This window comes from Nyctereutes procyonoides, unplaced genomic scaffold, assembly GCF_905146905.1.
Source record: "Nyctereutes procyonoides isolate TBG_1078 unplaced genomic scaffold, NYPRO_anot_genome, whole genome shotgun sequence".
NCBI lineage: Eukaryota > Metazoa > Chordata > Mammalia > Carnivora > Canidae > Nyctereutes > Nyctereutes procyonoides.
Genome location: NW_026575136.1, coordinates 14,526,259 through 14,598,347, shown reverse-complemented (window position 1 = coordinate 14,598,347; position 72,089 = coordinate 14,526,259). Strand labels below are relative to the sequence as shown.

The following is a 72,089-nucleotide window of genomic DNA, read 5'->3' as shown; positions in this document are numbered from 1 at the left end:
TATGGCCAACTCATCTTCACCACAGCAGAAAAGACTATCCAATGGAAAAAAGACAGTTTCTTCAACAGTGTTGGGAAAACTGGACAGCCACGTGCAGAAGAATGTAACTGGACCACTTTCTCACACCACAGACAAGCATAAACTCAAAATGGATGAAAAACAAATGTGAGACAGGAATCCATCAAAATCCTAGAGGAGAACACAGGCAGCAATCTCTTTGATCTTGACTGCAGCAAATCCCTGCTAGTCACGTCTCCAAAGGCAAGGGAAGCAGAGGCAAAAATGAACTCTTGGGACATCACCAAGATAAAAAGCCTTCTCATAGCAAAGGAAACAGTCAACGAAATTAAAAGGCAACCTAGGGAATGGGAGAAGACATTTGCAAATGACACATCAGATCCAGAATCTATGAAGAACTTATCAAACTCCAAACCCCAAAACCAAATAATCTAATCAAGACATGGGCAGAAGACATGAACAGACATTTCTCCAAAGAAGACCTAAAAATGACCAATAGACACATGAAAAAATGCTCAACATCACTCAGTATCAGGGAAATATAAATCAAAACCACAATGAGATCCCACCTCACACCAGTGAGAATGGGGAAAATTAGCAAAGCAGGAAACCACAAATGTTGGAGAGGATGTGGAGAGGGGGGACCCTCTGCACTGTTGGTGGGATGTGACCTGGTGCAGCCCCTCTGGAGAACAGTGTGGAGGTTCCTCAAAGAGTTGAAAAATAGATCTGCCCTAAGACCCAGCCATTGCACTGCTGGGGATTTATCCAGAGGATACAAACAGAGTGATGCGAGGGGGCACCCACACCCCAGTGTTCACAGCAGCAAGGTGCACAGCAGCCAACCACAGAGGAGCCCAGGTGTCCATCGACAGGGCCATGGATGAAGAGGATGGTTATATGTGCACAACAGAATATTACGCAGCCATCGAAAAGAAATCTTGGCATCTGCAACGATGTGGATGGAATTAAAGGGTATTTTGCTAAGCAAAATAAGTCCAAGAAAGACAAATACCATATGATTTGGCTCAAATGTGGAATTTAAGAAACAAAACATGAATATACGGGAAGTGAAGGGAGAATAAAATAAAATGAAAACAGCGTGGGAGGCCAAGCCTAAGGACAGTGAACTCTAGGAAAGGAACTGAGGGGTGCTGGGGGGAGCCAGGGGACGGGGGACTGGGTGATGGGCACCGGAGGCGGCCCTGGGTGCTGTCTCCCACTGATCAATCAGTAAATTCTTCTGCTGAGATCAATGATGCAGTATATGTTGACTACATTGAATTTAAATAAAGAAAATTAAGAATAAAATAAAATAAAATCTCCTGTGGCACTGCTAATTCGGGGATGCCTAACCTTACCTCCGCCCAGGTGATCAGAATCACAAAAGGTGGGGGGGAGGATGGAGTCCTGTGTCTGCAGACCCCCAGCTCTTGGGGGAGGCGCCTGCACATTCAAGAAAGGAGCTCAGGCAATCCCGGGATCTGCTTCAGCACAGAGACGCAGGAAAGCGAGGAATAAACACCGAGACTTTCCTCTCCATGGGGTACCTCCCAGGCCGGAGTCCCGGGCTCTTCCGTGACAGGTCCAGGGCCTGGGGAGCCTCGGGGCCTGGGGGGCAGGAAGGAGCCTGCAGGTTCTGAGCCCAGGTGTGATGGGGGCTGGGCTCCGCTGCCAAGGTGTCCGGGTGGGAACAATGTGGCCCAAGAGCGAGCACCTTGCTGCTGGAGCGGGGACCCCAGGACAGCTCCTAAGGCTGCCCCCCTGGGCTTCAGCGGGTGTGCCGAGGGCACCGCCAGACCCGGGGAGCCGGGGCAGCAGAGGGCAGGCAGGGAGCCTAGGCCCCAACGACCCCTTGCACCTGCGCAGGCCCGGCAGGTGCACCCTGCCACCCGGGCCCAGGCTCCCTGTTGCGGGGCCATGGGCACTGGGGGCTGCAGGGCTGTGGGGCTGTGGGAGCCGAGTGACGGCGGCAGGTGCGGGGTCGGGGCAGGTACAGGTTGGGCCGGTGCGGGTCGGGGCAGGTGCGGGTCAGGGCAGGTGCGGGTCGGGGCCAGTGCGGGTTGGGGCAGGTGTGGGTCGGGCCTGGGCTGTAGGCGCTCTGGGATGGCGGCAGGTGTGGGTCGGGGCTGGTGCGGGTCGGGGCAGGTGCAGATCGGTACAGGTGTGGGTCAGGGCTGGTGGGGGTCAGTGCAGGTGCGGGTCAGAGCCAGTGCGGGTGGGGGCAGGTGCGGGTCGGGGCAGGTGCGGGTTGCGGCAGGTGAAGGTCGGGGCAGGTGCGGGTTGCGGCAGGTGCGGGTCAGGGCCAGTGCGGGTTGGGGCAGGTGTGGGTCAGGCCTGGGCTATAGGCGCCCTGGGATAGCGGCAGGTGCAGGTCGGGGCTGGTGCGGGTCAGGGCAGGTGTGGGTCAGGGCAGGTGGGGGTTGGGCCGGGCTGCAGGAGCCTGGGGCCAGCGACAGGTGCAGGTCCGGTGGGATTGTCTGGTTCGCACATCGCAGGCCAGCTCCCCTTGGCTTCCGTGGGCCTGGGTTCCCCCGACGGAGCCCGGCAGGCCCCCCTCTAGTCTACAGGCCCCGAGTCGGCCAAGCATCGAGGAACATGGAAGAGGTACCCGGGTGGCCCCCTGGGCTGAAGGCAGCAACCTCGGGAGGCCTGCGGGTGCAGCCCCCCATCGCTTGTACCAGCAGGGAATCTGCTTTAGGATTCTCTTTCCCCCCTCTCCCTCTGCCCCTCCCTCCATGCATGCTTGCTCGTGCACGCTCTCTCTCTCTTAAATAAATAAATCTTGAAAAAAAATACACCTGATGCTGAGGTAACATTGTGTATCAACTCTACCACAATAAAAATAAAATAAAAAATGAAATGAAAGTAGGGCTGATAGACCTTGCAGGCTGGCTTGCTTAAGTGCCCATGGCACAGATGCTCTGGCGCCACCCCTGTCCTTGACCCTGCTCACCCCATATGTGTGTCATGTGTGTCACCGTGTGGATCTTCTCATCCATCACGCTCACTCTAGGCTCCTCTCCACTTTGAAGGCCCAAAGGTGTTCCATCGGCCGTACATCCGTCTCGGCCACCGCTAGAATTCCTGGCCCATAGTGTTCCCTGGCCTCCCGGGGGCGCACGGAGTCTGTCCAGCTAGACGGTTCGTGTCTGGGATGGGCACTCTCACTTTGTACTGCCCCCGTCAGTCCCCCTCACCGTCCGCCTTCGCCCTGGGGCGAGGGAACCGCAGCCCCGGTGGCCCCCAACCAGCTGCCAGCTCTCACCGCCCCCACCTGGCAGGTGCTCTGCCCCTGGTTCTCAGGGCTCGCTTGCTTCTGCTCCTTCCGGCTCTTTCCTCACCTTCCCTGAGTTGTAGGAAGAGTGAGGCAGACCTAAGGCTTGAATTATTATGGATCTTACACAGATGCATGGGGACCTCTGGCCTTGAAGCCTTTCAAGTCACACTGTTTTCAGTAATTTGAAGTTTTATGCATGATTTGGGTCATCAGACACAATCAATGCTTTAATGAGCCCCTTCCGTGTTCCCCTCTCGGGTGTCTTCAGAACTTCAAGATAAGTCACGGAAAAATACCTAAATACTTTGTTTTCACTGTCTTGTGTGACATGTAATCTTTGCCTAAAGGAGTTGGAAAGCCATCTCAACCTTCTTTGATTTAGTTAAATGAGTCCTATTTGAAAGATGATTCTGACACAAAACCTCATAAATGTCATAAAAAAGTAATATCATGGGGTATTTAGGACAGTACTTTCCTTTCTTTAGCTTTGAGTCAATATCACAACCTGATTTATGCTGCAATTAGATTAGATGCTGTCAATAAACAATGGCTTTTCTTCCTTTTTTTAATTAAATTTTTATTTTTTTTTTTAAAGATTTACTCATTTTTTTAGAGAGCACAAGTGGTAGGGGCAGAGGGAAAGGAGGGTCTTTCGTTTTTTTCCCCTCTTTCCTGGCCCCTCCCGCTTGTGCTCTTTCTTCCTTTTTTTTTTTTTTTTCTTTTTAGATTTTATTTACTTGAGAGAGAGTGCTTGAGCAGAGGGAGAGGCAGGATCCAAGGACCCCAGGAGATCATGACCTGAGGGGAAGGCAGAGGCTTAAGGACTGGGCCACCCAGCGGCTCCTCCCCTTTTTACCGTAATCTGTGCACCCTCCGTGGGGCTTGAACTCAAGACCCCAAAATCAAGAGTCACATGCTCTGATGAATGAGTCAGCCCGGCACCCTTAAACAAAAACACTTTTAAAGGCATTTGGGACTAGCCAAAGAAAGAGATTTCCATTTGTCTGTTTAAACTTCGGGATTCCTTTACGAATTCAAAGATCAGGGACGTTTTGTTTCTATTGGGGCAGGAAATTTTGGGTGTTGGAGAGGTAAAGTCACTCCCCTGTTCCCCTAGGGTTTCATTCTGTCATTTCTCTGATAACTGATTTGCACCAGCTCTGCTCGTGTGCTGCTGAACTTGGGACACGAGGCTAAACCATTTTAAGTGGAATATGGAAGATGTGACTCTCATGACTAAAGGTGAAGTAGTAATTTGGTAGTAGCTTAAGACTCCGACAGGGTATTTAGAAGAATACAGGAATTTATTTGATTTCATGTGATATTTGTTTTCAGCATCTAAGATTTGACTCTTAAACACAGGGATGGTTTGTGGAAGGAAATGGTCTTTTATTTTCTCCCAACAACCCATTGTGAATGTATCAACTATAAATTGTTCTTAACCTTCTTCGGAACTACTTAACTCTGAGGACTTTACCAACCTGAATTTTTAAAAGTGGAATTTATCGCCCATTGTGTGACTTTAATTTTAATTAAGTTATGCTCATTGTCTTAAATGTGCCTCTAACAAACTACAAAGAAACCCTGCCCGCTCCGAATACACTACTAGTTACTTAGTGGTGGTCTATGGCCATTTTACCAATTCCTGTCACAGTTTTATATGCTGTTTGTTTTAAAAATGATTATAATGCTGTTTGCTAAACTTTCACAATCAAATGAAATAATGCATGACCGTGTTTTGAAAAAGATGTGAGTTATACATGTGTGAGCTAATTTATAAACTCTGATCATATTTCTTCTTGACATCTATCTTTCTGAAGGTACAGCCTTAATCATTTGGCTGGTTTCCAGATAGGAGGACCCGATAGTTTATCACTCTGATGATGTCTTTCTGTATTTTTTTCAAGAGTCATTCTAGTCTTCTTGAGATACCATGTAACTAGAACCATAAAAGTATTTCCACAGTTCTGGAGTAGAGTTTTATAGAAAAGTAATTGTTTTCTGCATTATTTCTAAATGCCTTTTCTACTTAAAAAATTTTAGATATTTTAAAAATGTGAATATACTGGTAGAAAATATGGTGAATTCCTGCAGCAAATGTGGTTTCTTGTTCCTTATATAAATCTTTGAAATGTTTCAACTGACAATTGCTTTTGACTAGAAAGAACAGATAAACTTTGACTAAAGTAAGACCATGACAGGACATTTGGGGCAAAGCAACTTAAGCTGCATGTACGTTGAGTTAGAAGGAATGTATTGATTATGCCCAAAATGGGGATTTTAGGACTTCGAGGCTTGTTTCCTAAAGGTATTTGTTCACATTTAGTATCCTGGAAATTACTGGAAACCAAAAATAGAAATATAATCCTGCCTGTTATAAAACCATGTTATGTCTCTACTTGGAATGTATCAATGCAGATAAGACTACAGTGATCATGGAAAGGTCAAAAAAGGGAACCCAAACTGGACAGGAGATAAAGATACATATTTTTAAAAAATAATTCTTATTTATTTTAGAGAAACAAAGACTTAAAAAGCTGCATCTTATGAAGATATAGCCGAGTACAAATATTGAGTAAATTCTGAATGCTAAAATTAGGCTGCATCTTTTAAAGTAAAAAGAGGTAAATTTTAGGATAAATGGCTACCCCAGAGCATCTGTAAATGTGGCTATCTATTGCATTAGAGAAATATTTTAAATGTCAGTTGTGTGTTGATATTTCACCTGACTTTACTGCCCTGCCCAGATAACTGTTCTCCTGACCGAACCTCTAAGGAGATTCATGGAGTTCAATCACCATAGGCCCAATAAACATTGTTGAATTACCAGTACAAGATGAAATTAAGTATAAATAATAATAATTTATTTACATTAAAATTAAAAAGGACAAGGGGATCCCTGTGAGGCTCAGCTGTTTGGTGCCTGACTTCAGCCCAGGGCGTGATCCTGGAGTCTGGGGATCGAGTCCCACATCAGGCTCCTTGCATGGAGCCTGCTTCTTCCTCTGCCCACGTCTCTGTGTCTCTCATGAATAAATGAATAAAATTTATTTAAAAAAAATAAAAAATAAATAAAATTAAAAAGGACAATACATTCTCATGATGAAGATTAAGTGAATATTACTTTTAAAAATAGTTAAAAAAATAGCATAGAATGTCTATTGACACTCATCGGCAAAATGAATTAGTCAACAAATACTTTTTATTAAACTCAATGTATTATTCATGTGACTTTTAAAAGTAAATAGAAAGGGCAATGTTCTTATTTATTAACTATTATTTTTTTAAGTAGTCTCTCTGCCCATGGGGCTCAAATTCATGACCCTGAGATCAAAAGTCTCATGCTTCACTGACTGAGCCAGACAGGTGCTCTGCAAGGACAATGTTTTTAATTTTGGCCAATTTAGGTGCCTGAAATTTGTTTCAAGGTTTGCCTGTAGTTTTACCGTTAAGGCCAACCCAGTTGATTTCAGGAGTGAGGCAATGTCGCCACCTACTGTGCAGGACCGGGTAATGATAATGATAAAGGGAAAAATGAATAATTTCCCAGTTTTAAAATAAATTATGAAGTATTAAGCTAATTTTGGTGTGATTACATTATACCACTTTTCAGATATATTGCCAGTAAACAGAATTACTGAGAATCAACCAATTCTGTTAGGAGTCTTATCAAGCTAGGCCTTTGTATCTATGGACTTTTAAGGTAATACCTTCCTCTCAGAATTTTTTTTTTAAATGTGAATATAGTTGACATACGTCACATTAGTGTCAGGTGTATAACGTAGTGATTTTAACGTACATTCTTCACAGGTGTAGCTACCCTTTCAATTCTGAATGAGAGCCTTGCTGGATACATCAGAGTGTTCTTGGTTATAGGTTTTATTTTTTGAGCACCTTGAACACCATGCCACTCTGTTCTGGCCTGCAAAGTTTTTTTTGCTGAAAAGTCAGCTCATGGCCTTAGAGTTGTGTTTTTTTTTTTTTTTCTTGTAGGTGACTTTTGGTTTCTCTCTCACTGCCTTTAAGGTTTTCTTTTTATCTTTAACCTGTGACGTTTTAAGTATAATGTACTATGATGTGGAACTCCTTGGGTTCATCTTATTTGGAACTCTGTGCTTCTTGGATTTGGATGTCTATTTCCTTTCCCAGGTTAGGAAAGTTTTCAGTTATTACTTCTTCAAATAAATTTTCTATATCTTCCTCTCTTTCTTCTTCTTCTGGGACTTCTATAATGTGACTCTTTGCTTTCTTAATGTTGTCCAAGAGATCTCCTATCTATCCTCATTTAAAATTCTTTAAAATTTGTTTGACAGAGAGAGAGAGCGCCCGCACAAGCAGGAGGTGTGGGAGAGGGAGAAGCAGGCTCCCCACTGAGCAAGGAGCCTGAAGCAGGGCTTGATTCCAGGACCCTGGATCATGACCTGAGCTGAACGCAGATGCTTGACCAACTGAGTCACTCACCCAGGGCCCAATCTATCCTCATTAAAAAAAATCCTTTTCTTTTTACTGTTCAGCCTGTGTGCTTTCCATTACCCTGCCTTCCAGATCATTGATGTGTTCTGCATCCTGTCATCTACTGTTGATTTCCTCTAGTGTGTTTACTTCAATTATGGTATCACTCATCTCTGATTGGTTCCTTTAATAGTTTTTTATTGGAAGTCTCACTGAGCTCCTTCACTCTTTTCTCCAGCCTGGTGAGTATCTTTATGATCATTACCTTAAATTCTTTATCAGGCACATTGCTTATCTCTGTTTCATTTAATTCTTTTACTGTTCTTCTTCTTCTTCTTTCTTTTGGAGTATTCTTTTGTCTCCCCATTTTGCCTTTCTGTGTTTGTTTCTTTTATTTATTTGACAGAGAGAAAGCAAGCACAAGCATGGGGAGTAGGAGGCAGAGGGAGAGGGAGAAGCAGGCCCCCCAATGAGGGACCCCCCCACCCCCACGTGGAGCCCGTTCCCAGGACACTGGGACCATGAATTGAGCCGAAGGCGGACACTTAACTAAGCCACTCAGGCCCCCTCTGAGTTTGTTTCTATGGATTACGTACAATGGCTACTTCTAAACTTGAAGGAATGATCTTATGTATGGTGTACCTATGTGGGCCTGGTGAGTTTTGTTGGCTGGCCTGAGCTGTGGCTGTATATGGTAGTTATCCATATACAGCTTTTTATAGGAAGAGGAGGGGAGAGAGAGAGAGAGAGAGAGAGAGAGAGAGAGAGAGAGAGAGAGAGAGAGAGAGAGAAGGAAGAAAATAACAAAAGAAAGAAGAATACAAAACCAAAAAGAACAAAAATCAAAACATGACAAATTAGAAAAGTATCTCTGTCTCTGGCTGTTCGGTAGCTGTTCAGTCAGCCCTCAGTTTTTCCACAGGAGGAATCGTCCTATAATAGGTGTAATTTGGGGTAACACATGGAGGAGCTGAGTTCTTCCTGTTGCTATCTTGGGCTGGACTCCTCAGTATCTTTCTTTAAAACACACACACGTGCACTCACACGATTTCCTGAATTTGTGCATCTTTTTTCTCTTCTCCAACCCTTTTAACATGACCTTTCAATATTATTGTCATTTCCATTTATCCTTTACTTTTTCATAAGCTGATTTCCAAGGTGATCTTTATTTCTACACTGTCCATACAGTTTCTTTCTCTTTTTAATTTGCTAAGGATCCAATCTATTCAATTTGTGAGTTTCATTTGAGACACATCTTTTTAATTACAATCATAATCATTACCAACACCAATACCCTCAATTAGGTAATTAAAATATTTTAATGCATACATACTGAAATACTATTGTTCTATTTAGCCAACACTTGGTATTTCTCTGTCTTTTGCCTATGTATTCTCTACCATTAATCAATCATTTTCATAGATGAGCCCTCCCATCTGAATATAACTCATTTGAGGGCAGTTACTATTATCATTTTCACGCCTCCCTGTCATCAACCCTTACTCCACCCCTCATATTTTGCAAATGGTAGGCACCTAATGTTTACTATATATAAACTGTGAGAAATATAATATACCTGAAAGGTACTTTTATCCATTGTGAAGGAGTGGGGAAAATAAAGTAACACAAAGAAAAGAGTAAGAATTTTATTGGCTATTTGGGCACTTCTTTGTTCTTTTCAGCCAGCTTCAGGAGAACAGTGGTTAGGACTGGAAAGCGAGAGGAAGGAATTAGAGAGGTAAAAGAAATAATCAATCAAACATTGGGCTATTCAAGTGCTTCTTAGCTTGGGCTGCTGTAATAAAATATCGTAGATTGGGTGTTTATAAGCAACAGAAATTTATTTCTCACAGTTCTGGAGGCTGGAAGTCTGGGATCAAGGTATGGGCATGGTCAGGTTCTGGTGAGGATCCTCTTCTGGGTTACAGACTGCCAAGTTCTTGTGGTATCCTCAGATGATGAGAAGAGTGAGCTAGCTCTCTCACCTCTTCTTCTAAGGGCACTAATCTTATTCATAAGGACTCTACCCTCATTACTTATTTACCTCTCAAAGGCCCCACCTCCAAGTATCATTCTATTAAGTGTTAGATTTCAAACTCTAAGTATGGGGAGAGGGGCACAAACATTAGTTCATAATGCAGTGCTTATAGTATTCTAAGTAATGGGTTAATTTGTTGGGAGGGGCGCAGGATTTAAAAACCACACAGATCCTTATATTGAGCCCTTGGAGAGTAACAACTATCACACACAATAAGTTAAAAGAACATTTTGTGCAAAATAATGCAATGTTGGCCATCTGTTCAATAAAAGTGGAAGTGGAAGATGGGAAGCGGAAGATGTGTGGATTGGGACCAACGGAGGAATACTTCTACAGAAGACAGATGTTGAATCAGATCTTAAGTTTCCAGATGTGAAATGAAAAGAGGCAAAAGATGAAGTTGGGCGAAAGAAGCATGTATTTTTGGAAAGTGAAATATAATGAAGCACGAGTAATACTAACAAAAAGCACTTCTATTTCTCCTTCGGCTGATTTTCATGGTATTGCCTAGTGCTGCTCTGTCGAATATAACAGCCACAAGCCACATGTGGCTATTTAAGTGAAATAAAATTTAAAATTCAGTTCTTTAAAAGCATTAGCTACATTTCAAGGGATCAATAGCCACAGGTGGCTAATGGTTACTATATTGAGCAGCGCAAATATAGGACACATCCATCATTGCAGAAAGTTCTTTTGTAAGTACTGCAATAAGTGCTATTGGGCACTTTTTATATAAGAAGCTCTGATGATCCCATTTTATCTTCAAAGCAAACTTGTGAAGTGTATACTTACAGATAAGAAAACCAAAGGTTCCTAGAACTTAAGTATTTTCCCAAAATCACATAGTAAGTGGCAGGGCTGTGACTTGAAGTTTCATCTGGCTTCAAAAACTGATGCGCTATGCCATGGAAAATAAGGTTACTGGGTAAGGAAAAATGAGTTCTCTATCAGAGACAAAGACATTTTAGATTGAACTTTCTATGGCAGGAAAAATCCAGTAGGTTCTTGAGTAAGAGAAGAAAAGCATAAAAATGGTGTTCAGAATAATTAAGTTGGTTTATGCTGCAGGGCTAGGGTAGCCCATTTGTCTTTAGAAGAAAAAAGACCTTTTCTGGGAGAGATGAAGCCTTATGTGCTTGTGACTCAATTAACAAAACAGGAAGTAAATCCCAGCCCCTATGCACCCCCTACATTTGGTGCCTTTTTTCAACAGGAAGAATTGGAAGACATGGAGGAAACAATAACCTGGGATATAATGGAAGCAATGGCAGAGAGAAAAGGCAAAGGGAACAGCAAAAACGTTTTGAAAAAATAAGTGAAAAAATTAGGTTTAAAAAAATTGGAGTAATAGTGCAGTTAGAACTTACTTTAAGGTTTCCAGTACATTGGCCCAAAACACTGTGGTACCAATGCTTGAACAAGGAAGAAAAGACAGTCAACTTGCAGTTTTTAGTGCAGCATCTAAGGAGCTTAGGAGCTGTTACTTCCCAGAGCAGATAAAAATACAAGACCCATCTATATGTTGCCTGGAAGAGACTCCTTCCAGACCTAAAAATACCTGCAAATTCAAAATGAGGGATAGAGAAACATTTATGATGCAAATGGATGTCAAGAGAAAGCCAAGGCAGCAATACATATATCAGACAAAATACACTCTATTTCTTTATTGTTTCAAGATTTTATTTAAATTCTAGTTAGCATATAGTGCAACACTGGTTTCAGGAGTAGAACTTAGTGATTTGTCACTTAGATATAGCACCCAGTGCTCATCACAAGTGCCCTCCTTAATTCCCATCACCCACTTAGCCCATCCCCTGTCCCCCTCCCCTCCAGCAGCCCTCTGTTTACTCTCTATAGTTAACAGTCTCAGAACAAAATATAGTTTAAGACGAAGACTGTAACAAGAGACAAAGAAAGACACCATATAGTAATAAAGGGGACAATCCAACAAGAAGATATAACAACCAGAAACATTTATGGACCCAGCATGGGAGCACCCAATAACCCAACTGTTAATAACAAACAAAAAGGAACTATTAACAGTAATGCAGTAATAGCAGGTGACTTTAACACCCCACTTACACTAATGGGCAGGTCATCCAAACAGAAAATCAACAAGGTACCAATGGCTTTGAATGATACACTAGACCAAATGGATTTAACAGATATATTCAGAACATTCCATTCTAAAACAGCAGAATACTCATTAGTTTCAAGTGGACATGAAACATTCTCCAGAATAGATCACCTATTAGGCTACAAAACAAAAGTCTCAAGAAATTCAAAGAGTTAAGTCATACCAGGCATATTTTCCATCCACAACACTGTAAAACTAGAAATCAACCACAAGGAAAAAACTGGAAAGAGTTTAACTAAATATATGGAGGTTAAATAAGATGCTACCAAACAATGAATGGGTCAATCAAGAAATAAAAAATTACATGGAAACACAGGAAAATGAAAATACAATGATCCAAAATTTGGGGATGCAGCAAAAGCAGATTTAAGAGGGAATTTTATAGCAATACAGGCCTACCTCAAGAAGCAAAAAACAGTCTCAAATAAACAACTTAACCTTATACCTAAAGGATCTAGAAAAAGAACAATAAACAAAACACAAAAGCAGCAGAAGGAAGGAAACAATAAAGATTAAAAAAGAAATAAATGAAATAGAAATTAAAAAAAAAAAAAAGAACAGATCAGTGAAACTAGAAGCTGGTTCTTTGAAGAGATCAACAAAATTGATAAACTTCTAGCCAGACTCACCAAGAAAAGAGAGAGAGAGAGAGAGAGAAGACTTAAAATCGGAAATGAAAGAGGGTAAATAACTGACACCACAGAAATACAAAGGATTATAAGAGACTATCATGAAAAATTACATGCCAATGAATTGGACAACCTAGAATAAATGGATACATTCCTAGATATGTATAATATCCCAAAACTGAATCAGAAAAAGTAGAAAATTTGAACAGACTATCAACAATGAAATTGAATCTGTAATAAAAAAAACTCCCAACAAACAGAAGTCCAGGACCAGACAGCTTCATGGGCGAAATCTATCAAATATTTGAATAAGAAAGAAGAAACCTATTGTTTTCAAACCATTCCAAAAGAAATAGAAGAGGAAGGAAAGCTTCCAAATGCATACTATGAGGCCAGCACTGCCCTGATACCAAAGCCAGATAAAGACACCGAAAAAAAAAGGGGGGGGGGAGAGAGAGAGAGAGAGAACTACAGGCCAATAACTCTGATGAACATAGATACAAAAATCCTCAACAAACTACTAGCAAACTGAATCCAACAATACATTTAAAAAAATCATTCACCACAATCAAGTGGAATTTATACATAGGATGCAAGTTTGGTTCAATATTCTCAAATCAATCAGTGTAATATACATCTCATCAATAAGAGAAAGAATAAAAATGATATTGATCTTTTTAAATAGAGGCAGAAAAAGCACTGGACAAAGTACATCAATTCGTGATTTATAAAAACCCTCAACAGGGGGCGCCTGGCTGGTTTAGAGTTTGTGACTCTTGATCCTGGCTTCATGAATTCAAGCCCCACATTGGGAAGTAGAGCTTACTTAAAATGAAACAAGCAAAACCCTCAAGAAAGCAGATTTAGAGGCATACTTCAACATAATAAAGGTTACATATGAAAAACCCACAGTGAACATCATACTCAATGGGGGAAAACTGAGAGCTTTCTCCTAAGGTCAGGAACAGGACAAGGATGTTCACTCTCACCACTTTTATTCATTTTTATTCAACACAGCACTGGAAGTCCTAGCCTCAGCAGTCAGACAAAACAAAACAAAAGAAAAAACGGTACGCAAATTGGTAAGGGAGAAGTAAAACTTTCACTATTTGTAGATGACACGATACTACATATAGAAAACCCTAAAGAGGGATCCCTGGGTGGCGCAGTGGTTTGGCGCCTGCCTTTGGCCCCGGGGCGCGATCCTGGAGACCCGGGATCGAATCCCATGTCGGGCTCCCGGTGCATGGAGCCTGCTTCTCCCTCTGCCTGTGTCTCTGCCTCTCTCTCTCTCACTGTGTGCCTATCATAAATAAATAAAAATTAAAAAAAAATATATTAAAAAAAAAAAGAAAACCCTAAAGACTCCACCAAAAAACTAGGAGAACTAATAAATGAATCCAGTAAAGTTGCAGGACACAAAAATCATTGTTCAGAAATCTGTTGCATTTCTATACACTAATAATGAAACGGCAGAAAGGAAATTAAGAAAACAATCCCGTTTATAATTTCACCAAAAATAATAAAATGCCTAGAAAAAACTTTACCAAAGAAGTGAATGACGTGTATTGTGAAAGCTACAAAGCAACAATGAAAGAAACTGAAGACACAAAGAAATGGAAAGACATTCCACGCTTACGGATTGGAAGAACAAATGTTATTAAGATGTCTGTACTACCCAAAGTGATCTACACTTTAATGCAATTTCTATCAAAACACCAATAGCATTTCTCACAGAATTGGAACAAACAATCCTAAAATTTGTATGAAACCACAAAATACCCTGAATAGCCAAAGCAATCTTGAAAAAGGAAAACAAAATTGGAGGTATCACAATTCCAGACTTCAAGTCATATTACAGAGCTGTAGTAATCAAAACAGTATGGTGCTGGCCCAAAGACAGTATGGTGCTGGCCAAAGACATATAGATCAACAGAATAGAACAGAAAACCCACAAATAAACCTACAGTTGTATGATCAATCTTCAGCAAAGGAGGAGAGAACATGCAATGGGAAAAAGAGAGTCTCTTTAACAAATGATATTGGGAAAACTGGGCAGTTATATGCAGAAGAATGAAACTGGACCACTTTCTTACACCATACACAAAAATAAAGTCAAAACAGATTAAAGACCTAAATGTGAGACCTGAAATCATAAAAATCCTAGAAGAGAACATAGCCAGTCACTTCTCTGACACTGGCTATAGCTACATTTTCCTAGATCTGTCTGCCGAGGCAAGGAAAACAAAAGCAAAAATATGCTATCGGGACTACATCAGAATAAAAAGCTTCTGCACAGCAAAGGTCAACAAAACTAAGAGACAACCTACAGAATGGGAGAAGATGTTTGGAAATGACAAATCAGTTAAAGGCCTGTATCCAAAAATCTATAAACAACTTATCAGACTCTACACCCAAAGAACAAATAATCCAGGCAAGAAACGGGCAGAAGACATGAACAGATATTTCTCCAAAGAAGACCTACAAATGGCCAACAGATACATGAAAAAATGCTCAATATCACTCAGATTCAGGGAAATACAAATCAAAACCACAATGAGACACCACCTCACACCTGTCAGAATGGCTAAAACCAACAAGTCAGGAAATGACATGTTGGTAAGATGTGGAGAAAGGAGCACTCTTACACCCTTGGCGAGAACACAAACTGGTGGAGGTTCCTCGTAAAGTTAAAATAGAGCTGCCCTACGACCCAGCCACTGCACTACTGAGGATTTATCCAGAGGATAAAAACATAGTGATCCGAAGGGGCACCTGCACCCCAGTGTTCACAGCAGCAACGTCCACAGCAGCCAAACTACGGAGAAGCCCAGATGTCCATCGACAGATGAATGGATAAAGACGTGGTACGTATATGCAGTGGACTATTTAGCCATTAAAAAAATGAAATCTTGGTATTTGCAATGAGGATGGAACTAGGGGATATTATGTTAAGCGAAATAAGTCAATCAGAGAAGGACAATTATCATATGGTCTCAAATGTAAAATTTAAGGAACAAAACAGGATCATAGAGGAAGAGAAAAAAATAAAACAAGATGAAATCAGAGGAGACAAATCATAAGAGACTCTTAATCATAGAAAAGAAACTGAGGGTTGCTGGAGGGGAGGAGGTGGGCAGACAGGGTCACTGGGTGACGGGCATTGGGGGGGGGATGTGATGTAATGAGCGCTGGGTGTTATGTAAGGCTCATGAATCACTGACCTCTACCCCGCAACCAATAATACGTTATATGTTAATTAATTGAATTTAAATTAAAAAGTACAATAATCTTGATTAGCATTAATACATGGAACTGTTGAATTACTGTTGTCCATCTGAAACTAGTATGACACTGTATGTTTTTCTTTTAAAGATTTATTTATTCATGAGAGACAGACACAGACAGAGGCATAGACACAGGCAGAGGGAGAAGCAGGCTCCCTGCAGGAAGCCTGATACAGGACTCGATCCTGGATCCCGGGGTCACGCTCTGAGCCGAAGGCAGACGCTCAACCGCCGAGCGACCCGGGTGTTCCTGAAACACTGTATGTTAACTACACTGGAATTAAAATCTAAAAAAACTTAAAAAAGAAATTGTCTCTCTCATCCACATGACAAGGGGGAAAAAGCTGAACTGTAAATCAGCAATTCTTAGATCCATCGGAGAACTGAGGCTGCAGGGCAAATGGCGGGCCCCCAAATTGGAGACAGACGGGCAGTTATAAAAAAATCACAACTTGCTGGAGTAGGAAAAGCTAATCCGCAACTGGCAACTGCTACAAGCTCAGTGTGAACAAAGCTGAGGGTTAAAAATTTAGGAGGGAAACTGGCAACGGGACAACATTCTTTTTGAGTGTTACCTCCGGGAGGGCTACAGTGTTCTCACAGTGGAGATCTCAGAAAATCTCTTGGTGCTTCTGGCTGGGGGAGGGGAAACGGAGCTGTTCTGAGATAAGCCTGACCCCAAGAGAAACTGACCGTAGGAGAGCTGACGAACTGGGGGTTTTATGGAGGGGGAAGGGGAACACCCAACCTGCAGGCTTCCTGGCTCACCTAGAGGGGGACAGGCAAGCCTGTGAGCAGGTGTGCTGAGGCTGGGCTGGCCGAGCCGGAGGCACAAGCTCAAGGACGGCGGAGACCCGACCACAGGGCTACAGGGAGCTTCGGTGTAGCTCGACAGAGAACCACATGCCTGACCTCACTTAAGTCTCTCCGGGGCTCCTGGGTGGCTTAGTTGGTTACGCATCTGTCACGTCATGTCCTAGCAAATCAATAAAGGAGGGGCTAGTCTTGGGGAACTCTGACACAACTGGGTTGGATCCGGAGGGGGAAGAAAGAGGACACTGATGTACACATTGGTAAGATCCAAATAAAGTCTGGAGTTTACTGAATGACAAGCCAGTGTTGGTTTCTTAGCTTTAACAAAATCTCATGGAACTCTAAGATCTTACTTAACAATGGGAGAAACGGGGTGAAGGGTAAGTGAGAATTCTCTGTACTATTTTTTTAAAAAAGATTTATTCAGACACACACACACACACAGAGAGAGAGAGAGAGAGAGAGGCAGAGGGAGAAGCAGGCTCCATGCAGAGAGCCCGACGTGGGACTCGATCCAGAGTCTCCAGGATCATGCCCTGGACTGAAGGCAGCACTAAACCGCTGCGCCACCGGGGCTGCCCTCTGTACTATTTTTTGTTAACTTTTTTTGTAAATCTAAAATCATTCCAAAAGAAGAAAACTATTAAAAGAAATAACCCAAATAAACTGCTTTGGAGATTCATAAAAAACAATATACCACTCATCAGAGAGAGAGAATTATCTAAACTGAAACATAGAGAAAAAGAGAGAGCAAGAGAGAGAGAGAATTCGTAAAGCACTTGATTTATTAGCTACTGTAGCCACAGGGCCAGATTATAGTTTTAAGAAAACAAACCAAACTCGGGTCCCTTTGAAGACCATGCAAAGGTCTCACCAAGACGCTAGATGCACTGACCATCTCCAGTGTTTCTAGACTGGTGACTAGGGTCACCTTCCATGGTGGCCTTCCTGGGGAAGCACTGTCCCTGTGATAGGAGCTCTAAAGGGGTGATCCCACAGAAAAATGTAAAAGTGGCATTTCTTTTTTTTTTTTAAAGATTTTATTTATTTATCCATGACAGAGAGGGCATGCGAGGCAGAGACCCAGGCAGTGGGAGAAGCAGGCTCCATGCAGGGAGCCCGACGCGGGACTCGATCTTGGGACCTGGGGTCATGCCCTGGGCCGAAGGCAGGTTCCAAACCGCTGAGTTGCCTGGGCTGCCCCCAAAAAGCTGCACTTCTTTACACGCCAGGGCTTCTGGATCTGCCGCTGACGTATGTTTTTCATTCTTCAATGACTTCATTAGGTGAAGGTGCGTGAACAGTCTGAGCATCCTTCTTTACGTCTGGCTCCTAGCGACTCCTGGGGTTTCTGCTAATGAGCGGAGCTCACCCAGGGACTGAGAACACGCGGGGGCAGGTAAACATCGGAGTTTTGAGCGTGGTGGGCCCAAGGTGGGGTGTATCCTTAACACGTGGGTGCTGGGGATCCCTGGGGGAGGGGGCTCAGCATCTGCCTTCGGCCCAGGCGTAACCCCGGGGTCCCAGGATCGAGTCCCGCGTCGGGCTCCCTGCATGGAGCCTGCTTCTCCCTCTGCCTGGGTCTTTGCTTCTCTTTCTGTATCTCTCATGAATAAATAAATCAAACTAAATCAATCAATCAATCAATCAATCATGAGTGCTTCCCGTTCCGAAGGCCGGTTGGCCCCTAGTCGGGCTCTTGCACTGGCTCAGCGCTGCAAGGACCTCGACGCCCGCCGGGCCGCTCCCTCCCGCACCTCGGGCACGGTGACGTCAGATCACTACTACGTCACTGTGACGCTCAACACCGCTAAACGAGTATTTAAAGCCTTGGATGCCAGCGCTAAGCTATCCCCGATTTACCTTGGGGAGGGTGTGCGCGCAGAGCGGGCAGCGGCAGAGGGGGACGGGCCGTCCCGAGCGGACCCGCAGCAGGGGAGGCCGTCGAGGCCCGGTCGCTCACCTGCGGGGAAGGGTGACCTCGGGGCCCTTCCCAGGGCTTCCGCCGGCCCGACACTCGGCGACTCCGCGTGGGCCGTCTCCGAACACCGGGTGCCCTCTCCCGGGAGCCCTTTTAAAAAAACACGCTGTATTTAGTTGTTCCTGATACCCAGGCCGAGGGAGGGGCAGGCCCCGCGGGGACCCGACGCGGACTGGATCCCGGGCCCCGGGGTCACGCCCTGGGCACGGCAGGCACCCCGCCCCCCGGGCCCCGTCTACACCCGAGGCTGTAAACCGGCTTTGTCTGACCCGCGGTTAAACTGTCGCAAATAACCCTTTGACATCAAGGAATGACCGGAGAAACCGAGTTCCAGCAGAGCCCGCCGCCCGGCCGGCGCCCGGGGCGCACTGGCGCTCCGCGGGCCGCTCGGCTGCTCCGGATGCCGAGGATGCAGCAGCGGCCGAACCCGGGCGCCGAGGCCGCGCCCCGAGGAGGCGGCGCCGGGGAACGTAAGAACCACGGAAGCTACATAACTACGTAACAGCACGCGGGGGCGTGGCCGGCGCGGGGGCGTGGTCGGGAAAGCGCACCTGCACCTCGTCCGCCTAACCGGGGGACCGGCTGTGCGCGGGAGCAGCGGCCCGACGGTCCGCAACCTGGGGGCGGCGGCGCGCAGCGGGACAGCGCGAAGGGCGGGAGAGCCAGGGCGGCCCCGCACGGCCGGCCCCTCAGGGGCTCTGCGAGCGCCCAAGTCTCGCGCGACCACGTCCGGCCCCCGAAGGCCCCCTGCTCCGTGGCCGGCCGGGGTCCTAGCGATGGGGAGGTGGCCGCGGCGGCCGCCTGAGCGCCCTGGCGGAGCCCGGGGAGGGGTTGCCGCCTCTTCCCGGGAGGCGGGGACGCCGGGGGCGCTCAGAGGGTCCGCGGGCCGGCGGGCGCTGCTCCCGCGAGGGGGGGCGGGCCGGAGCGCAGGCCCGGGGCTGGGCCGTCAGGCGGGCGCCGGGCAGCTGCGGGGCGGAAGTGCGCGGCGGACGTGCGCGGCGGAAGTGCGCGGCGGGGGCGGAGCCGAGCCGTCTAGGAAGCGGCGGCCGCGGCCACCCCGCCCGGAGCAGCCGCCGCGCCTCGGCCGGACCGCGGAGGCTCGGGGTCGGGTCGGGGCCGCGCTCGGGCGGCGGCAGGATGCCCCTGTTCGCGGCCAACCCCTTCGAGCAGGACGTGGGTAGGTGGCGGGCGCGGCTGCCGGAGGGCGGGCGGCGGCCCAGGCCGTGACCCGGCGCCCGCGGGGCCCCCGCCGCTCCCTCGGCCTGGGTCCCGGCCTGGGTCCCGGGATAAGTCACTAAAACCTTTCGACGACGACGAGGAGGAGGAGGGGGCGTGCGCTGTGAGCGCCTCGTCCGCCCGGTGGAGGGAGCCACGGACCGTCAGGCTCTCGGGACTTAAATCCGCTTTTACTCTGAAGCAGCCCCGCAGTAGGAACAAGTACCGGGAGCGGTTGTCACTTAGCGGGGCGCCTCCGGGAATAGGCTCGCCTGCGGTCGTGGCCCGTTCATTTGCCCTTTGGGACTCACTCACGTATTTATCACCATTCGTGGCTGCTTTTTTCTCTCTCTCTCTTTTTTTTTTGTGTGTGTGTGGGGGCGCGTCATTCTTGTGTTGACCTCGTCGTTTAGTGAGCGAGCCTCGGATGGTCCCCGGCGCGGCTGTCGTGCTGACCCCTGGGGTCAGCGGTCTCGGGCCCCGCAGGAGGCGGGGCGGCGCGGGGCGCGGGGCGCGGGGCGCGGGGCGCAGGGCGGCGGCGGACCCGGAGCCGCAGGCCGTGCACATCCCGTCTTCCCCGGAGAGCCCACGGGGGTCTCGGCGCAGGCTTCCTCTAGAAGGTGATGTCCTCCTCTCTTTCTTCTTTCTTTTCTTTCTTCCTTTCTTCTTCCTTCTTTCTAAAAAAATATTTTATTTATTTATTCATTAGAGACACAGAGACACGCAGAGACGCAGGCGGAGGGAGAAGCAGGCTCCGCCCAGGGCCCCGACGCAGGACTCGGTCCCGGGACCCCGGGGTCACGCCCTGGGCCGCGGGCACACGCGCGCCCCCGAGCCCCCAGCCGCCCCTAGCCGGGCTGCCCACACAAAGGAACCACGTCCAGCTGTGTGTATGATGAGGTCACTCCATGATTAGGGGTGATGAAGGTGAGGCCACGTTGCACTCACACGCAGTCTTGCTGGCGGCCGGGCGCTGCCTGACGTCACCCGTGTGGGGAAGAGGCTCCCGCCTCGGACCCCGAGGAAACGCGGTGCTGGGCCAGGGTGACCGCAGAGGCGTTGCACCTGGTGCTGGCCCGTGAGGGGCGGGGGAAGCAGGCCGCACGCCGGGGCGACGGACCCCCAGCAGGTGCGTTTTTCTCCTTGGAGTCCGATCCTGCAAACCCCGGAGGGTGTGCTAGCCGTGGTGGCGTCAGAGCTCCAGATTTTATTTATTTATTCAGAGAGACAGGCAGAGGCACAGGCAGAGGGAGAAGCAGGTTCCATGCAGGGAGCCCGATGTGGGACTCGATCCCGGGTCTCCAGGATCACACCCTGGGCTGCAGGCAGGCGCTAAACCGCTGGGCCGCCCGGGCTGCCCAAATATTTTATTTGATTTCTTCAAATCTGGATTTTTGTTGTGCTGGATAAAATTCCTTTCAAGCTCTGTCGGTCAAAAAAAACATATATATCCACACACGTCCAGCCGTCCTCTACCTCCAGGTGTGAGAGTGGCCTGCAGGGTTCTTGCAGGGCAGCCGTGCCCAGAGGAGTCCAAGAGGAGGGCGTCCCTCCAAGGGAGGAGCCACAGCAGGAAGACGGTGTGATATTGTTAAAATGGAAGGTGGCATTTCCTTATATTCTACACCAATTTTTCCAGTCTTACCACATTGTTTCCCAAGTCAGGACTTGTTCTCTCCCAACTCTAGTTCTTGCACATAATTTTTCTCCCCCACTCATGCCAGGTAACCTTTTATTTTTTTTGTCCACTTTCTGCCTTTGTGCCATTTTCAATTTACTGATAGATAGCCTTTCTCTTTTTTTCTTTTTTTTTCTTTTTTTTTTTCCTTTCTCTTTTTTTTTCCTTTCTCTTTTTTTTCAATGACCTTGGTATTGCCTTCCTAAAAATTTATGTCCCACAAAGCTGAGCTCTAATTCCACCTCTGTAAATGACACAGTGGACTGAAGTGGGAACTTTTATCTTGAAAGGAGACTTTGGGGGATCCCTGGGTGGCTCAGCGGCTTAGCGCCCGCCACCTTCAGCCCAGGGTGCGTCACCCCGGGGTCTCAGGATCGAGTCCCACATCAGGCTCCCCACATGGAGCCTGCTTCTCCCTCTGCCTGTGTCTCTGCCTCTCTCTCTCTGTCCTCTCATGAATAAATGATTAAAATCTTAAAAAAAAAAAAATGAAAGGAGGCCTTTTTTTTTTTTTTTTTTTTTTAAATGATAGGCACACACACAGAGAGAGGCAGAGACACAGGCAGAGGGAGAAGCAGGCTCCATACACCGGGAGCCCGACGTGGGATTCGATCCCGGGTCTCCAGGATCGCGCCCTGGGCCAAAGGCAGGCGCCAAACCGCTGCGCCACCCAGGGATCCCAGGCTTTTTTTGTTTTAAGATTTTATTTATTTGAGAGAGAAAGAGCATGAGTTGGGCCTGGGAGGGGGGAGGTTAGAGGGAGAGGGAGAAGCAGACTCCCCACAGAACAGGGCACCCAGCTCGAGGCTCAATCCCTGGACCCCAGGGTCATGACCAGAGCAGAAGGCAGATTCTTAAATGACTGAGCCACCCAGGTGCCCCATACTTTTTTTTTTTTAAGATATATATTTGAGAGAGAGAGCGCACACACATATGGGAGAGCAGTGGTGGGGGATGGGAGGGCGGAGGAGCAGGCGAAGAGAGAGAGAGAGAACTCAAAGCAGGCTCCTTACCCAGTGTGGAGCCAAGCCGGGGGGCTTGATCTCACAACCTGGGGATCATGGCCTGAGCTGAAATCAAGGGTTGGAGGCTTAACCAGCTGAGCCACCCAGGCGCCCTTGAAAGGAGAAGGAGACTTTTTAAGTGAAATCTGAATTTCCAGGCCTCTGGTCCTGGAATTTTTTCTCCAGTGAAATTTTATCAAATGCTTACTAGCGACATCTTGCTGGCTCAGTCTGGAGTGTGCAACTCTTGATCTAGGAGTCCTGAGTCTAAAGCTTACTTGAAGCAAGCACGTGCGTGTGCACACACACACACACACACTTAAATAAAAAATAAAATGCTTACATAAAAATACTGATAGCACTCCTACAATACAATTTACTTAATATGTTCAGATTTATAACATTTACATACTTGTTTTTTTTATTTTTTATTTTTTTATTTTTTACATTTACATACTTGTTAAGGCAGATCTTGAACACAATGAGGTTGATATAATCTTTGCAAAAAAATTACAATTAAATTTTTTGGTTATGGATGAGAAATTAATTTCTATATTTTGTTTACAGCCTTAAGCCTTCAGATACTTAAAATTCTTAATTGATGTATTTTAGCATAAAGTACAGGATGTGATACACAGGCCTTTTACTGTCAGCCAGCTCTGTCAAGCTTAATATCTGGCCACACTTTGTTTTTTATTTTAAGAAAACATTCAAGACCGAGTTGAGATTCTTTGGTATACTTAGCAGCTACCTAAACCTATTTTTTCCTCCTTTCTCAGATTTAAACACTCTCCAAAAAGATATGACTGTATTTTATAAATGATACACACACATATATACGGGGTATTGTTTTGCCTGCTTTTAAACTTCCTAAAAATAGTGTCGTTGTCATTTGTATATTGTCACTCACCATTTTGTGAATTATTGCTGATATTTGTAGCTCTAGTTCATTAATTTTAACACTTGTGTGGTATTCCACTGTATGAATGAATATACAGTCTCCTGTTGATGGGCATGAAGTTTTTGCCAGTTTTTTGCCACAGACAACAGTGCAGTGGGTGTTCTTAGTGATATTTTCGTTTACGTGAGAGATTTTCTAGGGATTGTATCTTGAAGGAGAATTCCTTATTTAAAGATAGTGCAAACTTGCAAAATATTAGTGCAGAACTGCCTTTCCAAGTGCTTATGGGGAATTTTACTCCCACCAGCAGTGGCAGTGAGGTTCATTCTTGTTCCACATTCTTAGGAACACTGGGTATTATATTTTTAGATCTCTGCCAGTTTGATGGGAGTGAAATAGGGCAGTGTTTTCATTTCAACTTCATTGCTAGTAAAATGGAGCATTTTCTCATCTATTTCTTGGCTAATCTCTTTTCTTTTTCTGAATTTACCTGGTTGTTAATTTTACTTACTCTATTGGATTATTTTGTTTTACTGAGTTTTAGAGTTCCGTGTATGTACGTCCTTTGTTGCTTTTTACTTTCTGATGTCTGTTATTAAGAAAATTTAAGTTTTAAATCGTTGGTACTGTCTCCTTTGTTTTCATTTTTCTTGTTTGAAGAAAGCCTTCTCTACCCTGAGGTTATAAGGATCTTGCCATATTTTTTTCTGAAGGTTTTTTAGAGTTTTGATTTTCACAGGTAGGTCTTTCATCCACCAGGACTTGATCTTTGTGTAGGATCTGAGGAGGAATTTGATTGGATAATCAGCTGTACTAGATAATAATCGGTTGTCTGATCACTACTGAATCGTCTGTCCTTCCCCACTGATTCTGAGACACTCTCCTCCATATAGTACATTTCTTATATGAGGACCGTGTCCCTGCTTGGTCCTTCTACACTGTTCTCTGTTCTGCCACCAGTAACCACAGTGAAATGTCGGCGTCCTTGGGCAAGTTCCCCTGTCTTGTTTCTCTTCATTTTCATAGTCTTAGCTGGTTTTGGACTTAGTTCTTTCATATGGTTTTATGATCAGGGTAGTATAATCATAAAAAGGAATATTGTTTATGCTCTTTTAGCATTTAAGAGAAAAGGCATATTGTAATATATATTTTTGTTTCATGTGAATTGATGTTGATAATTAAAAATAGATATTTTTATTCCTTATAATTAGTTCTAAGCTTATTTCGATTATAGTTTGAAAGTAAGGCAAGAGGGTGAGGATTTTTCTACAAGTAAATATGCAACATGATACTATAGCAGTGTTCTTTGGTAGATGTGTCTCTATGCTGCTTTTTTGGTTTAAATGAAAGAACTTTAAAGGTATGTTGAGTGTTGGGACGCCCGGGTGGCTCAGTGGTTGAACGTCTGTCTTCAGCCCAGGGCGTGATCCTGGGGACCCGGGATCTAGTCCCACGTCGGGCTCCCCGCATGGAGCCAGTTCTCCCTGTGCCTGTGTCTCTGCCTCTCTCTGCGTGTCACTCATGAATAAATAAATAAAATCTTAAAAATAAAAAGAAAAAAGTGTTTTGAGTGTTAAAAAACTAGACCTTGTTTGTAGTATATACTATAGAATTCCAAACTCCAGAAACTTGACAACTGATAATTCAATAATCAGTCACCTAGATATCAAAATAAAACTTAAGGATATGTAATTTTTTGGAAATCTCCTGTTATGTTTTTTTTTTCTTTCCTTGGTTGCCTTGTGTCCCCCAGATCTAACCTTTTCCCTCCCCGCCCCTTTTGGTTTTTCACTTTGTCTTTTACAAAGTTTGTTTTTTTTTTTTTTTTTTTTTTTTAAGATTTTATTTATTCGTTTGAGAGAGAAGGCACAAGTTGGGGAGAGGGGCAGGCAGACTTCCCGCTGAGCAGGGAGCCTGATTTGGGGCTCAATCCCGGGACTCCCAGGATGCCGAGATCACGACCAAAGCCCACCACCCAGGCCAAAGGCAAACACTCAACCTGCACCCCTGTCTTTTATAAAATTTTAAAAAATATTTTTGCTCATAGTCTTCTTTCCTATTTCAGTTATCTGTCAATCAGCAACATTTGTTAAATCCCAGTGGTGAGAATATTGTTTCTAGTAACCTGAGACATTTTGGTATTGGTCATCCTTTTATCCTTTCCTTTTTAGGACTCAAGTTCACATTGGCTTATTGGCATCTTCAGGTCTTCTTTTGGAATAATAAATCTTGCTCTCATCTTTCAGACTACCCTTAATATTATTTTTTAAATTTTTACTTAAATTCTAGTCATTAGCCTACAGTGCAGTATTGGTTTCAGTAGTAGAATTCAGTGACTCATGACTTACCACGTGCAGTGCTGGTCACAAGGGCACTCCTTAATGCCCATCACGCATCTAGGCCGTCCGCCACCCACCTCCCTACATCAGTCTTCAGCTCGTTCTCAGTAGTTAAAGAGTCTCTTATGGTTTGTTTCCCCCCTTTTCCCCTCTTTTCATATGCTCATCTGTTTTGTTTCTGAAAGTCCACATATGAGTGAAATCATATGATATTTGTCTTTCTAACATTTTTTTAATGGACCTATAACTGCTGATACCTGAATGATAAATACCTCTCCTGTGACACTCTGTGGAACATTTAATATTTCTTTACCACTGAGACTTGTTTGTGACAGCTATCACTGTCCCATTCAAGGAAGATTTTCTTTAGTTTCTTCTTATTTTTTTTTAAAAGATTTTATTTATTTATTCATGAGAGACAGAGAGGCAGAGACACAGGCAGAGGGAGAAGCAGGCTCCATGCAGGGAGGTTGATGCAGGACTCGATCCCAGGACCCCAGGACCATGTCCTGAACCAAAGGTAGACACTTGACTGCTGAGCCCCCCAGGCACCTCCCTTTTGCCTTTTTTTTTTTTTTTTTACCTCTTGCCTTTTTAATAGATGGTTTACAGTGTTACAAGGCAGTAAAAGATAATTTTGATGTGGTTTTCCCCCTCCTTCCTAACTGTCCTCCGTGCCCTGCCAAAATACTAGTGGTGATTTGTGAAATCAGAAGTGTCAGTCTTGGGATCCCTGGCTGGCTCGGTGGTTGTGTGTCTGCCTTCAGCCCGGGGCGTGACCCTGGGGACCCGGAATCGAGTCCCATGTCCAGCTCTCTGCATGGAGTCTGCTTCTCCCTCTGCCTGTGTCTCTGCCTTTCTCTGTGTCTCCCATGAATAAATACATAAAATCTTAAAAAAAAAAAAGTGTCAGTCTCTCTTCTGTACTTTATCAGATCAAGAAGCTCTTACCTATATTCTATTTTTTGATGATGTGGATGCAGATTAGATGATATTAAATTATCCTTTCCTTATAAGCAAGACTTGACTTTGCATTTGTCCTATTCAGTATGTTTAAGGTGTTTGTACATAGTGAAACTGAAAACTAACTTGTTGGGGGAGAGTTACTTTAGCAGTTTGAACAAGATTGCACTCAAGCAGCGGTTTGTTTAACATTCAAACTGGGGAGGATACCCGGAGTCAGGTGCCCCAGATTGAAGTTCTTGTTTTACTACTTTCTACCTGTTTGACCTTGTGCTACTTTTCTGTGTCTGTTTCCTTGTCTGTAACATGGGGAATCCTTACTTCCTTTGTTTGAGGTGTAAGTGGTTTAGCACATATAAAATATTTTGAAGCTATTCATTAAATTATTACCATTTATTACTCAGAGCTATAAGTTGGTTTTCATTTTAGAAGATAATGAACAGGGCAGCCCGGGTGGCTCAGCGGTTTAGCGCCATCTTCGGTCCAGGGTGTGATCCTGGAGACCCGGGATCGAGTCCCATGTGGGGTCCCTGCATGGAGCCTGCTTCTCCCGCTGCCTGTGTCCCTGCCTCTCTCTCTGTGTGTCTCTATGAATAAATAAATAAAAATCTTAAAAAAAAAAAGATAATGAACAGTAAAAAAAAAAAAGATCATGAACAGTATATTTTAGGGTAGAATTTATATTACTGCTTTCACCGGAGTAAACTGAAGATTCACATCAATGAAATACACCCAAACAAATCAAAATATTGAGGAGGAAGGAGTAAATGAGAAAATGTATGTTAAACCCAGGTATTCTAGAATGCCAAGTTTGGTTGTTATTGAAGTCAGAGAAAGAGGTGAAATATTTATAATCTATCATTGAAATTTTGGGTATAAATATTTTAGTCTAAATTTACACAAAAATTGTGTGTTCTAGAAATTAATATGTCATTATTTTAATCATTAAACATGTATGACTTATTTATAAGCTAGAAAGAATTGGTTCTCCTGCATTATCAATAATTACTTAGTTTATAATGAATTGGTTCAAAGAAAGAACATTTTTATATCTTTAGTAAAAGCTGTCCGCTGTGGTTTCCTGTTAGACACCGAAAATGAATTCTATTCATTTACTTACTTTCCATTTTCTAGTTTATTTCTTCTATTGAAAAAATTTTTTTCCAATTTTCTCCTGTGTTCCTACAGTGATTTTAAGGTGTAAAAATAATTGGTCTTTTTCTTATTAATACATAAAAGACAATTTTCCTCTAAGAGCTAAGCATTGCTTTAGTTATATCCCAAGATACTGATATGTTGTATACTAATTATAACAAATTTTTATATTTCCATCTTATAATCTCAATTATTTATATGCCCTCATTGTTAATTTCCATGTAATTGGGTATTATACTGGCTCTAATTTTAAAAACATGTATATTTTTAAAGAGAACATACCATGTATATTGTCCTGGATTACTTCCAGGTTTTGATATTTCCATGCACATTTGAGGAAAGATTTATTTGTTTATTTTAAAGATTTTATTTATTTATTCATGAGAGAGAGAGAGAGAGGCAGAGACACAGGCAGAGGGAGAAGCAGGCTCCATGCAAGGAGCCTGATGCGGGACTCGATCCTGGGACCCCAGGGTCATGCCCTGAGCTGAAGGCAGAGGCTCGACCACTGAGCCATCTGGGAGCCCCTGAGGGAAGATTTAAACTCTGCTCTAATGTATAGATAATCCTCACTTTATATAGTTCCCATATGCATAATTTTAGTTATCGTGTTTCAGTTAAATAACCCCAAATCCCCAATAAGAAGCTTTGTGATACTCTATAGAACCCAGCCAAGCCTACCTAGATTTTGACTGTAGGACTATGAGCTGATAATAGCTGGTGTTTTAATCTACTAACTTGGAGTAATTTGTTACATTGCAAGTTTTTTAAAAAGTTAATATACTGAGACTATTCATGTTCAGTTAAAAAAAATTTTTTTTAAGATTTTTTATTTATTCATGAGAGACACAGAGAGGCAGGGACACAGGCAGAGGAAGAAGCAGGCTCTATGCAGGGAGCCCGACGTGGGACTCGATCCTGGGACTCCAGGGTCACACCCTGGGCTGAAGGCAGATGCTAAACCGCTGAGCCACCTGGGCTGCCCAAGAAATTTTTTTTATTCTTCAAATTAGGTAACTGCTATTGATTTTTCTTCACGTTCATTGTTTCTGCAGTCTCCATTCTGCTCTTAAGCCCCATCTAGTGAATTTTTTTAGCTGATAATCACACTTTTTAGTTCTGGAAATTCTAATTTTATAGTTTCCTTTTTGCTGCTGAGCACTCACCATCTACTGACTTATTATGACCACCTTTTGCTTTAAGTTCTTGATAATACCTGCTATAAATTATCTCTTTTTTTTTTTTGCTAATTCTGATATTTGAATTATGCTATTATCCTTTTTTATTGATTACTCTTATTTTGATTATGGGATTTTTTTTTGTATAGTGGTAAATTTTTATATTATGTTGTTTGCTCCGATTATTCTTTGTAAGGAGGTGAAATTATGTTGTCTTCCTTTAAAGAGTGTTGAATTTTGTTCTGTCACATAATTGTAATATGGGAGAATCTTTAAGGTTTTTGTTAGGCTTGGTTTTCTTTATGAGGCAGGCCTATTTTGATATGGAAATTACAGGGGACCCTTATTCTCCTTGGAATTTCAGTTGAATGCTGAAATGTTCTCTCTGCCCTAGTTGGGTGGAGTATTAGTCCACTTGGGCTTCCATAACAAAATACGTCGGGCTAGGTGAATTCAACAACAAATTGATTTTCTTACAGTTCTAGAGACTGGAAGTCCAAGTGCAAGGCCCCAGGACAGTTGGTGTCTGGTGAAATGTCCCCTCCCTCGGGTTGCAGATGGCGGCCTTCTCATTGGGTGCTCACACGACCTCTCCTTTGTGCTTGTTTGGGGGGGATAGTACGGTACTGTGAGCTCTGTGTTGGCTCATCTCACCAGGATACTAATCCTATTGGGTCAGAGACCCATCCTTAGGACCTCCTTTAACCTCTAGAGGCTCAGTCTCCAAATTCAGCAGCACTGTGGGTTAAGTCTTGAGTATCTAAATTTTGTGAGGATACAAACATTCAGTCCATAGTAAGCAGGAACTGCCAAGACTCCCTGAACTGCTGAACCTTTCAGCCTCATGGGTGATCTCTGCTCGACTTCATGGAGACTCTCGACCAGCCCTTGACCCACGGACCCAGTTAAAGCCCAGAAATTTGGTCTTCTTACCCTCAGCTGCTCTGCTTGGGCTAGTTCTCCTTGTGGTGGGACAGGCAAAAGCCGGGGCCTTCGTGAGGCCTTCCTAGTTCCCTTGGATCTCAGATCTGCGCCACCTTACTCATTTCCTGAAAACAGTCGCCTAGGGGATCCCTGGGTGGCGCAGTGGTTTAGCGCCTGCCTTTGGCCCAGGGCGTGATCCTGGAGACCCGGGATCGAATCCCATATCAGGCTCCCGGTACATGGAGCCTGCTTCTCCCTCTGCCTGTGTCTCTGTCTCTCTCTCTCTCTCTCTGTGACTATCATAAATAAATAAATAAAAATTAAAAAAAAAAAAAGAAAACAGTCGTCTAATTTATTGTGGCCTGTTCCGTACTTGGTTTTGGTAGAATAACAAATCTGGTAGCAGATACTCTGCCGTGGTTGGAAGCAGACCAGTCATGGGATTTTTTTCCAAACATAGTAGGAGGAGTATTACAGATGTCTTAAGAGTATTTTTCTTTTATATAATTAAATTTTAAAAATTATTGGTAGGGCCTGTTTCATTAAAAGTTTTATGGGTAGACTTGAATTCTTTTTAAAGTTGTATGTTGAACACAATGCACTGTGTAGAGGGGGTGCCTTTTTAATTTTTTATAGTTATTGATGGGCTGAATATGATATTGTTAGAATCCTTGTGAAATATTTCAGTGTATTTGAGGCTCTTTATGTGCAGTAATCAAAACCTGGTGATGAAACGTTATGACTTACACCCACCAAACCATGGAAATTTAGCATTGAAGCCCCAGGAGGCCTTTTTAAACTCTCTCCCCCCTCTATGCATCTGACACAGGATAATGTGAGGTATGGTCCCAACACTGGGCAAAGTGACAATGCTATACAAGAATGGTTCCTTAATTATAATACTTAAAATTTTTTCCAGGAGTTTAAAATACTCCTGAGTACATAATTTAAGTGTTATTTAGTTCACTTGAAAAATGAAATCCTTTTTGGCAGGCCATTATAAAGTCTTCAGATTTTATACTTTTTTAAAAGAGTAATTGTGAGTCCTATATTTGTAGAGCATAAAGTATGCTGGATAGAGTATTCAAATCAGGATTTTTCCATTTTTATAAAAATTAAATCAAGTAAAAATATGGTTTGGATATTTTTGAAATTGTTGGAAGTGTTTTTGGTAGGTATTAAATAGGCCTCACATTTAATTGTGTATCACAAACTGAATTTGAAAAAGTAATCATTAAAAGTTGAGTTTTATCAGTAATAGGTTATTAGATGTTCTAAAGTCAGATTCAACTCTTTGTACTCACGCATATGTGTACTGAGAAAATTTGGTAAATGATGATACTGGCTCCTCAGATTAAAGAGGAATTGATAGATTCTTGATGTTGGAACTACCAACAAATAATCAGTAATTTTTTTTTTATCCCTGCTTCATTCCATGTGCCAAATGAAATTCCAGAAGGACTAAAGATTTACATTTAAAAGAGAAATAATATATATACAGAAGATAATATAGGTGAACATGTAATCATCAGGTAGTTGTAAACACTGTACCAGATGATACTTTAGAAGGAAAGGATGATAGGTCTGTGTAACAAAAAGAAAACCCTATCAAAAAAAAAAAAAAAAGGGAACTTAAAAAGCAAAGAGAAAAGATGAGCATGAAGCTGGCAAGTCACATATAATACATCTGATTTGCTCTTCAGACTGTAGATCAAAGTTACCTCTATAGCACAGCACAGGAATCCCTTTGCTTCCCTCTTCAGACATTCACTTCCCCACTTCCCTTGATTGAGATGCCCAAAGGTATTGTCATTCCTCTTCAGTAAACAAGCAGGGAACTGGAACCTCATAAAACCCACTAGTGCTATGCTGTTTATTTCCACATGATGTTGCTAGTGAAGTTTGATCCTTTGCAGTCCCTTTGGATGTTTGCTCAGCAAACTTGCTGGCCCAGAAGCTCTACTGGTCCAAAACTTTATACAGACTTTAGTGAGACCACATTGGGCATCATTGTGCTCAGGGTAATAGGATATGGAGGAGCAACCAGCATCATTCATTTATTCATCAAACCACTGTTTACTTGAGTACCTACTATGTGCTCCAGATACTGGTTTATGCACTGGAAATAATAATAGTGAACAAAACATAAAATTCCTGCCATCATGGAGCTTACATTGATTCTGGGGGCTGAGGAGAAGACAGTGGAGCAGAGACATCCAATAGACAAAAGATTTACACTGTGCAACATCTGCAGAAGGGCCTCTGCATGAATTCTGACCTCTTTTATTTTTAAAGATTTTATTTATTTATTTGAGAAACAGAGAGAGAGGCAGAGACACAGGCAGAGGGAGAATCAGGCAGAGAGAGAAGCAGGCTCCATGCAGGGAGCCCGACGCGGGACTTGATCCTGGGTCTCCAGGATCATGCCCTGGGCTTAAGGCGGAGCTAAACCGCTGAGACACCTGGGCTGCCTAAATTCTGACCTCTTTTAATTGTTTTATATTTACTCTATGTGGGGCATCAATATGAGTGGTACCAGTGAGTATAACAGAGACACTGAGTGGATTTAAAATCACAATGTGTTGATAACTTCTCACGAGCTTGCTATGGTACTCTGTGGCCACTCTATATAATGGTATACAGTTATTTAAAAATATTGGTATAGGTATATATTTATGAATATAGGGAGATTGTTTATATAAGTGGAAATGCAGGTTGGCAGATTATACATTTAGTATGATCACACAAGTATTAGAGGGAAATACTTTTTCTTTACTTCTGAGGTTTCCTTTTTTTTTTTTTTTGTAAAGATTTTATTTATTCATGCGAATACACAGAGAGGAGAGAGAGAGAGAGAGAGAGGCAGAGACACAGGCAGAAGGAGAAGCAGGATCCATGCAGGGAGCCCGACGTGGGACTGGATCCCAGGTCTCCAGGATCACGCCCTGGGCTGCAGGCAGGCGCTAAACCACTGAGCCACCCGGGCTGCCCTGAGGTTTCCTTCTTAAGAAGGGAGTTCCGTTAGTGTCGGCCTGAGTCTGCTCTTGCTCCTTTAAGTCACTTCATCCTTGATGTAATGACTTATCTGATTGGTAAATTTGAGAATAGTTGGCCTTATGGATGCGCTTCGTTGATGTGTAGGAGCTAGCTAGTCTTCCCACAGCAGCCGATGAGTCATGTTTTGTCTCCTCCTAAATGGTATAAGCTATGCAGGGGCTTACCCCTGCCGGGGGGGGGGGGGGGGGGACAGGGACCGCTCCCAGCAGTGGTAAGCCCCTGTCTGTGCTGGCATGAGCAGCTCTGAGGTTAACCATCAGCAGGCCCATTTGTCTTTTACACCTACCTCTTCTATTAGCACTAGCAGTGATTCTGTATTTGTTTTCTCAACTTGTTCATGACTTTGGCAGGGAAGGAGTTACCTACTTTTACGTGCTCTCTTTGGAAGTGCCTCATACTTATGACTCTATTTTATTTAGTTTTACATAGATTTTTAGTATTTTTCCATATACATGTAGAAAAAAGTCTGGAAAGAAAAGCATCATAGTTTTAAAAGAGATTGGTAGAATTAATTTTTTTCCTCGTCTATACCTTTAAGTTCACAGAATTTATTAGATATGTAACTAAGAAATAGTTAAGTATTTTAAACCTCTAAAATATACAGTGTAGCCTGACTTCCCATGTAGAAGAACGAATCATCTTTGTAGAAGGGAGAAACTAGATCGGAGTAGATACGTTTCCACCTCATAGCATGGTGCTTGAGTCTAGAACTTATGGTAGGCAAAAACAGATTACTTTTCTGAAACCTATGGCTTGTCATTTCAACACGTATGTCACCATAATGGCTTTCCATCCATTAATAGTGTGAAGCAATCTGCATGGTTTTTAAAAGTGAGTTCCTGTATTTAACTGAGGTTAAGTGGATTCTGTATTTCTCTTTCCTATTTGCTGAGTTTGCTAAACCTGTTTATTTATTTTTTTGATTCTTTTATTATCCCTTGCCTTTAAAAAAGGAACAGCTTAGATTTTTACCATCTTTCCTGCTTATCACTGTGATAGGCCTATATGAATATATAATACTCAGGTTTGGCCATATTTGAAATTATAGATCTATTAAAAAGGGAAGAGGTAAAGTGACGTTTTGAAAGTGGTAGTTTTTATATCCCCACTGCCCCCATATTAGCAGAGAAAAAATATTTCTTGATTTCAAAATTTTATAAAAGTAGAGTAAAACTGCAACATAATTCAGTCATCATATTTTTACCGTGCTTTTAAAAAATTTACTTTAAAAATTTTTCAATTTCAATTATGAAATACTTAAGATTATAAGACATGCTGAGCATAAAATACTCTCTAGATATTCCATGCACAACTTAACAAACAAAAGTTTATAAATACAAGTAAGCTTCTGTATACCCCATCCTACCTCCAGTTTGATGTTTACCATTATTATGCATATGCTAATATTTTTTGTATTACCTATATAAGTATCATTAAAGAATACAGTGTATTTTTGAGTATTTTAAAACTTGATGTGAAACATTTATATAAAGTGAGAATGTAAAATTGAACAGCTGCTTTATTTATTTATTTATTTTTGAACAGCTGCTTTAGAAAACGATTTGCCAGTTCCTAAAAAAGTTAGGCAAACTCAGCACTTTTCTTAGGTAATACCAAAGAAAGACGTGTATATACCGCACAAAACTTGTACACAAATATTCATAGCTGTGTTGCAATATTCACATTAGCCAAAAAGTTAAAAAAAAAACAAAATTGAACAACTGAATGTTCAAGTGGTGAATGGATAAATAAAATGAGGTATATCTACAATGAAATATTATTCAGCAATAAAATAACTGAAGGACTGATACATGCATTAACATGGGTGAACTTGAAACATTCTAATAAATAAACTCGTCACAAAAGACCAAAAGACCATATGTTGTATGATTCTATTTATACGAGAAGTCCAGATTAGTCAAATTTATAGAAACGGAAGGCAGATTGTGATTGTCTGCGGTGGAGGTTATGGGGGGACATTGGGCTGAGACTCCTAATGGGTATGGATTTCTTTTTAAGATAATGGTGACAGTTGCACAAGTCTGAATATATTAAAAAAGTCAAATTGTACATTTAAATGGGTGAGTTGTATTGGGATGTGAATTATATCTCAGTAAAGCTGTTTAGAAAGTTTATGTTAATGTTATATATTTTTTTATTAGCTTTTTAAGCTCAGTATAAACCAAATCATTATATTTTAGGATTTTTGTACGTTTAGTTCTATATAACTGACTTTCACTTTCCACTCTCTGAATTTACTGTAATTTATTAATCATTTCCCTTTTTTGCTCTTTGAAAACAATGCTTTTCTGAACAGTCTAATCCATATTTCCTTATGTGATGATGTATTTTTAGGTTCAACATGAGGTTGAACTCATAACCCTGACATAAGGACCTGAGGTGGTATCAAGAGTTAGACATTTAACCACCTGAGCCACCAGGGTGCTCCAATGATGATACATTCTTAAGGCTTTCTTCCAAATTAGAATTTGGATAGGCTTATTGATGATTTGTAATTTCTTTAGTATTAACTATTTAGAAGACATTTTACTGGTGTACATTGGAACATTTAATTCATATAGTTATATAATTTAAAGTTGAAAATAGTAAGAGTACTCTATCCTCTGAAGTTTTTCTGTGGTTCTTTTATATTTGGCCAAAGAACAGGGCTTCTTGACTACTGTGCCTTTCTTGGTATTTTATCATTAAGTGCAACGTGTCCTAATTTTTGTGTATGCTTATATCTTACAGAAAAAGCCACAAATGAGTACAACACTACAGAAGATTGGAGTCTTATTATGGACATATGTGACAAAGTTGGAAGCACTCCTAATGGGTAAGATGCCCACTTATGCCCGGTGAATGTCTAGGAGCTTAATGACCTATGTCTCTCTTCCCAGTGTGACTTTGAAAGGAAAATAGGATTTTACTATTTACTTTTGGGGAACAAAAGTTAAGAGATCCTGGTGGCCCAATTTATGGGATTAATTTTATCCCAAAAGAACAATGGAAAAAGAGTTTAGCTGAAAACCTGAGATATATTAAAATACATAATTAAAACTTTGACCCAATAGTGACACATGTTAACAATGAATAGACTAGTTATTTAGGGAATTCCCCTTTGACTTAGACATGTGTGGGAGTCTTTTAATAATGAAATAGATAAATACAATAATGTAATACATAATACACTGAAGAAGCCCTTCAAAAAGATAAAGTGAATATAAAAAAGGATGCTTTGAGGGCAGAATGCAACAATTAAGGTGAACTGATTATACTTTAGAAGACTGATGAAAGCATTTAACATTACAGCTTTTCCAAGTACCTTGATATTTGTTTATTTTTACACCTTTTGAAGACTATATATCTTATAATTTTTTTAAGATAAGAATTTTCTGTCTGAATCCTAAATCTGTCTTGAAGAAATGAGAAGATAATTTATGTGACATAGTTTTCTTGTGTTGATCTATTGGAAGTTATTTGGGTCTGATTCTGGAATATGCAACCTTTGCAACAAGCTGCTCCTTTTTTGCAGTGTGTGTGGGGGGCTGTTCTGTAATTCTGTGAACAAAGTACTGAAACTGCATGGAATCATTTTGCAGATTTATTCCTTTAATGAAGTAAAATTTGCAGGATTTTATTTTTAAATTTAAAGTTGATTTGCTAGTAGAATGCCTTACATTTTTAATGGTTAAGTTGAAATTTTGAATAAATACTTAATATTCTTCATTTTTTTTCCCCTTAGAGCAAAAGATTGCCTAAAAGCCATAATGAAAAGGGTAAATCATAAGGTTCCTCATGTTGCTCTACAAGCATTAACTGTAAGAGTCATGTTATCATCTGACCCAAATTTTAAATGTGTATTTATTTCAGCAAGTTAAGTAAGATAATATTTCAACATTTGTATATTGATTTTTATTTTGATTAATAGCTTCTTGGGGCTTGTGTGGCAAACTGTGGAAAGATATTTCATTTAGAAGTATGTTCCCGTGATTTTGCAACAGAAGTACGTGCTGTGATAAAAAATAAGGTAAATTTTAAAAAGAGAAGCAATTTAAGTCATTAAAAAGTACATATACTGCGTGTCATTTTAACTATATATAGCATTAATAAAGTTGTATTATAAATGAAATCACTTTTAGCTAAGTTTGAAATGAGATAAACTTCCTATTCTAAAACTTAGATGTTTTCATTTGTAGCACCAAAAACTGTTTTCCTTCCCAAAGCATGCATACTAGTGATAATAGCTAATCTTTATTTAGAGTTAGTAAGCGGTCACTGCTTTAAGGATTTTACATATATTGTCATGTTGAATGCTCTTAATAATCCTTAGAAGTTAGATTCTCTTGTCATTCCTATTTTATAAATGCAGAAGCTGAGGCTTAGAGGGAAGTTCAGTAACTTGCCCCAGGTCATGCAGCTAGTAAGTGACATAGCTAAAATTCAGATCCAGGTTTCCGAGTCCAGATTGACCACTATCCTGTACATTCTCACTAGAGATGGCATGCAAATTGGACCTTTATTTTAGAGCAGGATTGAGGGGTCTTCACAATAGGGTTGTTCTTAACTGATTTCTTTGGGATAGAAACTCTGAAGCTTCTGTTGTTATTAGTGGCAAAAATGCAGGAATTTTAGTTTAGTTGATATAAAAAGTTTAATCTAATATTGAGCATATTAAGAAAACATAGAACAAATAACCTCTGAATATAAAAGATCTGATGTCATTATAGTAAGAGTTAAAAATTGATGTTTAATAGGTAATTTTACTAGAAACAACTTTATCTTAGAAACAAAAACAGACATTTATCAAGCACTCATCTAGGCTAGGGATTGCTGGACTTTTGTTGATCTTTATATAATTAAAGAGAGAATTTGGGTGGTAATACTCTGTTAAATAATTCAAGTACTTTAACCACAGTTTTATTTCTTTCATTGCATCGTCCTTAAAAGGCTCATCCTAAAGTATGTGAAAAATTGAAATCTTTAATGGTGGAGTGGTCAGAAGAGTTTCAGAAGGATCCTCAGTTTAGTCTAATATCTGCAACTATTAAATCTATGAAAGAAGAAGGGATTACTTTTCCTCCAGCAGGTTCTCAGGTAAGAGATTCATGTAGATCCATGATTTACCTTACACTATTTTGAGGGTATGTATCTTATATAAAAGCTAGGCAAGGTCTATCTTAATCATCCTTTCCCACCTCTACTTTCCAGGTGCCTCAGATAGCGCCTTATATTTAGTAGGTGTTCTAATTCTTGAGTGAATTTCTTCTACATATCAGAACTTTGAGAAGTGAATCAGCCATAAATAATCTGATGCTACTCTAAGTCTAGAATCATGCAAAAGGCATAGATGTATGAGGGAGTCCTTGTGTTTAAGAAATTTACAGTAAATTTGGAGGGTAGCTGTTTACATGTGAAAAATAACTAAATTGTAAGTGACATATATGGATGGGGGAGGGGTAACAAAGACTAGATGCCAGAAGAGAGAGGTGACAACAGACTGAGATGGTAAAGAGGTAGAATTTTTAGACTGGAATGTATTTCAATAATAGGAGGGAAGAGGGAAGAGGTCCTGTTAGGGAAGGACTGATAGGAGCAAATCCACAGAATTGAAAAGGGTCAAGACCTGTTGGTTGAAGAGTGAATATGCCTGGAGTGAATGGTTTACATATAGATGAGTGGAACTCTAAGATTAGAAATTTATTTGAGGAGATAGAGACTAGTTTTAGTAGGACAGGGGTGGAGGTAGGGATAATGAGTCACAGAGTGGGCTATTTAAGTGTGGGAGAAGAATACTATCTTGAATTTTGCTTCAGTGCCTCTTGCTTTCTACTTAATATTAGGATATGGGCTAGGGAAAAAAACTAAGAGGAGGAGTACTGTATATTTTATTTTTATTTAGACTGTAGACTAAAAGGATCTTTTAAACAGACAAAAAGGATCTTTAGAGCTGACCAGAACTGAGGGCTCAAGGGAGCATTTGAGGACAAAAATCTTATAAGTAATAAAAGCAAGCATTCTTCTATCTAGAATAGATAGAAGCTCTATCTTCTGCATGTCAAGAACCTATAGAACTGTGTTTATAGAACTGGTTCTTTAACTGGTTTAAAGAACTGGTTCAGGACCCTGGACATCTCTGTCCTCCATGCCTGTAAATTTAAGCATGACCTTCCTAAGTCCTCTGCCACCACGCTTCAAGTACAATAAGTACTAAAAGAGAGCTTAACATGTATTCCTAGAAGTGCACCTGTTGTCTCTGTCCACCCTCTTTTCTTCAGTAATTATCATGGCTTCTTGCTGCCGCTTCTCCTGGATCTTGATGCTCCTCACTGACTACGATACTTTGGACAGTTGAGACCAGGGAAGTACAATCAGGAGATATTTGTATTTAAGTACTTTCTGTATCCCATGTTCTGTGTCAGATATAAAGATGTATGCAAAATGGAAGCCAGTTCATGCCCTTTGTGGAGTTTATAATTTTTCTTGAAGACCATGATGTTTTATTTTAGTATTTGAAGACTGCTACTTAAAATTTTTACAAAGAACTTCACTTTTAAAAGAAACTCGTCAGTTTTTTTAAAAATTAACATGTGCGAGTAATTATAGAGCTTGTGTCTTCTTTGAAACGGTGGCTGTGTTCATTTTCCTCATACATTTACAGACTGTCTCAGCTGCTGCCAAGAATGGTACATCATCGAACAAAAACAAAGAAGATGAGGACATAGCTAAAGGTAAATGCTCAAGCACGTATAATTTAGTGTTGCTTAAAACACCCTTGCCAGAACAGTTTATTTAAATAAAAATTATAATCAAACTGGGTTATACTTTTAGTATTTTACCTCAAATCTAGTAGGGTCTGAAGAGGATACAAGATTGATTTAATTCATAATCCTTGTCAGTAATATGTATTTAATGTCGTACCTTCGGGGAGATTTCATTTCACCTTTTCTTTAATGCCAAAGTTATGAGTCAAGCACAGAAATATGTTCACGGCTTGTCCTATATGGAAAGCTACCCATATTATAATGTCACAATCTGTTTGCTATAAAAATAATAGCTGCTGTATATGACAGACTGTGATAATAAGGAATGAGCAAAAACTTTATTTTAAAAAATGTCATGATTTTCTGCCCTGTCCTCCCACATCCCAAGAGAGCTAACTGTTCAGCATTTAATTGGACAAATAAAATATTCACTCGATTTATTATTAAGTATTATTAAACTTTTCTTTTTAAACTTGAAAAAATCAGAATTCTGTCTTTTTTTTTGCATTTCAATTTTTCAAATTAGCTATTGAATTATCATTGCAAGAGCAGAAGCAGCAGCATGCAGAAACAAAATCCTTATATCCATCTGCAGAAATTCAGTTAAATAATAAAGTTGCAAGGAAAGTAAGAGCTTTATATGATTTTGAAGCCGTTGAGGACAATGAACTCACCTTTAAACACGGTGAAATTATTATTGTCTTGGATGACAGGTATGTTTTATATCTTTATTTCTGGAATATTTTGAAATTATGAAGTATATTCTTTATTTAGAATCCTGGATATTCAGGTCTTTGACTTTGGTGTATTTGAATCATAATGGAGCCTTTTCATACCTTAATTTTTTTCTAAAATAAAAGACTAGATATGTGAGGTTTTTATTATTTTATTAAATTTGGTAGTATTCTTTATATCTTGGATAAAAGATGTATTAAGTAATATTGCTACTTATCACAATTGTGAAGTCACCCGAATCCATTACATTAGGAGTTGTGGATATCAAAAATTTTTTTAATAATAAATTTATTTTTTATTGGTGTTCAATTTGCCAACATACAGAATAACACCCAGTGCTCATCCTGTCAAATGCCCCCCTCAGTGCCTGCCAACCAGTCACCCCCACCCCCCGCCCTCCTCCCCTTCCACCACCCCTAGTTCGTTTCCCAGAGTTAGGAGTCTTCCATGTTCTGTCTCCCTTTCTGATATTTCCTACCCATTTGTGTATATCAAAATTACTGGCAAAAAAACCCCACCCAAAATAGCTTGTAGAAAGAAATACAGCTATATTCTCTCTCTCTCTCTTTTGAAGAGGGTGAGAGCGGGATAGGAGGGCAGAGGGAGAGGGAGAGAGAGAATCTCAAGTAGATTCCATGCCCAGCTCAGAGCCTGATGCAGGGCTTGAGTTCACAAGCCAGGGATCATGACCTGAGCTGAAACTAAGTTGATGCTTGACAGGCTAAGCCACCCAGGCACTCCAGCTATGTTCTTTGATAAAAGCACCCAAAAGCTGTGCTCAGCTCTTCCCTAGTTCTAGCCTGCTACTGTACTCTCCCTCACAAATTCTCTATCATTTAAAGTTATAGTAAAGAATAGATCTATTGTACATTGGAAACTAATATAGTACTGTATGTCAACTACATTTTCAACTTTAAAAAAAAGGACAGATCTGTCTCTGTTGGGCCTAATTCTGTTTTTTACTTTGCTTTTTAAAGAAGTTGATGAAATTTAGCAAGGGTGACATCTAACAGCTTGTTGCTGTGAACAGAAATTGCAGATGCATTCAGTATCTGTTATAAATAACTTAGTAAGAATATATTAGTCTAGTGCATTTTTAAATGAGTAGATACTCAAAATGGTTTTACTTTCCCGTAGTAGTTATTGAAAAATGTTATATAATAGACTGTATAAAAAATGAATGAGAACACAGTTCTGTCTTACAAAATCTAGACTAAAGGAAGTTACGATTTCTATATAGATGTTTGTATGGAATGAAGATTGTGAATGCCATGAAAGAGGTAATATTGGGTCCAGAAGAGACCAGATTTGTACCAAGTGCAAGCATCTGGGAAAGAAGGCTTAACTGGTGAGGGTTCATTTCAGGTGAACCTTGGTTTTGGTTAGGGAAAGTTTTACAAGAAATTGAGAATAGGAAAAAGAAGGTCTCTTAGGCAATCAAGAAAATAATCATTTTTTTCTTTAATTTTTAAAAAATAATTATTCAGAGTAGAACACATGATCCCTGAATGATAGTAAGTAATTTTTAAAATTTTTTTTAATTTTAAAAAATATTTATTTATGAGAGAGACACAGAGAGAGGCAGAGACACAGACGGAAAAGCAGGCTCCATGCAGGGAGCCTGATGTGGGACTCGATCCCGGGACCCCAGGGTCACACCCTGAGCTGGAGGCAGATGCCCAACCGCTGATCCCCCAGGCGTCCAGATAGTAAATAAATATTAAGGGGGAGGCATAGCGTGGGCTCTGAACACTGACATTCTGAAATGTCAGGGTTCTTAGTGTAATTTTAGTTAGAATATTTACAAAAGAACCTAGGTTTATAGTTCACATACTTTTATACAACTAGAATATTGAACTTAAAAACAAATAGAGACTAAACTACAAAATAAGTAGTTTTTGCTCTAAGATTCAAATTTTGAGTATTTTATGTAGTGAGAAAATATTCTAAAATAAATTGCTATTTGGGGTGTCTAGGTGGTGCAGTTGGTTGAGCAACTGACTTGATTTCAGCTCAGGTTATGATCTCCGAGTCATGAGATCCAGTCCTGAGTCAGGATCCATGCTCAGTGCACAGTCTGCTTCAGATTCTTCTCCCTCTCCCTCTGCCCCTCCCACTCATGCATGTGCACGTGCTCTCTTTCTCTTCCAACTAAGTAAGTCTTTTAAGAAAAATTGCTACTTACAAGGTAAATAGATTACTGATTAATGACACAGGTACTTTATCACTTATCAACAGGCCTGTACTACCCTGTGCTGTAATTAACTGAATTCTCTGACTTTTTATTTTTTTTACCTGTTGTCTTTCATAGAGTGTATACCTTGACATCTTTTGGAGTTCATGTGGCATTATGCTCCTATTACAGTCGTTATGTTGCTGTGCTGCATGTGTCTTTTCACACGTTTATTTTTTATTTTATTTTATTTTTTTTAGATTTTATATATTTATTTATGATAGACAGAGAGAGAGAGGTAGAGACACAGGCAGGGGCAGAAGCAGGCTCCATGCCGGGAGCCCTATGTGGGACTCAATCCGGGACTCCAGGATTGCGTCCTGGGCCAAAGGCAGGCGCTAAACCGCTGAGCCAAAAAAAAAATAAATAAATAAAAATAAAAAAAAAAAATAAAAAAAAAATAAACCGCTGAGCCACCCAGGGATCCCCCTACACATGTTTAATTAAACACAAAGTCATTTAATAATTTAGATGTATATAAAATTATTTTCAGTTGAGAATACTGTAAGTTGAGAAATTTTTTTCTATATAACTTCTAAGAGAATCCAACATGAATATGATGGAATATGTAGGTTGATTGCTGTCATTTTAATGGTAGGATACCCCAATCTTAAATTTGCCATAGACATGTCCATTAACACACCCATAGGTTAAATGTTGTCATTTAGAGTGATAGTGTATCACTGGCAGGATTTTTAAGCATAAATGCAAACTTGAGTCCTAAAGTGAAATGACAGTCTTCAGTTAAAAGGTGGTCATCTAGATAATCCAGAATATGATTATATTCATTGTTTTTATATTGCTGTGGAAATGAAAGCACAGTGTTAAAATTTTCATGTATCGAATTTGAAGTCCTGTGAAGATGCATCATTTTTGGACTTTGGCTTGAGAAACACTGAACTAATAGAAAAGGTGCACATTTCTTATTAACAGAATATACCAAAAAAAGAAAAAAAGCTATTAACTTTCTATGTTTTTAGATTTATCTCACCATTCCTTGTTTATTACGTACTATTTCAAATAATCAAGTAGAATTCCTAAAGTTCCAAAAATGCTATGTTGTGATTAGACCCTCTGTGGCGTTGTACATTTGGTTCTTTCTTCCTGGAAACCCCTGTCAAAAGAGGCAGACATGTTTAGAAAAGAAAGGAACTTTACTTTTAAGGAAGATTTGCAAGGGAGCCCAGGCTTTAGAATGATTGGCTCCCTTAATTAAAAAACAGATATTTTAAGGAAATGACCCTCTACAATATTGCCAAGATTTCTAGGTTTACTATTTGTATGTTTGTGGTTTTTTTTCACATGATTATCATATCCATAAATAGGGCATCAGTTATCTTTAGCCATTGTCATTACGGAAGTCAGCAAACAGGAGTGCCTGGGTGGCTCAGTCAGTTAAGCCTCCAGCTTGTGAATTTGGCTCAGGTCGTGGGTTGTGGTATAGAGCCCTGCACCTGGCTCCACACTTAGTGGAGAGTCTGCTTGGGATTCTCTCTCTCTCTCAAATAAATAAGTAAATCTTAAAAAGCAAAACAAAAGTCAGCAAGTGAGTGGTTTTAGCTGAGAGGCCAATAGCCTAAAGGAGAACTCAGGTGTTTGTTTATTTGAGACTTCAAATGAGCCAGGATAACTTAGTTTTTTGTTAGTGTGCAAAGTTGTCTGTTTCTTTATATTTTTATTTTCTTTTTTATTCATAATGGCGACAGAGCAGATGTCATTTATATTACCATATCCCTAATTTCTTTTTCCTCCTAGCAGATGCCTGTTTAATCTTCAAACCTGTGTAGATTTTATATCTTCTGAGAAGCCTTTACTCTCTGCCATTAGTTTCCAATAGTTAGTTCTTTCTCTGTGCTGCTGTAACTCCCTGAACATAATAGCATTTCTCATGCTGTACTGCAGTCACTTCTCTACATATGTCTCTCCTGCTATACGAGTTGATTCTGAAGAGGTTCAGCACTTCCTTGAGAAGGAAGAAGGGGGAAGGAGAAAAATCTCACAATCCTTGCTTTTTAGCAAGGTAACGTAGTTAGTACAAGATGGTTGAGAACTACTATGCTAGATTTTTGTTCTTGAGAACAGAAACTGTCTCCCATTAGCTTTGTAACTTCTTGCTTAATCTGATGTCACTTGTTGCCTCTTTGGTAGGCTTTCATAAGTGTTAGCTGTATAATCAATTCATTGGTAATAAAGTTTCTGTCTTTATCATTTTCACTCAGCTGTGATTTATTTTTCTTAATACAAAAAGCTCTAAATGCTGCATTGAATTATCAGTTTTTATAAAATTACAGTGCTGAAATACCTTAATTTAGAAATTTAAAATTAAATATTATTTTGTATCACTAACATTCCAAAGAATCAACTGATTGTCAGTGGAGAGAATTTAGAGCTGGATTAGGGCTAGGAAGAAGTCATCATGCTTTGACATGGCATTTGTTTTGCCTACTTTTATGCTTTATCAGGAAGTTTGCAGTAGTGGCTGGAAGGGAATTTATCCTATATTAATAGGGCCACTAGAGGAGGCTACACATAAAATTGTTGATAAGTTCAAATAGAATCCACGTGTCCATTTCACAGGTTTGGGTTTTCTGTTTTGTTTTGTTTTTTTTTTTTTTTTCTGTAAAAATTCCTCTGAGTTCAGCTGTCCTTTTTAAAATGGAAAGTATAATTTTAAAAAGCATGTGTGGAAGAGAATTTCTTACTTTATATATATATCAGCAGACATGACATATTAGATACAATTTTTTTAAGATTATTTTTGAGAGTGAGAGCAGAGCTAGCAAAAGAGAACATGAGTGAGGGGGGATCCCAATGTAGGGCTTGATCCTAGGACCCCGAGATCATGCCCTGAGTGGGAGGTAGGTTAACCAACTGAGCCCCCAATATATTAGATACATATTAGATATCTGTATATTAGAATTGTCAATATATCAGTTATTTTCAAGTTTTAAGAATTTGAGTGAGATGTAGCTCACATCTTTTGGTACTTTTTAAATGAAATGACATTTCAGAGCCCCAGAAGTTCATTCATCCTGCAGTTTCATTTTTTAGGAATGTATGCTCAATAAATCAAATTTTTGGAAAGGAATAGACCAAATTATTTTCTAGATTCTATGGTTGTCCATATAGAAAGGCCAACAGAATCAATGGACAAACTACTAAAATTGGTAAGACTTCATCAGGGTTTTTAGATACCGTCTAAAAACATAAAAATCAGTGGGTAAAAGATTGCCATACTCAATAAAGATTATAAATGATTTATGATCTAGAGTTAAATAACCTAATAAATATATGTAAGTACTTAATGGAGAAAGTCATAAAATTCTTTGAAAGACATAAAGAAATATAAGTATATATAATATATTTATTTTATCTTAAAATTGGTTGATTTGAGAGAGCACGAGCAGGAGGGGTAGACAGAGAGGGAGAGAGAAGGCCAAGTGGACTCTGTGCTGAGCATGGAGCCCGATGCAGGGCTCCATCCCAAGACCCTGAGATCATTACCAGGACCTTGAGCTGAAACCAAGAGTCGGATGCTCAACCAGCTGTGCCACCCAGGCTCCCCTACGATATGTTTATTTATATAATTATACACAGAGATACCACATTCATGGTAAAGAAAACTTTAATGTTGTAAAGATTTCATTTTCCCCATATTAATGCATAAATTCAGTGCACTTCTAATTAAAATCCCAACAGGACTTTTTTTTCAGAGAACTTGAAAGCATTTTAATTTTAACATTAATATGGAAATATGCAGGTATGCAAGAGAGGGTACTTTTCCCTGCCAAGTATCAAGGCATATTAACAAGCTGTAGTAAATAAATATATGGACTGTTCAACAGAATGGAATCTAGATCCATCTGCTCATGAACAGATAGCAGCCTGCTGCTTGAAAGATAGGATATCGTAAATCAGTAGAAAAAATGATGTATTATTCAATAAATTTTTGCTGAAATGACTGGCTCTTTATATAGTACTAATAAAATTTTGATTCAGGTTCACATACATATGGTTTCATTCGAGATGAATTAAAGACTTAAACATGGGGTGGGACACCTGGTGGCTCAGTTGCTTAAGTCGCCACCTCTTGGTTTCTGCTTAGCTAGTGATCTCAGGATCATGAGATCAAGCCCCATGTCGAGCTCCACACTCAGCTCGGAGTCCGCTTGAGATTCCACCTCTCCCTTTGCCCCTCCCTCTGCTCACACACACATGCTTTCTCTCTCTCCTCCAAATAAATAAATCTTAAAAAAAAAAAAAAGATGTTAACATGGGGGAAAGATAAGAAAGAAAACCTAAAACTATTAAATGTATTGGAAAACAGATTTGGGAGTTCAAGGATAGAGAAAGATTTCTTTTAAGGAAACTATAAACCATAAAAGATTGCTAAATTTGATTACATGGAACAAAAAACACTATGCTGTAAAAGAAACCGTAAACATATGTTAAAAGACAAGTGACAGTTTGAGAGAAGGTATTTGCATAATTCAGACAAACAGTTGCTGTCCAGGATATATAAAGAACTCCTACGGATCCATGAAAAGAGATAAATAGCCCAATGGAAAAAGAAAAATGAACAAAAAACATGAACAAGCAGTTAACAGAAGAGGCCGTCTGAATGGCCAGCAAAACCTGTCGATGCTCAGGAAGCGCAGATGAACAGAGCCCTGAGATAGGATTTCTCTCCTGTCTGACATCAAGTGCTGCGTGGACAGTTAACACATGTGAGGGAAAATGACCTTTTCACGTGCTGCTGAGGACAGGAGGATGGTGCATCGTCATGACCTCTTAAGAGACTACTTGGCAATAGTTGGTAAAATGGAAAATGTTTGTATCCTGAGGCCCAGCAAGTCCATGTCTGTGAATAAGCCTAAAGAATTGTTGCTTGTCTACCCTAGAATTGAGAATGACCATTACCCCAATCTATGTAAGGTAAAAGACTGGAAATATTTAAGTGTTCATCCATCTGGGGATGGATAAATCAAATATGCTGTATTTGGATAATGGGATCCTTTAAAAGGGATAAACAAGATATGACAGTATTAACATATAAAATGTAAAAGTCTATAATGATTACTGTATTTGTAGACTTTGCTATAGGTTTATGTAAACAAATAAAAACTATACTTGCCGGAAGGGTACATACCAACTATATGTGGTGGCTTGGTAGGTTGGATGTAGGATTCAAACTTGGGTTTTGGTAAAGGGGACTTCATCGTTGCCTATAATTTTCTTTTTTAAGCCCAGCATCAAGGGGCGCCTGAGTGGCTCAGTCAGTTAAGCGTTTACCTTCAGCTCGGGTCTTGATTCCAAGGTCCTGGGATTGAGCCCCATGTTGTGCTTTCTGCTCAGCAAGGAGTCTGCTTCTCCCTCTCCCTCTGCCTGCCACTCCCCCTGCTTGTGCTCTCTCCCCCTCTCTTTCTCTCTGTCAAATAAATAAGTAAAATCTTAAAAGCCCAGAATCAGATACGACTGCTGTTTAATTGGTTCTACATTTAAATATGGGAATGTGGATGTTGACTTTATTTATGCTTTTCTGTATCTTTCATTAAGTTTAAGAACTGCTTTTAAGTACAGTTGGATATGAACTATTATTTTCAGAGTAGGCTAAATTTAATTTTTATTTTAATTCCTCTTCCCATTAATGTACTAAAATGTAGAGGAACAAATGACATTTTTGTACTGTATTTTCAGTGATGCCAATTGGTGGAAAGGAGAAAATCACAGAGGAATAGGACTCTTCCCATCTAATTTTGTAACAACTAATTTAAACATAGAGTCTGAGGCAGGTAAGTTAAATTTTAGAGAAGATTAAATCTATTAAAGTTTTTTACAGGGACGCCTGGGGGGCTCAGCGGTTGAATATCTGCCTTCGGCTCAGGGCATAACCCCGGGGTCCCGGGGATCGAGTCCGACATCGGAGCCCGGAGGGAGAGCAGGGTCAAGAGCAGGGCTTCTCCCCCTGCCTGTGTCTCTGCCTCTCTCTCTGTGTCTCTCATAAATAAATAAAATCTTTTTTAAACAATGTTTTTTACACTTGAATTTTATTCAGTTTTATTTTTGACGTTGTTTTTATTTTTTTTTAGTTTTTATTTTTTTTAAAGATTTTATTTATTCATTCATATAGACAGAGAGAGAGAGAGAGAGAGAGGCAGAGACACAGGCAGAGGGAGAAGCAGGCCCCATGCAGGGAGCCCGACATGGGACTCGATCCCAGGTCTCCAGGATCACGCCCTGGGCTGCAGGCGGCGCTAAACCGCTGTGCCACCAGGGCTGCCCTTGATGTTGTTTTTAAAGTAATTTCTACACCCAACATGGGTCTCAGACTCATGACCCTGAGATCACGAGTCACGTGTTCTACCGACTGAGCCGGTCAGGTGCCCTGGTTCAGTTTTGAATATAAAGTAGATTGGGGGATCCCTGGGTGGCTCAGCGGTTTGGCGCCTGCCTTTGGCCCAGGGCGTGATCCTGGAGTCCCGGGATCGAGTCCCACGTCGGGTTCCCGGCATGGAGCCTGCTCTCCCTCCTCCTGTGTCTCTGCCTCTCTCTCTCTCTATGTCTATCACGTATAAATAAATCTTTTAAAAAAAGTAGATTGGCATTTAACTCTGTTTTAAATTATTTGTAGACAGTATAGTTTAACTTCTTACCAAATTAAGGGGTTAACTTATTCCAGGTCAATTCCAATAATTTTTTTATCATTTTATTTTAAACTCTTTGAGAATTAATGTACATAATTGTACATAAGGCATAAAACAATCTGTAATGACCAGGCAGATATTTAATTATGATTTAATTTGTATCTGTTCAGTGTAAAGAATATTGGTTTTATTCATCACTGAACCACAGTATCGAAGGGAGTAGGTGGCAGGTGGGGGCTGGTTGACAAGTGCCAAGTGTGATTACAAGGGTTAGGAGTACTCCCAAATTTTAGATTTTTCCTCACCTTGATCTGATCCTGGGGAACTTGAAGCAATAATAAAGCAGTCTAATTGAGACAGTGGTTTCCTACTTCACATCTGCTGTCAACCATGCATAGGAAGCTTCCATTTGTTATGCAGGCAGAAAGGTGGGGGTTGCTGAGTGTAAAGAACAGCTAATAGTATTACGATGCTCAAGATCAGAAATAATGTAGCTCAGTGGTGTTTGAGTACTCTTTAATCAGGTATTGTACAACATCCTTGGCTTGCACTATTTCATTTGATCCTCACAACTCTGTGAGATAGGTACTTTTGTTATCCCATTTTACAGATAAGGAAACTGAGGCTGAGGGTTTATGTGGCTAGTAGGTGATAGAGCCATGATTCTAAAGTCAGCCAGTCTGCTCCTAGATGTATTCATACTGACTCACATGCAGGTGCTAGCCTGTATTATCAGTTTTAGAGAATAAACTTAAATTATGAAAGCTCTGTGCATTGTGTGTAATGTCGTCTTTGTATGAGTGTGGTGATGGCATTCAGTTAAAGTAAACTCGAGAGATGTAAAGACTTATTTAAAGATAGAGTACTTCGCCAGTAGTTACATTTTTTTATTCTTTTAGCCTGACTCTCTAAGTAGTTGTGAAAATTGGAGATGCTGTTTTTAATAACTCTGTAAGACCATGCTCAGGGGATCCTTTGTAGAAATTTCCCCCTGGCACAGGCTGGAGAGATTGAGCTGTGGTTTTAAAAAGTAGACAATATTCTGGCTTCTCAGTATATCCTCATGTTATGTTGAGCTTTGCTCCTTAGGACCTATTTGAAAGCCAGGTATTTAAATTAAGTGGCTAACTGTTGGGACGTAAAAATCCTTTGGTTATAGAGATTTTTCTTCCTGAGGGGTGTACATTTTATTGGAAACATTACTCTTTAGATGTGATACAGTGTCTTCATTCAAGGCTCTAACATGGCCTACAAGGCAAACAGATTTTTGGATTAGAAGCAAGGTAGATTTTTATTGTAATTTTATTTTTATCAAAATTTACTTGATTAAAGTATAGTACATTATAGCAACACTCCAGTGAAGATTTAAATAGCTCTCTGGATATGTATATTTATGAATTGTCTTTCAACCTTCTCTTTATGAAAGAGAAGCTTGTTTGTTTTCTGTTGATTTAAGTCTATTACCAAATTAGGTTGAGATTAATTTTTTTGTCATTGTGAAGATGATATTGATTGTTTTTTGGTTTATATGGGAAATACATTTTTATAGCAGGCCAGTGTAGAAGGAGCTCATATATTAACTCTGAAAGTGGCTGGTTGGATTACATGCTACTCTTGTGTATCCATCCTAGTGGTAACACTAAGTTTTTCAGAAAATGCCTTTATAGCAGTTCCCATAATACTGCTTGCTTGTTCCACAGATGGTAAGTTCCATCAGGGCAGAGACTGTGGTCTGCTCTGTTGACTGACATATTTCCAGTGCCTAGAACGATGCCTGGCACACAGTAAGGGCTAATAAATGTTTGTGGTGTGAGTGAACGAACCTAGTAATAACATGTTGATTATGGAATGTGAGGACTAAAGAGTTTCCTTTGTCTTCTTACGGATAATCACAGGCTACTTACATATCAGTGATTAAAATACCAAAGTAAATGCTGAGGAACTTAAAGCTTACTTTGTTTCCATAGCAGCTGTGGACAAGTTAGATGTAACTGAGGAGGAGGAGGAGGAAATTAAGAAATCAGAGCCTGAGCCTGTGTATATAGATGAGGTAGGTAGAGTCTTTCTCTTGTTTAATAGTTAAACTGTCAACACTTTTAAGATCCATTATCTTTGAGAGTGCTTCTTGCAAAGAGTAATTTTTATGTTCATTGAAATGAAAGCTCTTGAGTTTCTAAGTGTCCGTTTATTTTTTTAGGATAAGATGGATAGAGCCCTGCAGGTACTCCAGAGTATAGATCCAACAGATGCGAAACCAGACTCCCAAGATCTCTTGGATTTAGAAGGTATTTAATGCCATTGAGTATTTAGCTACCGGTGGTGTCCCGGATGTCTTCTTCCTTGCGTTTCACTTCTAGAAATTGGAGATCTCTGCTGGGAAGTAGACGAGTATAATAAAGTAGTAAATGTCTACTTTGGAAGGTGTTGCTATCAACCTGCCTCTCGTGGTTAAGAAGGAAGTCTGTATTTTTCTGTAAGCGCACTGGTGATACTGGCTGAAGAGATTCGCAGTCCAAAAGGGGCAGGATCAAGAGTAAGAGCATATTAAATTAATTGAGTCAAAGTTAGAAATTCTTCCTTCTAAGTCTGTTGTATCTGATTTTAAAGGGCAAAATTATACATGATCTGTGTTAACTTTGAAATGCCCTTTGATGCATGCTGATAGGTCTTTTTAATCCCCAAGAAATTGAAAACGATTACAGAAATGTTTTTATGCCTTTTTAAAAATCCTTTGGGAGAAAAATCTTTGATAAATGGGTATCTTCTTAAATCTTTTTATAGAAGAAACTCTGGTTATGAATATAGGATACTACACTATGTATTTTATCAGTGCTTACATTTGGAAATACACAAAATGTTTAATTTTAAAGTGACTTAAATACTTGAAAAATGTTCATATGAGAGACACCTAACTCTGGGAAACGAACAAGGGGTAGTGGAAGGGGAGGTGGGTGGGGGGACAGGGTGACTGGGTGACGGGCACCGAGGGGGGCGCCTAACGGGGGATGGCCACTGGGTGTGATACTAGATGTTGGCAAATCGAACTCCAATAAAAAAATACACAAAAAGTTCATATATAATCTACATAATGATATATTTTATACACTGTGACTCAAGTTCATTTACTTAGATAATAGTTTTCTAGATTTTTGAGATCACTCCATATTTCAGAGTTATAAACTTAGTACTTCAGAGAACATGGTGGAATTTCTCTTTTGATTTTGCCTTTGGTCACAGATGATAATATTCGTGCTGAATAGCATTAAAATTAGGTCTTTTATAGTCCTTTCTCTAGCATAAACATCATCTTCTTTGTATTATGCATGGTGTTGTATATTGGTGTTCTTAAAAATTGTTGAAATTGATTTAAACTGGTTTAAGTTTCAAGATTCAAAAGTATTTTTATATTTACAGATATCTGCCAACAAATGGGTCCAATGATAGATGAAAAGCTTGAAGAGATTGATAGGTGAGATTCTTTGTGCAGAGAATAACAAGTATAGTTTTCTTTCTTTTATTTGAGAGAGACAGAGGGAGAGCACATGAGCTGGAGGGACAGGCTCCGAGCACAGAGCCTGATGTGGGGCTTGATCTCGTGGCTTCAGGATCATGATCTGAGCCCAAACCAAGAGTCAGACGCTTAACCAACTGAGCCACTCAAGCCCCCCAACAAGTATTGTTTTCTTATCATTACTTGTTTTTTTGGCAAAACTAAACTAAGGAGTTTTGTGGAACTGTTCAATCTGTTGAAATTGTCTCTCACTTTCCAAAAGTCTTACAAATGAGTAGCAAGCTGGTACTTTTTATTTTGGTAGCAGGTTTTTTTTTTTTTTTTCCCCCAAAGCAGTATAATATACATAGAATCATGGACTCTTGCTCTTATGGGGCCAGTCTTCATTTGCTTACTTGGGCTAGAATTGAGGGGTAATGAGGAATGAGGAATACAACTGAACAGAACACAGAATGAGAACTGGGGTCTTGTTATGTGATGAGAAGTAGTATTTGTAAAACTTTCAAATGAAATTTCCCTTATATTTGTGAGGCTAAATCGAATACACATACCTCTCCTCATTTTTCTTCCTTGTGTTTCTGTATTTCTCTTGTCCTTTTAATCTCTTTATCTAACATAGTTTTACTCTTCCTTAGAAATAGCAGCACTAAAGGATAGACTCAACATTGTGAGCTTTTCATTTGTTTTTGCCTCTTCTGGTTCTTCAGAGCTTTGTGTTTGAAGTCAGAGGGAGAAGTGAAGGGAAGATGAGGATAAGGCTTTAGTGTTCCAACATCATCCCTTTCTAGATTCCATTTATTGAACTATAAAACCGCACAAGAAGAATAGGAACTGCTTTACTTCTTATCTGCCTTTACCAGAGAAGGGTAGCAGCAAGATATTTTTCTAGTCACTAAAGATTATAATCTTCTTCCGTGTGATTTTTTTTTTTATAAATTCCTTATATTTTATTATTTTGGAGAAAGCATTAAATATCTACATATGCATCTACCACTTTGGTTTCACTGCAAGGGTGTTAATGGTCAGTGACTAATCAAACTGGAAACAATTAGAAAGAAACATCATAATTATCTTAGGTGTGGCTAGGAGGACAATTATAAACCTTTCTGGATCTTAAAGGTAGCCCATATCCTTCAGCCCATCAATTCCAGGCCCAGACTAGATATATAAGGATATGCACAAAGATCTACCTCTTAGAGTATTCTTCACAGTATGATTTATAACAGCAAAATTGGATTTATAACAACATGGGTAGAAGTAACTAAAATGTCTCTCAGTGAGAGATTGATTTTTAAAATAAAATTACACATCCATACATTCTACAATAAAAAGCATGGTCATTGATAAATATCTGTTGACATGGAAAGATACCATATTGTGTAATAAAAAAGTAGAGGCTACGGCAGTATAATCTTATTTTTGTTGATAAAAAGAGTATCTTCAGAGGAAGAGGTTTAGCACAGCTAAAAACCAGAATGAACATTTCTCATAGTTAATTTTTTGAGTCACAGCTCACCTGTTAGCCAGTTCTCTCTTCAATTTCAGTTTCTGAATAGGCCAGCTGGCATTCTCTGTTCCATGGCCACTGACTGAAGATGTAGCTCTTATTCTGGAAAATGCTTACTGTTCTTCAACAAATTTTTATTGACTCTTTATCCTTGTCAAGCATTCAGAAATTAATGAAATACCATTTTTTCCCTTGAATGGATCATCATCAATTTGTTTTTCCTAATATGGGTAACATTATTATTAGAAAAGGAAATTTTAAATTTATTTTCTATTCGTCATTGTTTGGAATGACCATTTGTAGCATTTATCACACCAAGAAATTATATTGGACAAACATGTAAATTGACCAAAAAAAGTTTAGATAGATTTATTGAACAGAGATCCATGGTCTGAACTTAACAATATTCCAGGTTATTCCCTTTTTTTTTTTTTTTTAAAGAGAGAGGGTGAGTTGGGGAGGGGCCAAGGGAGAGGGAGAGAGAGAATCTTAAGCAGGCTCCATGCCAGCGTGAGCCTGTCGCAAGGCTGGATCTCATCATCCTGAGATCATGACCTGAGCCAAAATCCAGAGTCAGACACTTAACCGACTGAGCCATCCAGGTGCCCGTGTTCCAGATTATTCTAATCTTCTTGCTACTGCTCTCCAAAAATCATTTTCTGTCACCTTGATCAGATTTGCCTTTTCATTCTTCTCACTCCTTTTGCCTCTCTTAATTCACACTGTCCCACTGACCTGACCTAGTCATGCTTTTTTTGCTTGGGCCTATCTATCCTTCCTCAGGTGCCAGTTTAAGTCCCAGCTTGTCCATAAAGCCTTTTCAGTCTGCCACCACCCAAATTAGTCTCCTTTTCTAAACTCTTCTTTTCTTACCTATTTCACATAATTTTGGATTCAGTTTTATGCCACTTCATATCATTTGCTGTTTTCCATGTGCTTAGATTTGTCTCCCTATTAGATTGCAATCTCTTTGAAGGAGAGTGCTACCCCTTATCCATTTTCTTTGTGCTAGTATAGTGTTTGGGCACATTTCAGTAAGATTTTTTAATTGTTTTGGGGTTATGTCTCGAATCCTTGAAGGTAATTTCTGTGTTCCCATGGTGTTTCAACAGTATACTGGGTTATATGGACCAAATACCTATGGTTAATTCTTAGTCACACATTGGTTAGCATGGACACTAATTTCTGAAGCTTTCTGTGTGGTTTACAAATGATACTCTGAAAACAGAGTTTGACCTGCTTTATAGAGTCGTACGTGCAAGAGAGGAAATAGCAGCTTATTGTTTCAGACATAACATTGTAATAGAGGAGAGGTAACGAGTCTTGATAGGACTCAGTCCAGGTCGTTTATTTGATAGTCCTGTGTCTGGTTGTCTGCCTCTGCTGCTTGTCTTTTAAGCCTCTCCTTATGTGTATAAAAAGAGCTACATTTAATAAACAGGCTGTGGGTGCAACATGAGGTGGCCATTTAACTCATATATGAACTTGTCAGTTGTCATGGGAGTTCTTTATTACTCTCCAGGGGAACACAGAAACTTGTACCAAGTTAGAAGGGTTTGCTCTGGAGTTCCTTGGGCAAATTTGAAAATGCTCTTATTTGGATTTGTTATTTACAAAACAAATACCTGATTTCACTCACCTTCTCAAAAGAAGCCAACAAACAAGACAGTAGGGATTAGTTTATTATACACACTGTTTTTATTTGCATTTTCAAGGATAATTACTAGATTTTTCCCATTTGCTTCTTTAATGTATATAAGCAAATGAAAATGTGTGATTTTTTTTTGTGTTCTTATTTCAGTCCTGTTGTGTTTCAAAACAGGCTTTGGATCTTGCCTGAGTACTTTCTTCCACTTAGATTTTAATTAAGGCTTGGGCTCTTCCAAAATTGAGAAATTATTTTGCTTTTGTAATTGAGTTTTCAACGGAAACCTATAACATGTGGAACAGAATTGTCCTAGTACCAAAATTATGAATTGATTGCATTTTTATGAGATGTGGAAGGGACTTTCCCTAATATTATGAAGTTCTATCAGCCTAGTTATTACGAGAATTAAAGAATTCCTCCTCTCATTTTCCCATGGTGAATATTCTTTCATTGTGTATAAAGAACCTTTTAAAATATGAATGGAAAATGTGCTAAATTTAAAAAGTAATTTATGTTCCTAAATACATGCTTAAAAGCATTGAAGAATATTAAAGTGCTTTTCTTTTATATCAGGAAGCATTCAGAATTGTCTGAATTGAATGTAAAAGTCTTAGAAGCCCTGGAACTATATAACAGGTTGGTGAATGAAGCACCAGTATATCCAGTCTATACAAAGCTCCATCCTCCGGCACATTACCCACTGTCATCAGCTGGGGTTCCAATGCAGGTGAGTCTGTTTTTGAAAACATTTAAAAAAAATAAAAAAATTAAAAAAAAATTTAAAAAAAAACATTTTTCAAAATTCGAAAAAAGTTTTTAAATTAAAAAAAAAAAAGTTTTAAAGCTTAGTATTAAAATTTCTGTGGTCCATGAGTAAAGTCATAAGATTCATCTTTGATAGTCCAAGAAGTATGGGCTAACTAATAAGCGTTCACCAGGACAAATTAGATACTGATAGTTTATAAATAATTTTACTTCCTTTTTAACATGAACAAAGAGACCATCAAATATATGGTGGGAGTTCTGGCTCGTCATTTGCTTTTGTAAATAAAAAAAAGTTCAAGTCCTTTTAGGACAGAGCCCAACATATCAGAAGTCCTCTAAATGAGGTACTGATGCTGTTTCTGTTGCTCAACAAGCATGATTTAACATTTAAAATTTCTGTCAAGATTTCTTTGACTCCATGATGAGCAAGAGGCTTATTAGTTAATGAACGTCTTTTGTCCTCAGATCATGCTTTATATTTTTTCTTTGATGCATAACTTAAATTGTTAAACATTCATGCACAGCAAGGATACGATGCAGGCCCGTCGGTGCCGGGTCCATAAGCCATTCATGAAGAGCCTCTTTTCCCGGAGCTTTACACCTAGTCTGTGCTTCCTGCTGAAGCGAATACTTATGTTTATCACCATCCAGTACTCTGAAGCCTTTTCAACCAGTTAGCAACTGAATCCAGAATGAATTTGGATGAACAAAATTCATGTTAATTTATGAGAACTGCTATGTAAAGGAGTGTGTGTGAAGGAGACACCAAGGAGAAAAGATAGAATGTGGGTGTATAATCTAGATAACTTGACACGACATAATTGTTAAGTAAAAAGAAGAGTTTCTATGGTAACTGTCACATCAGACAAGATGCATTTATCAAATATGCCATGTCTCGAACTTTTGAAAGTGGTGCAAAGAATCCTTACATTCAGGGGTAAAAAGGATTTCTGGGTGCAAAAGACAGCCAGAGTTTATTCAGTATTGCTTCTGTTTTCAATGAATGTTTGCTGCTACTGTGAAAGGGGAACAAAATAGAAGTGTCTCCACCATTATCTGAAAGAAATATGTTATATGTGCTTCTTTGTGTGTTTCTAAAAGGTTATTTGTCATTCCTATGTAAGGTTTTTGTGTTTTGTGTTGTGTATTTTCAGACTGTGTTCTGCTAAGCACAACTCAGGTTTTAAAAAAGTTAGCTTTCTGTCTGACTCTTCGCATAGCTTCTGTATACTATTCATGCATAACTGCATTTAAAATATTCATCCTGGGATCCCTGGGTGGCGCAGCGGTTTGGCGCCTGCCTTTGGCCCAGGGCGCGATCCTGGAGACCCTGGATTGAATCCCATGTCGGGCTCCCGGTGCATGGAGCCTGCTTCTCCCTCTGCCTGTGTCTCTGCCTCTCTCTCTCTCACTGTGTGCCTATCATAAATAAATAAAAATTAAAAAAAAAATAAAATAAAATATTCATCCTATTCTAATTAGAAAAAAAAATTCTGTGCTAAAAAAGTTGGGAGTAACACACCATGAATTGGATCTGCAAAGGCCACTCAGGAGCCCTGCATTGTAGAAGCGGTTCCTTCCCAGGCTCAGCCGGTTGGCAGTGGGTTGGTACGTGTAGGCCAAGGAGTCGATGTGATGGCAGCTGCATTAAAGTCGATTCGGCACTTCCAGCATGTTAAATCTTCATGTCCATGGTCTTTGCTTTACAAATGGTTTTGTTTAAAACTAGCGTGATGATAGTTACTGTATGATAGATTTTAAGTATGTGCATTGTGTTGAGGGCTGTATTTGGTAGGCAAATGGTAGATCTTGTCCTTAAAGGAGATGCTACTTTGAACATTAGGTAAGGCACATAAAATACCAAAGAAACTGAGACCATTTTGCTATTTCCTGAGGATACATTCCTTTTACCTAAAAATCTTCTTTACTTTTGTCCTATTTGTAGTAAAGGCAGAAGATAAATTAGATGTTGCCAGAGAGGGTCTGCAGCCTGCCCTGATTCTTCCAAGTGTCATTCTTAGGAAGGAGTTGAATAAGTCATCCTGGGATAGGGGTTAAGAAGGTCGTCATTGAGATGGTGACTTGAAGTGTTGATGGGCTGCCCTTCGCGGCAGCGGGTAGTTTCCTGTGGCTCTGCGGCAAGGCACGGTACTGAGTAATAGGCAACCTGGATGGGTTCCAGCCTGCTGCTTAAAAATATGCCACCTCCTTTCCTTTCAGCCTCTTGCAAAATAAAAGAACAATCAAGTAAATCATAAATTTCCATAGATTTGGCACTGTGATTTGGCAGCTCTCCCCTTTTTGTACTAGGGTAGATAGATTGGTAGAACCAGATTGCTGCCCAGAGAACTATACCGTTTTATTTCATTTAAGTCTTTTAAAGTATTAGCTATGTTGTTAAATAGATGTTTGGGAAATCAGCGAGTCAGTTTTTTCTCTTTGGTTAATAGACATACCCAGTTCCGTCACATGGTGGAAACTATATGGGTCAAGGCATTCACCAAGTCACTGTTGCCCAAAGCTACAGCCTCGGACCAGATCAGATTGGTCCACTGAGATCTCTGCCTCCAAATGTCAATTCTTCCATGACAACACAGCCTGCACAGACGCCGTATTTAAGGTAAGTTTCTGGGAGCAGTGTTAATTTTGTCATCATATACATTAAATTTTCACAGACTTTCATAATGAGAAAAATTGACCTTTTTAAAAAAATAATAGTAATTTTATAGTAGTACTAATAGTTGAGGTGAAGTTATAGAACTTTCCATTCTTTTTATTTTGTTTTGTTTTTAAAGATTTTATGTATGTATTTATAAGAGACACACACAGAGAGAGAGAGACAGAGTGACGGAGACACAGGTAGAGAGAGAAGCAGGCTCCATGCAGGGAGCCCGATGTGGGACTCAATCCCAGGTCTCCAGGATCACGCCCTGGACTGAAGGTGGCACTAAACGGCTGAGCCACCCGGGGCTGCCCAGAACTTTCCATTCTTAATGCCATGCAGTCAGATTGGTGCTATTCTTATCTTTACTAAAATGGTTGCCTAGACATGGATTATAGTCTGGGTCCCTGGGACAAACTAATGTTAACTGTTCCTTACAGGGACCAAGCCCCTGATGTACCTAGCACCCACTGTGCTGTAATCAGCCTAGCAGAGTGGTCCCAGTAATATCTGTCTGCATGCATCCTGAACATCAGAAAACTTTACTTTGACTCCCTAGTGTGTTTGAGCTGTGGAATTTGTGTTTTTTGTTTTTTGAGAGAGAGAGAGAGAAAGAGAGCACAAGGGAAAGGAAGAGGGAAAGAGAATCTCAGGCACACACCACGCTGAGCTCAGAGCCCGACATGGGGCTCCATCTCACAACTGTGAGATCATGACCTGAGTAAGACAAGAGTTGGATGCTTAACCAATTGAGCACCCAGGCGCCCCTGTGGCCTAATTTTTTAGACTAACGCTTCTCTGAAAATCAGGTTTATATATTGCTTTCTATTAACTGTGCTTAACCATACAAAATATTCATTCAATATAGTCATGGTAGATGATCTTTAATCAAATTTCATGAGAATAAATTGTAGATATTATCTGAAATTTAAACCTGTTCACATTGGTGTTTAGTAAAAAAAAAAAAATTTTTTTTTGTTATTCTGTGTTGATGCTAGAAATAATGGGGAAAACTGGAGCAGGGTAGACATTAATCCTCATGTTGTAAGCAGTGTATTTGGTATAATTTGAAATTATGTATCTTTTAAAAAGAATGTATGTACAGGAATTATAGGAACATGCAGGAATCTTGCAATTTGGTGTGATTTTCTACTTGTGTTTTTGTTTTGATGTAGCATTAATGAGTAAACTATAGGTCAGGGCTTCTGTGAGGGTAGATTCAGGGTCCTGTGTGGATTACATTGTTCTCCCTGCCTTTGTCATTTTTACGTAGAGATTCAGGTTAAGTTATGAGGGGCAGCTTTGAAAGTGCCCTATGAAAAGGAAAGTATAGGGCATGTGAAGGAAAGAGGTGGTCTCCTCCATGCCGGACCGAGAGCTGGGGGAAGGGAGGGTACCATCTGCAGGTGCACTTGAGCTGGGCTTGTGCTCAGTGTAGCTGGCCAGGGACACCACCTTGAGAAACCCAAACTGCATCTCCTCAAAATTTAAACATTTGCAATAAGAGATTTTGTAGGAAACAAAATTATATAGGCCGAAACATATAATCTTATGTTTTGTTTCTTTTTTGAGTACTTTCTTCTTGCCAAATACAAAAATTATGTTGATAGTGTTGGACAGTTGGAGTAGTTAAATTATAAACAGAACAGCAGAGTTATATAAACTTGAAAGATAGAAAAGGCATTTTTATTGTTTCATGAGGATTGATCTCTGACCATGACTTAGATATTGCAAGATTTATAAATACGGTTTTCTTTTTAAAATTTTGTTTGTAGCACTGGACAAGACACTGTTTCCAACCCTGCTTACATGAACCAGAACTCTAACCTTCCATCAGCTACTGGTGCAGCCGCTTACACGCAGCAGATGGGGATGTCTGTGGATATGTCATCTTATCAGAACGCTACTTCCAATTTGCCGCAACTGGCCGGCTTTCCAGTGGCGGTTCCAGCTCCTTCAGTTGCACAGCCTCAGGCAAATTACCATCAGCAGCCTCTTCTTTAGAACAAACCCAAGCATTTTCTTGCAAGCCTTCATATGTGTATTACTTGACCTTTGTGATTCTAATCTGAAAATATTAAAAGAAAAAAATTTTTTTCTCAACTCAAAAGAATGGTGACTAAATAAAGCACAAAAACTTCTCTAACTCTGCTAGGCCATTAAAGGATTTTTTTCAATCCAATTTGTTTGAATTCCAACTTTTTTTTTTTTTAAGATTTTATTTATTTATTCATGAGAGAGACAGAGAGAGAGAGAGAGGCAGAGACACAGGCAGAGGAAGAACCAAGCTCCATGCACGGAGCCCGACGCGGGACTCAATCCCGGGTCTCCAGAATCACGCTCTTGGCTGAAATCGGCGCTAAACCGCTGAGCCACCCAGGCTGCCCGAATTCCCACTTTTGATCAGAGGCAGCTTCAGGTAGCTTTCAGTTAGTTTGTCTTATTTTCAAATCTTTCTACACAAATCTGGACACCCAGTAAGTAGCCTTATGACACTTAAAGAACATGGGAAAGGACTATGGAAATTCTGCTTTTAAAGAAACCATCGTTTATCCCTAAAACCTGATCATTGGGAGAGCAACAAAACCTTTGAATATTTTTTGTCTGCATATTTTTTTCAGTGTTCCCCAGAAACCGTTATTTCAAAAGACGAACTTCCTTTTGGGTGAGCATTTAGCTTGCCAATGTATTTCCCTTTGGCTCCTTAAATTGCAATTGTGCTTGTAGTACTGTCAGTTTTGCTCCGTTATGTTGAGTAGTAATTAGCATATAATTGTCTATAGAAGCAAGAGCAATTTGGAAGGAACAAAAATGTTTTCTGTTATTAACCGTGAAGACCTTATAAATGCAGATGTGTGGTAAGCATTTAGCTCGTCCCTGTCAAGGCAGCTGTGAGCCGAGGAATGCCCCGCAACACATTTCCATTCCCTGGAGACCAGCATTTTTCTTACAAGACTCCCTTGTATTTAGAATTGCCATAATGACCTCCTAAAGTGACTTTGGCCATTCTCTAAGGAAGATAAGGCCCGCTTGTTTTCCTTCCTGAAATGTGTGCAGAGATGCTGCGTTTTCTCTTTACAGATTACTTGTGAATTTGAGCCATGAGACATTCCTAGGAATTTGAGGTGGTAAATCCTAAGCATGAATAATAAGTGTGTTTTTATAGAAGTGTGTTTCGTTAAAGAGGTGATTCAAGTACCATCGCTATTGCCAGGCTGTTGAAAAATTTGGCCATTCCTCTCAGAGAGGATTGTAAGCCTGTGGGACACCAGCAGGCAGTAGATTGATAGGGAAGCTCAAGACGGTTTTTCTGAAGCCTACATTTTATGAATTAGTTTACAGTGCTGATAGACTCCACATACTATAGGAATCAGTAAACCAGTAGGGTTATAATTTCCTTCTGAAAATCTATACACTACTGTATCATCTACCAACTTTTTAGATAACACAAAATAGGAGGTTGTGAAAACATATGCTTAGAGATAGACGGTACTTAGACGGGGAAAAACAAAGGACATAAGCGAAGTTACTTGCTTGGGAGCAAGATACCTAAATTGTTTTTCAAAGAAAGCCCTTAATCTTTCTGCTAAGAATCCATTTGAAGGAAGTGCTCTGAAAATTTTTGTCATTTATCTATTTGCAGAAATTTAAAAGTATGTTCTTTTTTTTCAAAGAAACTGTGTCCTAAAATAAAATAGTCTATATATTACTTGGTCTACATTTAAAGGAAGAAACGAGCAGTATTTGAAAGCCCAATTTCTGTCATTGTCTTATTTCAGATATAAGTAACTTTTAAGAGAAGGTTTTAACCTTGAATGTCTCATGTTCTTTTTTTTCATCCAGTATTTTCCTTCCATGTGAATTCACTTCTATACTTTTTTAAAAATTCTCAAATGGTACCTTATTTTTTTGGAAATCTTCTATTCTTTAAAGAAAAAACATAAAAAGCATTTATAAAGCTGCTCTTGATAATCGTTAATGTTTGCATATATATCGAAAATCTTACATTTTTTTCCTCCCACACAGTATTTAATAAGGTTATTTTAATGTTTGTGTAAATATTTCATGTATAATTGTGATCTGAATTGTAAGAGCTTGATTCTGCATAAGTCTTTGAACTCGTCTAAATACTGCCCACCCACTCAATTGGGATCAGCCAATTAAGTTCACCAAATGTAGTTTTGGAATAATATAACATGCGACATGTATATAAGTAGTGTATATTGGCATTTATCTGTGAAATTTTATACATCCAGAAGTGTCTTCTCCCTCTTAAATTAAAAACAATTTTATTTTGGCCACACTGTAATGAGTTTTGTGTTGCAGGTTGTCGATAGTATAAAAATGTTATTACATCTGTGTACTAGGATGATATTTTTGGTTTAATAGGAAATAACAGGGTTCTTATTTTTCTTTCTTTTCCATGTTCTTATGGGTTGTATTTATTTTAAGACCTCTTTATAATTAAACGTTTTCTTCCAAAGGAATTGTCTAATATCAGATTTCTACATTGGGTTCACACTTGCTGTTTTATAAAAAAAATAATAACTGCTATTTCATAGGTAATCTTGGTACATTAGAAAGAATTTCCCCTGGGTATTAAAATATATGGAGTGGGATATGTTCATACAGTTTAGAAAATGTACAGTCTACCAACATTGTCTCATAATTTGGTAATTACAGAATTACCTGAACATTAAATAATTATACTGTTTATCAAGTAGGATTTGAAATTATTTGCATATACAATTTCATCTGATGCCATTTCAAGTAGTTGATACTTGAGCATATAACAAATTTCACTGTACATTTTAAAGATGATTATAAAGTTTCACCTAAATTTTTAAGTATTTATTTTGAATGTTAAATATATTATGGCTTAAGCATTTTCAAAAGTTTCTCAGTAAAAGTTGTGTCTAGTCTCTTCTAGGGAAGGAGTCCTTGAATTGTTATGATGAGAAAGCTCAAGTCATTTTTATAAGTAATAAATTATAAAATAGCACCAATCTATCATGCTCTGTTACTGTAAGAAGACATTTTTCTTATTTTACATCAGTTTTAGTCAATAAATAAAGACAATTCTAGGGATTTAATTTTTTGTTAGTACTTAGTACAATTTAGTTTCTTTTGGAGATTAAAGATGTAGATTTATTTTTTAAAGTTTTTCCCAGAATTATTCTAATTTGCCCAAGCTAAATTTGACTTAGAGTTTTCTAAAAACCTTACTGTGTCAAAAAGAGAGATTATGTTACTTCTTACAAAGTGTAGTGGGAGGAATCGTGCCCCTCCCGAAATTCGTATTTGCCTAGAGTGTCAGGATGTGACTTTATTTGGAAAAAGAGTTTGCAGGTGTCATTAGTTAAGGATCTTGAGGCGAGATCATCCTGGATTTAAGGTGTCCTTAATAGAATGAGAAGACAGACAGACACACAGTGAGCGAGGCATGTGAGGACGGAGGTGGGGCTCGGGGAGACGCTGCCCCAAGTCCGGTGGCCTGGGCCATCAGAAGCTGGAAGAAGCATAGAAGGGATTGTCCTCCAGAGCCGGCGGAGGGAGCACGGCCCTGCTGGCCCCTCGAGGTCAGATTTCCAGCCTCTAATCCTGAGACAGAAGACATTTATGTTGTCTCAACCCCTGGATTTGTTACAGCAGCCCCGGGAAGCATAAACCGGGATAAAAAGTGTCCAGGAAAATCTGAAAAACAACCATTTTAAACTTTTATAAGATTGGTCAAGTTTGTCACAAGAGTTCAGAGACAAATGTCTGTAGTTCAGTAGTAGCAATCTGAACTATCTTTTCTATTTTTTAAAAGATGTCATTTATTTATTCATGAGAGACACCGGCAGAGACCCAGGCAGAGGGAGAAGCAGGCTCCATGCAGGGAGCCCGACGCGGGACTTGATCCCGGGACTCCAGGATCATGCCCTGAGCCAAAGGCAGCCGCTCAACCACTGAGCCCCCCGGGTGCCCTATTAGGGCATCAAGATCTTTTCTTGAATATTCATATTGTATGAAAAAGTACATCAATTAAACTGCCCTCTCCGTATATATATGTATAGAATACACCTCATTCTATACACTGTGATCATTGGCTCTAAAATTCTTTTTTGACTTAAGACCCCTTAGTGTCCGAGTCTATACATTTACTCTCCCCTCCTCTTAACAGCTATAGGTCGATAGAGTCAGTTTTTAAAGCAAGTGGTAGAGCGGGGAAATCATTTTTTGATTTCTTAATCCTCAAAAATTCGGAGCGAGTCAACACAGCATTAAATCAGTTTCGGGTGTACAATATAGTGACTCGACGGTTCTGTTTTTTTTTTAATTATTTGGCACCGAGGGAGCGCGGTGAGGGGGAGGCAGGCTCCCCGTGGAGTGGGCCCCCCATTGGGCCATCCCCGGACCCAGCCACTGGGCCACCAGGGTCCCTGCCTCGGTCCCTGCAGATGAGGATGCCGGCACCGGAGGTCTTCGCTGGAGCCGAGTCTCTTGGTGTCTTCTGCCCATGTGTTAATCGGATTGTCTTCGCCTGTGTGGAGTTGTACCGGTTCTCTGCGCCCCTTGGATGCTGACTTTCAGCAGGCCCGTCTTTGTTGACGTCCTCCCCGGTCAGGAGCTTGTCGGCCAGGTGTGTGACTGTTCCTTCGCTGCGCAGAGCTTCTTACTTTGACAAAGTCCCAAGAGTTTATTTTTGCTTTTGGTTCCCTGGCCCCAGGACACAAATCCAGGAAAATGTGCTTCCGGCCAGTGTCAGGACCGACTGCCCTGGCTCCCGTCTAGGATCCTTACGGCCTCGGGGCTCGCCTTTGGGTCCTTGGAGGGCACCAGCTCTAGCCAGAGAATCCACGTGCCGGACCCGTCACCCACTCAAAGTGGCACTTCTCGGGGTGCCCGGGGGGGGGGGCGCCCAGTTGGTGAGCATCCGCCTCCGGCCCAGGCCACGACCCCGGGGCCCGGGATCCAGTCCCGCGTCGGGCTCCCTGCGTGGAGCCTGCTGCTCCCTCTGCCTGGGTCTCGGCCTCTCTCTGGGTCTCTCATGAATAGATAAATAAAAATCTTTAAAAAAAATAAAAATAAAGCGTACACTTCAGAGATTTGTAGCATATTCACAGATATGTGCAACCACCACTATGATCAATTTTAAAACATTTTCTTCACCTCAAAAAAGGAGCCTTGTGTGGTTTTTCCTTTTCTTGAAATTTTTTCTCCCCCCCCCCAAATTTCTATTTAAATTCTAGTTAACATATAATGTAATTTTGGTTTCGGGAGTAGAATATAGGGCACCCGGGGGGCTCAGTGGTTGAGCACCTGCCTTCAGCTCAGGGCGTGCCCCCGGGGTCCTAGGTTCGAGTCCCGCACCGGGCTCCCTGCATGGGGCCTGCTTCTCCCTCTGCCTGGGTCTCGGCCTCTGTCTGGGTCTCTGGTGAGTAGGAGGAGAGTTCAGTGACCCCTCACGAAGCCCACCCGGCGCTCATCACAGGTGCCCTCCTTGGTCCCCATCGCCCAGGTCGCTGCCCCTGCCCGGCCCTCGTGGACCGCAGTGTGAAGAGGCCTGCACTCTTAGTTGCCACAGTCACCCCCAGTGTCCCGAGCCCTAGGCCACCCCTACTCTGCTTTCCATCCCTAAATCCATCTGTATCCCCGACACCGCATATGCCTGGAACCACACCATCTATGACCTTTCATGACCGCTCTCGCGCCTGGCCTGGCGTTTCCCAGGCTCGCCTGGTCGCCGACACACAGCCGCCCTCCTCTCCCCCTCCTTCCCCCTCCTCCCCCTCCTTCTCCCACAGCAGAGCTGCTCCACTGCTTCCAGGCCTCCTCTTCTCTCTCCCCCTCCCCCTCTCCCCCACAGCAGAGCTGCCCCACTGCTTCCAGGCCTCCTCCTCCTTCCTCCTCCTTCCTCCCTCCTCCTCCTTCCTCCCTCCTCCTCCCTCCCTCCCTCCTCCTCCTCTTCTTTCCTCCTCCCTCCTCCTCCTCACCCTCTCCCCCCTCCCCTCCCCCCCACAGCAGAGCTGCCCTGTGCTTCCAGACCTTGTGGCCCTGCACCTGCGGCACCACCTGCGGAATCCGGCACCACCTGCGGAATCCGTGCGGCACTTTCCTGGGGAGCCTGTGTGCTAGGTGGTCGGCAGGGGTCGGCCCCGGGGATCCGCAGGTCCGGCCAGCACCGGGCTGAGGACAGGTGTCCCCTGGATGGAGGGCTGCCTCGAAGTTCAGAGGTGTGGCCTGGTGACACCCATGCCAAGCCTCTTCTGTGCTCACCAGTCATTTGGATACTTTTTTCTTTTCTTTTTTGGATACGTTTTTTAAAAGAGAAATATTTATTCAGATTTTTTGCCCATTTTCTTTTTTTTTTTTTAAAGATTTAATTTATTTATTCATGAGACGCACAGAGAGAGGCAGAGACCCAGGCACAGGGGGAAGCAGGCCCCATGTGGAACTCGATCCCGGGACCCCGGGGTCACGGCCTGGGCCGCAGGCGGCGCTCAACTGCTGGGCCACCCAGGCTGCCCTCTTTGCCCATTTTCAATTAATGAATTATTTAGAGGTGCCCACAGGTAGGGGGGTGGTAAGAAGGGGTGGGTGGGGAGGGGAGGGGTGGGGGGAGGATCCTCAGCAGACTCCCAGCCGAGCCTGCCCATCCTCCCTGGACTCGATCTGTGATCCCGGCCTGAGCCAAAACCCGGAGTCAGATGCTTACCTGGCCAAGTCACCTGGGTGCCCTTCTTTGTCCACTTTTAAAACTGTTTTTTTTTTTTTTTTTAATTACTGAGTTGTGAGGTTCCCTTATACATACAGCGGGTAGAGTCCTCTACCCTTAGGGGCTTGGCCCACATTGTCTTCCATTCTGGGCGGGCCTTCACGGTGGCCATAGTGCCCTTCAGGTACAAAAGTCTTTAATTTTGGTGAAGTCCAAAATTGCGTATACACGTGTGCACGTGCGTGTGCGCACAGGTGCCTGCAGCCGTGTGCGCGGAGCCCCAGGCCAGGGCCTGGTCCGTAGACTGTTGCAGAGGTGAAGGTCCCGGGCAGCGGAGGGCGGGTGGGCAGGCATTGTCCGCGGGTGGCGTGGGCGCCGCGACCCTCAGGGGCACCGACCGCAGGCGCGGCCCTTGGTCACCAACAGCCCCAGAAACGGAGGTGGCTGCTCCTGCAGCAGCTGGCGGGGCTCCGGGGCACTGGCCATGGGGGGAGCTCCGCGGCACTGGCTGTAGGGGGGTGGGGTGGGGTGGGGTGGGGTGGGGTGGGGTGGCTCCCGGGCAGTGGCTGTAGGGGGCGGGGGGTCTTCCGGGCCCTGGCCATGGGGGGGGGCTCTATCCCGAGAACGGTCAGGGGCTCCCCTTGCGCCCGGCGCCCTCGCTCGCACCCCGCACGGGTCTCGCAGGAACGTGCAGGGGAGCCCGGGGGCGCGGCGCAGCGCGGCCTCCAGCAGGTCGGCCCGACCTTGACCCCCAGGTCGCGCCGGCGGGGGGCGGTCCCCGCGGGAGGACGGACGCGCAGAGGCTCCGCGGCCGCCTAGGCCCTGCTCTAGCCCCGGGAGGTCGCGGCCCCCCCCCGCCCCCGCCCGCCCCGGGCCCTCGGCTCCTTTCAAACCCCGCGGGCTGCTGTAGTCGTCCCGCCCCCGGGCAGCGCGGAGGCCGGCAGGGTGGGGCGGCCCGCAAACCCCTCCAGGTCCCCGCAGCAAGCGCCCTGCCCCTAAGCTGTCGCGCTCTCCGCATTCGGGGCGGGGGCGGGGGGTGGGGGGTGGGGGGTGGGGGGTGGGGGGTGGGGGGCGGGGGACACCTGCCGCCTCCGGGGCCCGCCCCCCATGAGGCGCTGAGCATGTCCTCCGCGTCCCCCGCCGCCACGGACGGCCCCCCTCACTCGCCCGCGCCCCAGGTGCGGCCCCCCCAGGTACCGCCCCCGCCCTCCTCCGCGTGCTCCTCCCCCCTCTCCTCCCCCCCTCCTCCCCCTCTCCTTCCTCCCCCTCCTCCTCCCCGCCCCCTCCCCTCCTCGCCCCTCCCCGATCCTCCCCGTCCCTCCCCGCCCCCCCCCTCCCCCCTCCCCCCCTCCCCCCCCCCCCCCTCCCCCCCCCCCCCCTCCCCTCCCCTCCCCCCCCCCTCCCCCCCCCTCCCCTCCCCTCCCTCCCCGGCTCCTCCCCCGCCCCTCCCCCCCCCCGCCCCCTCCTCCCTCCCCGCCCTCCCTCCCTACCCCCGCCCCTCCCCCTCCCCCCCTCCCCCCTGCTCCTCCCCTCCCCCGCCTCCCTCCCTCCCCCGCCCCTCCTCCCTCCCCAGCCTCCCCCCATCCCTGCCACTCCTCCTCCCCCTCCCCCCCCCCCCTCCTCCCCCCCCCCCGCTCCCCCTGCCCCTCCCCCCCTCCCCCCTCCCCCCCCTCCCCCCCTCCCCCGTCCCCCCCCCCCTCGCATCCTCCCCCCCCCTCCTCCCCCTCCCCCCCCTCCCCGCCCTCCCTCCCTCCCTCCCCCCCTCCCCTCCCCCCCCCCCCTCCTCCCCTCCCCCGCTCCTCCCCCCCCCCTCCCCGCTCCTCCCCCCCCCCCCCGCTCCTCCCCGTCCCTCCCCCATCCCTCTCCCCTCCCCCGCCCTCCCCCCCCCCGCCCTCCCCCTCCCCCCCCCCTCCCCCCCACGCTCCCTCCCCCTCCACGCCCTCCCCCCCCCGCTCCTCCCCTCCCCCTCCCCCCTCCTCCTCACCTCGCCGGCGTCCGCGCTCCGCTCTGGAGCCCGCAGCCTTCCCCAGCGGATGCCGGGGACTCGGACCCCGCACCCCGAGACTCTCTGTTAATGGATGTGGTGGGTGCTCGCGGGCCGCTCATCCCGGGCATCCGCGCAGCCGTCGGGGGCGGGGGGCGCGCCGGGGGGGTCCGGGGGGGCTGCACGCGGGCCCGGCGGAGGAGGCTGGGGCGCGGCGCGGGCTCCGGGGTCCGGGGGGGGCGGGTCGGGGGCGCTCCGTCCCGGGGCGCGGGCTCCACGCCTGGGCGCTCAGCGGCTTCTTTGGCCCCGCGTGTCGAGTCCAGGTGGCCCGAGGCACCACGACCCGGAGGAGCAGGCTGAAGAGATCCGATGGCAGCACCACCTCGACCAGCTTCATCCTGAGACAGGTAGGGGGGCGCGGGGGGGGGCGGGGAGGGGCGCGGGGAGGGGGCGGACTCGGGGCGGCGGGGGCGCGGGGAGCGGGGCGGGGCGGGGGGCGGCGGGCGGGGTCCCGGCCGTGCCCCGGGGCGCCCCGTCCCGCCCCCGCGCCCCCAGCAGACCCCGCGCCGAGGTCTCCGCGGTACCCCCGGCCGCCAGGGCGCCGGGAGCGGGCTTGGGGCTGGGAGGCTGAATTGGGGCCGAGTGTGCAGCTGCGCTTCCCGGGCGCGGGGCGACGGCTCAGGCGGTGCCGACCTGCCTCCCTGTAACCGAGGCTCCTGCGAGCTCTGTACGAGTGAAAGCACCTGGAGCGAAAAGTCGGGGTCACCTGGAACCCGGGGGGGGGGCGCTGGGGTCGGCGGTTGCCTTCGGCGGGCGCGGCTGTCAAGGTCCCTAACCGTGACCCGGCGCGGCCCAGCCGTGGAGGTCCCTAATCGTGACCCGGGGCGGCCCCACCGTGGAGGTCCCTAACCGTGACCTAGGGCGGCCCGGTCGTCCAGGTCCCTCACCCCCTGCCGCCCTGTGCGCAGACAGCACCTGCACAGAGCTGTGGGGTCTGTGCAGAGCGAGTCGCCGGGTCTGTCCCTGAGGCGGGTGCGGAGGTGCGAGCCCGGGGGGGGGCTTAGGGACGCCTCGACCCTGGGTCTGCTGCCGCGCGGGAGCCCCTTGCAGTGCTTCTCCCTCCGGGGGGGCTCAGAGCGCCGCGTAATGGGTTCTTAACCAACGATGGCAGCTGCGGTGCGTTTCCTGAGTGTTTACGATCAATTTAAACACATTATCCACGACAGATGGGCTTTAGATTCAGAACTGGACTCCGAAGTGTCCTAGAGGGTTCAGGAAACACATTTAGATAATATTTATTATGTGGAGATTAATTTTCTGCTAACAGATTACTACTGCTGTTGAATTCAGTGAGCACCAAGCATTTGCTTTATTAAAATAAATATATTTTGGATCCCGATTTCATCCTGAAAGTGCGTTCCATCCCCTTTGCAATGCTTGCTTAGATCATTTGCGTGTTTGATGAAGCAAAGGCATCCTTCGTCTTTAAGCAGCCTTTGACTCCTGTGACCAAGATCCTGATGTTCATTTCGCAGATGCCTATTGTTGGCAGTTTATTGTTGCAAACTCTTAGAAATACTAATTATACAGCAGTGTATTCCGGGAACGGTTTGACTAAAACTTTTGAGTTCCTCTACACATCACTAACCACAAACAAAACAATCAATATTTCCTAATATCCTCCTCAATTTACTCCAATAAATGATTGAGATAATGCATGTATAAGTTCTTGATAAGTGTCTTGCTGTGTATTGCCTTAAAAATGTCGAAAGTATCGCATGCTAATAATTTTGGGAGTACTTTAAGCAACACAGATTTGTAGGACACATATTTCACTAGTTATTCTGAAACGGGTTTGTTGGTTCAATGAAATGGTCTAATTTAAA

At 42.3% G+C, this 72,089-nt stretch overlaps 1 protein-coding gene across 2 annotated transcripts; it reads left to right on the top strand.

Annotated features, from left to right (window-relative positions):
- Positions 1-19,608: 19,608 nt before the first annotated feature.
- LOC129495436 (signal transducing adapter molecule 2) lies at positions 19,609-64,005 on the top strand. Of its 2 annotated transcripts, none has more exons than XM_055302914.1 (14): positions 19,609-19,812; positions 35,801-35,885; positions 36,795-36,870; positions 36,981-37,079; positions 38,000-38,146; positions 39,711-39,780; positions 40,340-40,526; positions 48,479-48,573; positions 51,396-51,475; positions 51,623-51,710; positions 52,840-52,894; positions 56,665-56,818; positions 59,307-59,476; positions 61,294-64,005. In XM_055302914.1, the coding sequence occupies exons 1-14, from the start codon at positions 19,773-19,775 to the stop codon at positions 61,520-61,522; spliced, it is 1,575 nt and encodes a 524-aa protein (XP_055158889.1). In that variant the 5' UTR covers positions 19,609-19,772; the 3' UTR covers positions 61,523-64,005. The 2 variants fall into 2 exon arrangements, with proteins under 2 accessions (XP_055158889.1, XP_055158888.1); XM_055302913.1 differs by having other exon boundaries at positions 51,393-51,475.
- Positions 64,006-72,089: the final 8,084 nt, after the last annotated feature.

Bases quoted from the DNA above. Each gene is read 5' to 3' on its own strand.
- LOC129495436 (XM_055302913.1), top strand. From the start codon at position 19,773: ATGCCCCTGTTCGCGGCCAACCCCTTCGAGCAGGACGTGG. The intron at 36,871-36,980 runs GTAAGAGTCATG...TTTGATTAATAG, and splicing joins TTGCTCTACAAGCATTAACT to CTTCTTGGGGCTTGTGTGGC. The intron at 59,477-61,293 runs GTAAGTTTCTGG...TTTTGTTTGTAG, and splicing joins GCACAGACGCCGTATTTAAG to CACTGGACAAGACACTGTTT.